Genomic DNA, 72,089 nt, shown 5'->3' with positions numbered 1-72,089 from the left:
CACATAACACCGTGATTTGTACATGGAAAACCTGGTAAAGGGAAAATTCACGATGGGAAGCCTACCCACAGTCAGATGATACTTTTGCAGAAAGTATGTGATACAATAAGGGGCATGTACATGCAGGAAGGCACACTACCTAGAGCGTACTGCTCATTACAAAGGAGTCTCACTGACTACAAAGAGGTTATAACCACCTCAAGATAATTGGACAACAATCTAGAAGAATGAACTACCATAGATAGCATCTACCATGCCTAATTATAGTCCCAGTTAAGATCAATACTGGAGGTCTTTGACCTCTGAAACCCAATTTGATCACCTATGATCGACTAAATCTCCTTTGCATATGATATTTCATTCCATGACCATGACACACGATCTACAAAGAGATCTTACATCAATTTATACAAACCCTAAGGTCTAAACCAATTAGGTCAGCCACCTACAAGATATTACAATAAGATCATTACATACATCCATATTACAATGATATGCCATGTCGGCTTAAGACCAAAACAACATTAATCAATCCATTAAATATCCCGGTAACATGTAGAGAACATGTTAACATGATACCGGTTCATAACCTAGATAGGTACTAGACCTAATTTGGGCCCACCACACCAAAGTGATGTCTCCAATCAGTTGAGGCATAATCAAGGATCACCTTCTGCATCCTGAATTCCATCTAGAAGCTGTACCAACACCACTTGTGCATCTTGTCAAAGATTCTTAGTGAAAGCTCTACCGGTAAAACCAACCATAATAGCTAGTGTTGACATCAATGACAAAACATCATGCAACACATAATCAATTCCTCCATATTGCCAACAATCTCCCCCTTTGGAATTGATGGCAAAACTAGATGTGAAAAAGAAAACATCTAAGTGCCAAGAAGTGCCAAACATTTCTCATAGAAGATATAATAATGAAAAATTGAAAAATCCTAGCAACTCCCCCTGAGGAGTGCAGTCCAATTTGAGACTGATCTCAAACTCTCTCCCATAAACATTATTTTTCACATATAACTCTCCCCTTTTGACATCAATGCCAAAGATATGACATAGATATCAAAATTATGTGAATCTCAAAGTTGACTACTCCCCCTGAGTAGTAGCACCACTACATCAACCCAGAGCAAAGGATAAAGCTGATGATGCATACCAAACTAATGGTTTGCTCCATCAATTAAGTTTCTACCGGAGGGGTAGATACCCCTAACTTGTCTCTCAAATACTCAAATTATTCCTTAGACAACGGTTTAGTGAATATACTTGCAATCCGCACTTTAGTGTTCACATAAACCAATTTGACTTCCTTTTCTTCCACCTTGTCCTTCAAAAAGTTATATTTTATCGATACGTGTTTAGTCTTAGAGTGAAATACCAGATTCTTAGACATGTCAATAGCTATAGAGTTATTACAATAGATAACTACTGGTTCACTATAATTTACCTTGATATCCTTCAACATTTGCTTCATCCATAAGACTTGAGTGCAATTAGTTGTTGCTGCAACATATTCAGCTTCTGCAGTAGATAAATAAATGGATGTCTATTTTTTGCTAATCCATGAAACCAATTTATTTCCAAGAAAGAAATCTCCCCTAGAAGTGCTATCGGTATCTCTTGCCCAATCTGAATCTGTATATGCACATAAAGTGAAGTTATCATCTCTAGAATACCATAAGCCATATTTTGTTGTTCCTAGCAAATACTAGAATATCCTCTTTACTGCACATTCATGATTTTATTTGGGATTACTTTGATATATTGAAACAATACTTACCGCATTCATAATATCTAGTCTATTCTAAGTTAGATATAACAAGCCACCAATCATAGACTTATACCTTGTCGAATTTACCGATGCAGATGTATCTTTGATAGATAATTTCTCACTTGTCACCATAGGAGTACTTACCAGTTTGGAATCATCCATACCAAACTTGTTCAACAATTCCCTTAGATACTTAGTTTGATAGATAAAGATGCCTTTGTCAGTTTGAGTAATATGCAAACCTAAGAAAAATCTCATCTCACCAATCATGGACATTTCAAATTCATTATTCATATTATTAGAGAATTCCATGCACAATTTATCTTCACCTCCAAAAATAATATCATCAACAAATACTTCAATAATCAGAATATCATCATCAGTGATCTTGTAATATAAATTACTGTCAGCAGCACCTTTAGTAAAACCAAGCTTCAAAATATATTTATCCAACCTTGCATACCAAGCTCTAGGAGCTTGTTTCAATCCATATAAAGATTTCCTTAACCTGCAAACCATATCTTTATCACCTGTCAGTGAAAATCCATCAAGCTACTCAATGTATACCTCTTCCTCAAGTTCACCATTACAAAATGCACATTTAACATCCATTTGATAGACCTTATAGTTCTTGTAAGCTGCATAGGCAAGAAATAGTTTAATAGCTTCAATTCTAGCTACAGGTGCAAATGTCTCACCATAATCAATTCCTTCCATTTGAGAATATCCTTTACAAACCAATCTAGCCTTGTTTCTTACAACTTGACCATCCTCATTTAATTTATTCCTAAAAAAACATTTAGTTCCAATAACATTCTTATATTTTAGGTCGGGGGACTAAAGTCCAAGTCTCATTCTTCTCTATCTAATCTAATTCATCTTCCATAGCCTTTAACCAATGTTTATCTTTACAAGCTTCAATAACAGATGCCAGTTCAATTTGAGAAATAAGACACACCTCTTCATTTCCTAGTCTTCTTCTTGTCATAACTCCCTTGTTCCTATCTCCAATGATTTGATCTTTAGAATGATTTAACCTTACATACCTTGGTGTCTTCTGAACTTTAGGTTCACTGCTCTGATCATTAGTCACAGTTGAATTTTCTGATTGTATTGGTGTAACTGTCTCAGTGTCTTGTGCTAGTTGAGGCGTTGCCAGTTCAATTATGATCATTTCCACTACCGGTTCCCTGTTATATGATATAGATTGATTTCTGTATTGCTCATCCACTTTCACATTTGTGCTCTCCAATATTTTCTGCAATCTTTTTTTATAACATCTATATGCTTTGATTTGAATTGAATATCCAAGAAATATCCCTTCATCACATCTAGGATCAAACTTCCCAATTGAATCATCCCCTTTGATATAACATTTACTTCCAAAAATCTTGAAATATTTAATAGTAGGTGTATGTCCAAACCATAATTCATAAGATGTCTTACCGATTTCACTTTTGATGTGAACTATGTTGAATGTGTAGACTACTGTACTCACTACTTCTCTCCAGTAGATGTGAGGCAATTTGGCTTCCATCATCATGGTTTTTGCTTCATCCAAAATGATTCTATTCTTCCTTTCCACTACTCCATTCTGCTGAGGAGTCCGGGGTGCAGATAACTATCTCCTAATTCCATTTGTCTCACAATAACTGTTAAATTCATGAGAAGTGAACTCACCGCCTTGATCTGATCTCAGACATTTGATTTTCAATCCAGTTTTTGTTTCCACCTTTTCTTTAAAGATCTTGAATTTCTCAAAAGCTTCAGACTTCTTCGTAAGAAAAGTCACTCACATCATTCTAGAATAATCATCAATTATCAACATGAAGTATCTATCACCTTGAAAGCTTCTGGTCCTTACTGGACCACATAAGTCAGTATGAATCAAATCAAGCACATCATTAGATTTATCATGTATTCTCTTAAAAGAAGTTCTAACTTGATTTCCCATTTGACATTCCTTACATACCAGATTATTAGGCTTTATAATCTTAGGTATACCTCTAACTGCCTTTGTTGAACTGATCTTAACAATACAATCAAAATTATCATGACACAACCTCTTATGCCATAGCCAAATCTCATCAATATGAGAAATCAAACATGTCTTATTACCAGTGTTCAAGTGAAAGATATTACCTCCAGCCTGAGTACCGGTTGCAATCTCTAAACCAATTTTATTAATGATTTTGAATTTTCTATCTTTAAACTGAAGTTGGAATCCCTTGTCCATCAATTGACCAACACTTAAAATATTATTCTTTAAACCTTCTACATAATAGACATTATCAGTATTATTCTTGCCATCCAGAGAAATAATACCTCTACCTTTGATCATACATTCTTTGTCATCTCCAAATTTGACTTGATCGCCATTGTATTCTTGCAGGGACAAATTTTTTCTTATATCTCCAGTCATATGATGCGAGCATCCACTATCAATTGCCCATTAACCCTTGTCTTCAACTTTTGCTGCTAGGGCCTTTTCTTCATTCTTGATAACCGGTTCCGGTTTAGCTTCTTTTAAAGCATAGAATACCCATTCCTTTCCATTATCAGATCCACTAACAGAGTTTGTTGTCAGTTCATCCTCAGAGTCATCACTTACTCCTTCCTCATCCTCTATGTAGCATTGTTTGCTTTTCTTGAATCTATATCTGTTCTGATTAGGCTTAAATGATTTCTTAACTCTTTCTTCAAATCTTGCATTCCTTTCAAGACATCTAGATGCAAAATGACCAATCTTATTACATGCAAAACATTTAAAAGGTGCTTTTCCTTCATACTTACTTCCTGTCGGTCCTTTAGGTACTCTTCTAGCAAATAAGGCTTCAAGTTGCTCACATTATTCATCCTCTTTCCTCATATCTTCCAATTCTTTTGCATATAAGACTTTCCAATCACTTTTTCTGGTAGATGATGATGCATGAACAACAAGTTCAGACTTTGCAGCTCCAGAAGGTCCAAATTCTTCAATCTCAAAAGAAGATAATTTCCCAATCAGAATGTCTTTGTTAATTGAAGAGTTTTCCATTGTTCTCAATTCATTAATTGCAGTTGCCTTCATCTTCACTCAAAGATCCTCCACAACATTGAATTCCCATAACAATCTTATTTACTCTTTCCATAAATGTAGCAATTCTTTCATTATCTACCACCTTCAAGTTCTCATACCTTACTTGGTAACCATCAATTTTAGCAATTTTGACAGTAGGATCACCTTCATTCAGAGTTTGCAATTTATCCCACATAACATTTGCCAATGATTTATCAATCAATCCCATGATTTGCTAATTAGTAAGTGCACACAAGAGGGCTTCTCTAGCTCTGCAATCATTTTCAATATTCTTGTCCAAGTCTATAGGAGAAGGATTGCTAGATGCTAGATCATAAGGTGTATATCCTTTCTTAGTGATCTCCCAAATATCCTTGCCAAGAAATCTAAGATGACTCTCCATTCGGATTTTCCATACCCCATAATTTGTTCCATCAAGCTTAGGGATTTCTCTTCTGAAAATAGTTGCCGGTGGATTTGAAGTATTAATTGCCATAGGATCTACCTCAAGCGGTTAAGCTTTTGCAAAAGAGGACCAAAGCTCTGATACCAATTGTTAGGATAACCGGTGGACAATTGAGAGGGGGGGTGAATTAGTTGTCAACAGATTATATTTATCAAACCACTTTATAACCTTTAACTAGAGCACATAAGTATTGAATACTAGAATAACAAAAATAGAAGTGTGGGATATCCTTCAGCAGGAGGGTCTGAATGTGTTCATGGAAAGGCTAAGTGGGAAAGATCCCACAATTACCAACTATTTCATCAAGAACTAGAAAAATGGCAAAATCCTGGTCAGATCCCAAATGATGAATGTTGATGAGGAGGTCATTGTTGAGGCTATGGGGATGATTAATGAGGGCATGAAATTTTATAGGGACCACAACATATCAGATAAAGCAGTGGACAAGTTCCCAGTCATGGATGATGAGATGAGAAAGATGGTGAAAATCAACAATTCCTACCATACCCCAAAGAGGATTAGCAGGCCATGGAGGTTTGTTTTATTTGCTTCTATCACGTAGATTACTTTGGATGGTAGGTTTACTAGAGCCTATGGTCATCACTTTGTCCTGCTCAACCATTTATGTCATGGGGAAAAGGTGAGCTTGCCTTATTACCTATCATGTTTTATGGACCACACTATCAAGGAGGTTTGGAAAGATCCCAAAGGTGACCATGCCCTCCACCAGGGGCTTATGGTTCTGGTTTATAAAATGCTTAAGGGGAAATGCATTGAAAAGCCTATTAAAGGCAAAAATGCAAGAGATAAGACTACAGAGAGTGAAGCTTGTGGATTCAACTTTGATTTAGAGACAGAGGGAGATTTGGAAGAAACTAGTAAAAAGGGAGGAATAAGGCTAAGAGGAAAAGGATTGTGGTGGATTCATACATTTGGGAGTTTGAAATTGAATCCTTTGAGAAGAAATATAATGAAAAAAAGAAAGGGAAAGCAATTGGAAAGTAGATTCAGAGGAAGAACACTAAAAAGGGAAACAATAAAAACATTAGCCATGTTCTGATTGATTCTAAGGAGGAAGTTGAGGAGAACAAGAAGGATATGGGTCAGGATAAAGAGGGGGAGGAAAACCTAGTGATGGGCAACATTGAGGGTTTGAACACTATAAGTCTGCAAAAGGAGGATAAAGGGGATAAAAGTGGCATTGGTGATAATGATATTATAAAATCTTTCTATGATACCATCAAAACCATGGTGAAGGATATTAACAGTTTGAAGACTGATATGAAGGCTATTACAAGAGTTACGGTTGGTGATAAACCCCTGGCGGAACATGTTAAGGTACTAGTCATTTTACTTCACAATGTGGAAGCTATTGACTGTATGGTGGGTAAAATCATAGCAACAGAAAAAAAGGTCAATGAGATGGACAATAAGAAGGAGATTAAAGGAATGGAAAATAAAATGAAAAATCTGGGTAGTTGAGTTGACAGACTGGAACTCAATGTTAAGAAGAGGCAACTCCATATTATCCGCAAAGCAATGGACAAGTAGAGGCAACAAACAAAATGACCTTGAAAATTCTGAAGAAAGTTGTCATTGAAACATGACATGATTGGCACATCTATCTCAATCCTTCTCTTTGGGCCTATAGAACTAGTGCATGAACAACAAGAGGTGCTACATCATATTCAATGGTATATGGTGCAAAGGCTATTTTACCTATTGAGGTAGAATTGACATCACTAAGAGTATCTCTAAAAAACATCATATCCTGGGAAGATTACAGAGTGTCAAGATTTGAAGAGTTGGAATTACTAGATAAAAAGAGACAAACTGCTCTTAATCACCTACAAGGTTATCAAAACCAAATGAGAAGAAGCTACAACAAAAGGGTTAGACCACATTATTTTGAAGTAGGAGATCTTGTCCTTAAAGAAAATCAAAGAAACTTAGCAAAATGAGAACGACCAGGTAAGTTTGAACCTAACTGGTTGGGATTGTTCATCATCACAAGAGTTGTTGGCAATGGCACCTTTAGTTTATTCCACCATGGAAGGCTATCCACTCCCCGATCCTATGAATAGTATGCACCTAAAAAGATATTACATCTAAGGGATGGGTTCATTTTAAATTTAACATTGCATTTGCATATTTCTTTATTGCATTGCATCACATATTAATCATTACACAACATATAGTTGCATATCATTACTACTTGTTCATGTAGTTGCATCAATAAAATGAGGCAAGTATCCAAATTTATCATTTTTTTGCATTCAAGAGAAACAAGGGTCTTATCCTTTCTTAGATATTCAGACATGAAATTTTTGAGATCCTAAAGTCATTAACAAAATCTAACACATTAACAAAATCTCTAATTCTAGACACATTAACACATTAACAAAATCTCTAATTCATTCTAGACACCTAGTTGATCATATGACTAGTGAAAAATCTAAAACTCTTCTTCAACGCCGTTGTAATCATCATACCCAAGTAGGTTTCATTACTTACAAGTGAAGGCAAGAAAATAAAAAATAAAAAGTGTTATGCCAATATCCATCTCAAGGCAAAAGAGAAATGATATATAACTAAAATATCACGCATACAAGTGTGACAAAAAAATTGACTATGGGAACATGCGAATAACTCCATTAGGGCTATGGACACATGGTGGCAATGAAGCAATATTCAAGAGATTACAATGTATAACCTCGTCAAATCCCTTAAATCTTGCTAGCAGCGAGGCTCTATCTAGGATGCTTTTGAAGTTAGAATAATCGACGTAGCTACTCATATAGGATGCCAAGGATCTTTAGTGAACACAAGAGCTAGAATTAACTCACTTGCACACACATGGGAAAAGGAAGATCAAAGTTTTGAGAATCAATAGGGATGTTTTCCGCATCTCCATTTGAAAATCCTAGTCACTAAGTGCGTTAATTTGTATGTTCCAAGGGATCTTGAGGATCAATTGACGGCTTATCTATTAAATTTTTTGCACCTCCAATTCAATTGGTGTATTACAAAAATCTAAACAAACACAATCATCCTTGTTTAAATAGAATCTTCATCTTCATCTTGCATATTGCATTAGCATAAGCTCATGCTTAAATATCATTTCCTTCATGAGCATTTTGTTAGTCATCCTATTATAATGGATCTGCATAATGGGGGCATAACTGAAAAAATCCTAAAATTAGATAGAGTCCCAAAAAAATCCTAAAAATCAAATAAAGTCCTAAAAAATCCTAAAAAATCAGAAAAATCCTAAAAATCAGATAAAGTCCTGAAAAACTTAAACATAAAAAATCAAACAAAATCAAAACAAAAACATTCAAAAAACGATTCTGAAAAAAGCACAAAAAACATTAAAAAATAAAAAATCAACCAAAAACATTCACATATGATCCATAAAATCCCAAAACATCAAAAATAAATCAATAAGGAAAAAAAATTATAAAATGTCTCATGAGAAAGAAATACCCTAGCAGATTTTCAACAAACACTTTGCACAAAGTTCAACAAGGGATATAACTATGTTATAAAAAATATGCAACCAAAGTGATCAAATTGTCTTATCAATTGTATCAATATCCATATCAACGTAATCATTGTCTTGTCTTAAACAAAAGAGGATACACTCAAAATCAAACAGATCAGTCTTAAACAAGGTTTACAACTTTCTGAGATCAAACATTATGAACCATAACATTAAACAAATCAAAACAAAGGCATAGCCATAGGCAGTATAGCCACTGAGTTTTGTCTAATTTGGTTTTATCTTTTATCAATTGGTGAAGATCATGTTTCTATGCTACTCAAGGATGTCCAAAAGTGACTAGAGGAGCTATGATGAGCATGATCCTTTTCTTTATTTGTTGTTTGTGGTGTGAACCAATGAAGTTCTGGGGCAATGGTGTTATGGGTGTCTATGATAAGAGCGTTCAATATTTGAATGCCACACATACCTCGACTCCTAGCATCATTCGCAGAATGGAAGGTTCACTCCTTGTCTGCTACATGTTTTTTCTTGCAATGAGATATCTTTACGTATTGGTTCTTTATACCTTGATGTACGTAGCTTCATTGTTACATAATAAGGCTTAGTGATGAATACGTGTTGAACTATGAATAAAGACACAAAGGATCATTAATTGTCAACCATATCATTTCATTTTTCTAATCTCATAATGCAGATTGTATCACTCAAAATCATTCTTCAGTTAAGTATATTTTTCATGGATTGATCTAATTTTTCTTTCTCATCATTCTATTATTTAACATCATCTCTCGCTCATTAATTTTTCATCCTACTAACATTTCTTCTAATTTAATTGAGTCAAAAGGGTAAAGAGATATTCTAGCACATTTGAAACAAAAAGAATAAGTGGCATTCATTTAATTACATTCATTATCATCTAGATTCAGTTAGTTGCATTACATTGACTCATTTAGTTGCAATATCATCTAGATCCATTGTAGTAGCATTATTACTCAAAATCATTTAGTTGCATTATAATTCGTTTTAAATGCATTATCATTAAACCATATACATAGAGTCATATAGTTGCATTCAGTTTTAGTCACATGCATATTTCATTTAGTATTGCATCAAAACATCATTTAGATTAATTATCATTTTAATAGCATTTTCATTATCATTTAATCACATAAACATTGCATTCATGCATAAAAATACACATAAACTTACACATCACATAGAACTGCATCAATTAGAAACATGCATCATCAATAGAACATAAAGAATATAAACCGTTGCCAAAATTGCATATCATATAACCAAAAAATAATAGTGTCAGAATATACAACAAAGGCCCAATGGCTCAAATAACATCATCAATAAGTGTCTATCGACACTACCCCTATCACCAAGAGGATCTTGCCTACTAGATCTTGCCCCAAGATGTTCTAATGGTGCCTAAGGTGGACCCATGATACCTGTGGTGCTAGTATCTTGACTAGTGGATCTGTCTAATCTCCTTCCCAAAATATATGTCTCATAGCTCGATACTCGTTTTCCCTTAAGAGTAAATTGCTTGTACTCATGACACCAATATGTGCACTCTTGAGCCAAATAAATAAGATGGTCATCTTGAGACCCCGTAGTTGGATCAAGATACTACTCCTATGCATTCTGAATCAATCTATCTATCCACACAACCTCATCATGCTCTCTCCAGAGATGATCGCTCTCCTATATACATGCCTGCCACTATTGCAAAACCGCAGCCTGATCATCCTACCTTCGCTGCCTCTCTCTCACTAAGGTATCCTCTAGGCTTCAGATCCACAATCTCAAGACCTACAAATCATCAACATCATCCCCTCCCTATGCACCTATCTCTACAGTAGGAGCATCCTCCAACTCTGGCATATCATTGTCATGTGAGCTCTCCCACTCATGTCCCTCACTGTCAGATGATGCAGAAGATGAACTGTCATCCTCACTACCAGACTCAGTATCTCCACCGATGTCCTCCTCCTCAACCTCCTCCTCCTCAACCTCCTCCTCCTCACCCGCTGCAGCAATGGCTATAACTCCTCCTTCTCCTCCATCCCATCCTCCTCTCCCCCTCCCTCCCCATGGCCTTTGGTGCCGAATCTGCTATGGTGAGATAGGAATGGTAGGATCTGTCAAAGAAATAGGTTTGTGCGACAAACACCAACCATTGTACTGAGGTATAGTCCCTGGATCTACTGGCCCAAATGCCCGACTCCATTGCATAGGACGAAGAGAATCAAACTCAATTATTGAAATATGAGGTTGAATGCAAGCTCCCCAATCCCCAACCTCCCGACATATTTGAGAAAATAGGCTATGACATCCAGTATGCCCTATATCTCTCCAAACTATCAAAGTACGCATCTTGGAAGATGAATATCAATGATCCTACTTTAAACCACATCACGACCAATCAACTACCTCTATTGTCTGCAATAAGGAAAGTTCTATGCATCATTGCCCCAACCGGGGAAACCATGGTAAGGCCTCCATGTAAAATACTGCAAGATATCAAGTTGATGATTTCAATATAGGATGTTCCCTGAATCCTTATGCCTAATCTGTTTTGTATATCTATATGAATATGGTTGATCATTTTGAATATAAACATGAACAACCAGTTGAGCAATGGCTATATGCTCCCATGCCCAAACTTGGAGTAGTGTAACCCCTCATATGATAGATCTTTGTCTGAGATACACAATGCCATGCATCTGATGATACAAAGTGGCAAGTAGATAAGGACCCCATGTGAATACCCATTTGTGCACAATCATGTCATGTATAACCCTGCCCCAACCAACTAGGAACCCATGAGTCCTCTTTTCAGGAATTAGTAGAACTCCTACTATACTACATAATACGATGGTAAGGTCATCATAATCCATCACCTCCCAAGGTATCTTGTATCAGCCTTTGATTTGGAGCTCCTCCTCTGTACACTCATGAAGCTCACACATGCTAGCTATCCCTACTCTGCGATCATTTATCACCCTGGCACCATGAATAGGAATGTGCAAGATGCACCATACATCCTCCAAAGTGATTGATGCCTCTCCAGTAGGTAAATGGAATGAATATGTCTCTTAGTACCAACACTCAACTAATGTTGTGATCATGCCTTGCTGGCCGTAACCTCATGCAAGTACAATACATGATACAAACCAACATGTCAAACCAAGGCAAAATCCTCGAAAGTCAACTCGGATTGAAGATCGAGACCATTAGGCCTCGTCTATCTACATACCAACACATGAAGATTCTCCTTCAAGTTGATTACACAAAGAAGTCAGACAAGTATTCACATGAGAAATTTCAATCATACATGTTGAAAAATCAACATAATAAACAAATGTGAATTAGATATGACAAATGCGCATCAATAATAATAGTTGCAAACCATTTATGACAAATACACATTATTAATAACAAATGTGAATTATTTGGAGCAAATACAAATTAATAAATATAAATGTCAACACAAAAATTGCGCATCATTTGAAACAATTACGAACTAAAAAGGACAAATGCAAATTATTCGATATACAAATGCACATCAAATAAAATTGGAAGCTTTGAGAAAAGTTTAGAAAATCTAGCAATAATAGGTAAAAATGAGAAAATATTTTGAAATATGTACCATGCCTCTGTTGGAATGATCTGATAGTGATAGTAAACCGAGAGGAGGGGGGGTGAATTAGTTTACTCAGAAGTACATGGACAGTAAACCGAGAGGGGGGGGGGGTGAATTAGTTTACTCGGAAGTACAACAATTAATTAAGTTATAAACCTTATACTGGAGTACAACAAAATGAAAGATATAACATGAAAGCACAACACCCATAACACTAATATTTTGACGTGGAAAACCTGGAAAGGGAAAAACCATGGTGGAAAACCCTACCCACAATCAGATGAATACTTTACATTAGTATTATGAATAATTACAATGGGGTCTGCACTTGCAGAAAGGCTAATAGCCTAGAGCCCACTGCTCATCACAAAGGGAAGTTTCACTGACTTACATAAACATCAGACTACAATCCGAAAAGAAATGAACTATGAAAGTAGCATCTACTAATGCTTGATACTGTTTCGGTTAAGCACTGATGTCTGCTCTGCAATACAAAACCTTTCCATCCTTCACTTGAATGATATCACTATATTCACACACAATCCTTTCTCTGATAATGCATACATAACCATCCATCCCATCGATATCCAAATTTCATGAATAAGTCACCTATAAATACAAATCATCAACCTTATTGACAAGGTTGGCTAAACCCTAAACCTATAAACCTATAATTACAAAAATTACATCACACGATACCATTGGACCAATATTATGATTTACATTACATAACATGGACCTAAAACAAGTAACCAAATAATTCCATCTGCTAGAAATTCTGCTAAGACCAAAATCCAACACGCTTCACCAACTGGTAGAAACCCACAATGAAATAACAAAAAGTTTAACCGGATCCAAATAGGACCATCATAACAACACACCATCCAATGCAAAGTCACCAAATACTTGAAATATGATCAAGAAGCACCTTTAGTATGATGAAAACCAATTCCATGAGCCGGACCCAAAATCCACTGACCAAGTCACCAAATAATGCATATCGGTAAAGCTAACTGGGATAGCAGAGGTAGAACGGTAAAGCCAGAAACTAGCTGGTACCAATAAATACCAAAAGTGATAATAACCAAAGCACCAAATCATGAACCGATAGAATATAGCGAGTATGTAACCAACCAAAATAAGCACCCAAAACTGAATCCAAAGATCTGATCATACCGGATTAGAATCACAACCAAAACCAAGAAGATCACCAGGACTAATCGGGATAGATCTAATCAGGATAGTCTCCAACTGGGATATAGTGTTGACATCAATGACAAAACTTAACCAAATCCAACATATTGGTAACAATCTCCCCTTTTGACATTGATGGAAACATTGAATGTGAAAAACATCCAAGTGCCAAGGAATGCCAACAATCTCCCTCAAAGATATGATTGAGTTTCACATGAATACCACCTCTCCCCCTTTGACATCAATGAAAAATGATGAATACCAAACCAAGAATGTTGAACCAAATAACTGACTACTCCCACTGAGTAGTAGCACCATCTCATCAATCCGGATCAAATAAAATATCTGATAAGCTTACCGGATTGATGCATTCCTGCATCTCTAAGTCTCTTCCAGAGGGTTGGTAACCCCCAACTAATCTCTGAGATATTCAAAAGTATCTTTAGGCAATGGTTTTGTTATAATATCTACAATCTGCTCCTTAGTAGGCACATAAACCAATCTGACTTTCTTTGCTTCAATGTTTTCCTTCAATAAATTATACCTTATATAAATGTGTTTTGATTTGGAATGAAATAACTGATTCTTTGACATATCAATAGCAGCAGTATTATCACAGTGACTAAAAATAGGCTCATCATAACTTACCCTTATATCTTTTAACATTTGTTTCATCCATAAAATCTTATTATAGTTGGTAGCAACTGCAACATATTTTGCTTTAGTTGTAGACTATAAAGTACATGATTGTTTCTTACTAAGCCATGAAACCAACTTCTTCCTGAGAAAGAATGCACCTCCCATAGTGCTCTTCAGGTCATCCACATCTCCTACCCAATCAGAATCTATATATGCACATAATGTGAAGATCATTCTTTGGATACCATAACCCAAAGTCTGTTGTACTTGCCAAATATTTGAATATCCTCTTGACAACAATATCATGAGTTTCTCTAGGATTTGCCTGAAATATAGAAGCAATACAAACATCATTCATTATATCAGGTCTAGTCTGAGTTAGGTACATCAAACCACCTATCATTGATTTGTATCTGCTTGGATTCACTTTAGGGGATTCATCATCCTTTGACAATTTGCAACCGATTATCATAGGAGTACCGATGGGTTTAGAATTCTCAAGTCCAAATTTCTTAAGTAACTCCTTCACATACTTAGTTTGACAAATGAAAATACCTTTATCAGTCTGAGTAATCTTTAAAACTAAGAAAAATTCCATCTCACCAATCATAGACATTTTAAATTCATTCTTCATATCATTAACAAATTTCATGCATAGACCTTCTTCTCCTCCAAAAATGATATCATCCATAAAGACTTGAATAATCAATATGTCATCATATTCAATTTTTTAATATAAGTTACTATCAATATTACCTTTACTGAAACCAAATTTTGAAAGATACTTATGTAATCTAGCATAACATGCTCTAGGGGCCTGTTTTAGTCCATATAAAGCTTTCTTCAATCTGTAAACCATGTCCTTGTCTTCTGGTAAGGAAAATCCATCAGGTTTCTCAATGTAAACTTCCTCTTCAATATCTCCGTTCAAAAATGCACATTTAACATCTATCTGATATACTTTGTAGTTCTTGTGTGCAGTATAAGCAAGATAAAGTCTTATCACTTCAATTCTAGCAACTATAAAATGCAATTCCTTCTTCCTGTGAATAACCTTTGCAAACCAATCTAACCTTGTTCCTTACAACTTGACCTTGCTCATTCAATTTATTCTTGAAAACCCATTTAGTTCCAATAATGTTCTTGTCTTTAGGTCTAGGTACTAGTTCCAATGTCTTATTCTTTTCAATATGATCTAGTTCCTCTTCCATTGCTTTTATCCAATTTTCATTGTTACTTGCTTCAATAAGTGATTCAGGTTCAATTTGAGAAATTAAACATACCTCTTCAACAACTAACCTTCACCTAGTCATCACACCTTTCCTTTTATCTCCAATGATTTGAATTTCAGAATGATTTAGTTTTACATACTTGGGAGTCTTTGAATTTTCTTGATTTATTGACTCATTTTGTTGTTCATCATGTCACTGTTGAATTTTTTGATGCTACTGGTGTCACTAGTTCATTGTTCTAAATTGATTCTTGCATTACTGGTTCTGGTTTGATAAATTCATCTTTCGGTCCATAATCAAATGATCTGATATGATCATTATCATGTCCATCCACCTTGACATTTATGCTCTCCATTATCCTATTAAATTTTTTGTTATAACATCTGTATGATTTTCTCTTAGTAGAATAACCCAAAAATATTCCTTCATCACTTCTAGGATCAAACTTTCCTAATGCATCATCTCTTCTAATGTAATATTTTCTTCCAGAAATTCTAAAATATCTGACAGTAGGAGTATGACCAAACCATAATTCATAAGGAGTCTTACCGGTATCACCTCTTATGTGTACTCTGTTGAAAGTGTATATTGATGTATTGACAACTTCCCTCCAATAGATATCAGGTAATCTAGCTTTTGTCATCATTGTCCTTATTGGATCCAAAATTGTTTTGTTCTTTCTTTCCACTAATATGTTCTGTTGTGGAGTCCTTGGGGCAGAAAGTTGTCTCCTAATACCATTCTTTTCACAAAAGTTGTTGAACTCACCGAATGTAAACTCACCGCCATGATCTGATCTTAAGCATTTTATCTTCAGTCTTGTCTCAGTCTCAACCATATCTTTAAAGATTTTGAATTTCTCAAAAGCTTCAGATTTCTCTTTCAAAAATGCTACCCACATCATTCTATAATAGTCATCAATAAGTAACATAAAATATCTATCACCTTGAAAGCTTTTAGTCCTTGCCGGTCCATACAAATTAGTATGAATAAGATCAAGAAATTCATTAGATTTATCATGTATGCTTTTGAAATAATTTCTAACTTGCTTACCCATTTGACATTCTCTACACACTGGATTATGAGGTTTAACAATCTTGGGCAAATCTCTTCCATCTGGTATTGAACTAATATTCACTATGCAATCAAAATTTACATGACACATCCTCTTATGCCATAACCAAGTTTTGTCAATCTGAGCAATCAAGCAAGCCTTCTCACCAAAGTTCAAATGAAAGATATTTCCATTGGTCTGAGTTCCGAAAGTAATCTCCAATCCATATCTATTGATGATCTTACATTTTCCATCCTTGAATTGAAAATGAAATCCTCTATCCACCATCTGACCTACACTTAAAATATTATGCTTTAATCCTTCAACATAATAAATATTATTAGTATTAGTCTTACCATCCAATGATATTGTTCCTTTTCCTTTGATCCTACATGCCTTGTTGTCTCCAAATATGACCAATCCACCATCAAATTCTTGCAATGATAAAAAAAATTATCTTCTCACCACTCATGTGATGTGAGCATCCACTATGTATGACCCATTCATCCTTCTCTTCAATTTTTGCAGCTAAAGCCTTTACTTCAGTATGAGTTGTTTTAATGGCAGATTCTGAAGAATGATCATTAATAGTAAGAAAGACCCAAGCTTTTCCAGATGAGGAACCATTACCGGATCCACTCACATGTTCATCATCATCATCATCAGAAATACAAAATTCATTATCACCAGCATAATAACATGATTTATCCTGATTCCTTTTGAATCTAGGTCTCCTCTGATATTCAGGATTAGGCTTATAATTCCTCACAAATCTTTCATGATTCCTAGCAACTCTTTCAGGGCATCTAGAAGCAAAATGACCAATCTTATTGCATGAAAAATATTTAAAAGGAACTTTTCCTTCATACTTACTTCCAGCTAGTCCTTTAGGAATTCTTCTAGCAATCTGGGCTTCCATCTCTTCAAGTTCTCTTTCTTCTCTCTCAATTTCCTCCATATCCTTAGCATACATCTTCCAATCTATCTTCTATTTACCGGAGGTAGATGCTTTAAATGCAGTCTCAGTTTTAGCAGCACTCTAATCTCCAAGTTCTTCAAGTTCAAAAGCAATAAATTTCCCAAGTAATGTATCTCTAGTCATAGGGGTACTTGACATTGTTCGGAGTTCATTGATAGAAATAGCCTTCATCTTATAAGCTGAAGGTAGAACTCTCAGAACTTTTGACACTATCTCATCCTCACTAACTAACCCGTCGCAGCATTTGATACCCATGATAATCTCATTGACTCTATCCATGAAAGAACTTATCTTCTCATCTTCTTCCATCTTCAAAGTTTCATATCTTACCCGGAAACCTTCAAGTTTTGCAATTTCCACATTCTGGTCACCTTCATAAAGAGTTTCAAGCTTTATCCAGATTAGCTTAGCATTCTCCACGTCTATGACATTCAATAGCTTTTATTAGATAGGGCACTTAAAAATGCTTCTTTTTCTCTCACATCATTTTCAGCTCTCTTCTATTCATCAATAGGTGTCAGTGTTCTAGAATCAGGATCATGAGGTATATACCCTTTCTCCACTATCTCCCAAACTTCAGCTCTAAGAAATCTTAGATGAATCTTCATTCCCTCCTTCCGTATTTTGTAATTAGTACCATAGAATCTGGGACTCTCCTTCTGGTAAGGATTGAATGTGGAACTTGATGTAGTTGCCATCAAATCTACTCAAGCGGTTAAGCTTCTGCAAAGAGGACCTCACTCTAATACCGACAGTAAACTGAGAGGGGGGTGAATCAATTTACTCACAAGTACAATAATTAATTTAGTTATAAACCTTATACCCGAGCACAACATAATGAAAGATATAACATGAAAGAACAACACACATAACACCAATATTTTGATGTGGAAAACCTGGAAAGTGAAAAACCATGGTGGGAAACCCTACCCACAATTAGATGAATACTGTGTAGTAGTATTATGAATAGTTATAATGGGGTCTGCACTTACAAAAAGGCCAATAGCCTAGAGTTCACTTCTCATTAGAAAGGGAAGTCTCACTAACTTACATAAACATCAGACTATAATCCAGAAAGAAATGAACTGTGAAAGTAGCATCTACTAATGCTTGATACAATTTCGGTTAAGCACTGATGTTTGCTCTGCAATACAAAACATTTCAAACCTTCAGTTGAATGATATGAATTTATTCACACATAATCCTTCCTCTGATAATGCAAACATAACCATCCATCCCATCGATATCCAAATTGGATGAATAAGTCACCTATAAATACAACTCATCAACCTTATTGACAAGGTCAGCTAAACCCTAAACCCATAAACCCATAATTACAAAAATTACATCACACGATACTACCAGACCAATATTATGATTTACATTACATATCATAGACCTAAATCAATTAATCAAACAATTCCATCCACTGGAAATCCTGCTAAGACCAAAATCCAACACGCTTCACCAACCGGTAGAAACCCTTAGTGAGATAACATAAAGTTTAACTAGATCCAAATAGGACCATCATAATAACACACCATCCAATGCAAAGTTACCAAATAATAAAAATATGATCAAGAAGAACCTTCAGCATGATAGAAACTGATTCCATAAGCCAGACCCAAAATCCACTGACCAATTCACCAAATAATGCATACCGGTAAAGCTAACCGGGATAGCAGAGGCAAGCCAATAAAGCTAGAAACTAGCTCGTACCAGTAAATACCAAAAGAGATAATAGACAAAGTACCAAATCATGAACCAACAAAATATAGCAAGTATGTAACCAACTAGAATAAGCACCCAAAACCAAATCCAGAGATCTGATCATACCAAATAAGAATCATAGCCAAAACGAAGACTAACCAGGATAGATCCAACCGGGATAGTCTCCAACTGAGATACAATGTTGATATCAATGACAACACTTAACCAAATCTAGCATATTTCCAACAGCCTCTAGTCCTGGGTGGTCTTTGGTATGATTAGACTTGATCAGATAAGTGAAATCGCACTCGCAAGTTGGCCATGATGCTCGCAAAGTCACAGGAAAGCTAAAAAATTAGAAGGAACTCCAAGAATTCACAAGAATGCAAATGAGCAAATGAGATGGCTAAATTACTATTTATAGCTCAAAATTAGGGTTTTTACCACTCCGACGGTCATGGTCCCCCTGAACTATTACAAGTGTAGTTTTCATTGCACCAAAAGATCAACCTATTAATGCTCGATACAACCACTAGACTTATAGAATCCACAGGAGGCCGTTAAGCCATGTCACAAACCCAAGTGTTGTGTTGCACATCATAAGGAGACCAAGGGCACACACCTTGTAACAATCCCCCCTAGTGCATATTAGGACCCAAAGGAAAATGAGAGGGGGGGTGAATCAATTGTCTATTAATTTCAACCCAAATATAACTTAATAAAACTTGATGCATAATACCGGTAAACCAAACTTAATGTTGGTAAATAGTTTAACAATTAATAATAGTACCGATAAAGTTTAATGCATGAAATAGAAAGACAAATAACATCCACAACACATAACACAAATATTTGTATGTGGAAACCCTGTAAGGGGAAAAACCATGGTCAGAAACCTTACCCACAATCAGATGATACTATTGCAGATAGTATGTGTGTACAAATGGGGTCTGCACATGCAGAAAGCCCAACTGCCTAGAGCTCACCACTCAATCACAAAATGAGATTCACACTGACTACAATTGGATGGTTAAATCCAATGATAATGTACTATTTAGAATAGCATCTTCATATGCTAGATTCAGTACCGGTTAAGCTCCGATTGTCTTCTCCAAACCTTCCTTGAATCTTCAAATGATGTCTGCATGTATAGCTCTTCTTATATTCACATATACCGAATATCACAACCTTGTAATACCTTATTACATTCCCTTTATCAATCTCACAAATGAGATCTTACATATATACCGAAACCTAGGACCAAATGTGTAGGTCGGCTCATTAAGAATATTACAATTAAATCAATTACAAATGACTCAATATATGATGCATCATGTTGGCTCAATGCATTTACAATAATAACCAATCAATAAATCATCTCCATAACGTGTTGTGCTGATCTAGAATAGATAACGCTTGCCGGTCCATAACCTAGACCAATTTGTCAGTAACAACAAATATGCAAACTCGATTAGACCAATAACCAAATCACCAAAATGAGTGTCCAAACCATGTCTTCGACATAACCAAGTAATCTCCAAATGATAACAGATCATCCTCAATGTCGATGAACAATATAACCTATCGGTGAACCAAATACTGATGACTGTGTATAAGTCACTGAATATGTCGGTGAACATAACCAAAGATCTCCAGTGCTGATAAGTGTTGACAAGTGTTGATAAGTGTTGACATCAATGAAAAAACCAATACAACACATCCATAATACCAACAATCTCTCCCTTTGGTATTGATGGCAACACAAGATGGAAAAACCATCTAAGTGCCAAAGCAAAAATGCCAAAAGCCAAAAACCAACAATCTCCCAAAGAGATCAATTACCAGAAATCAAAATACATAATATCTGTCCCCCTAGGAATAATCTCTCCCCAAAAGATAATGTGTTTTTCCATAGATATCTCTCCCCCTTTGACATCAAAAGACAAGGTAATACAAAAACCAGATACAACCAGTTCATAGAAATAATTACAAATACCAACTTATCCAACTACTCCCCCTGAGAAGTTGCTCTCCTTTATCAAAGCCGGAAAAAGGTTTCTCTATTAATTCCTATTAGTCAGATGCCAATCTCCAACTATCTAAGTCTCTACCGGTGAGGGTATAACCCCAAGATTCTCTCTGAGATATTCAAAATTTTCCTTAGGCAAAGGCTTAGTAAAGATATTTGCAATCTGTTCTTTAGTATTCACATAAACTAATTTCACTTCTTTTGCTTCAACATTCTCTTTTGGAAAATTGAATTTGATAGAAACATGTCTAGTTTTAGAGTGAAATACCAGATTCTTGGATATATCAATTGCTGCCATATTATCATAGTAAATGATTATAGGTTACTTTCATTTTACCTTTATGTCCTTCAACATTTGCTTAATCCATAATACCTGAGTACAATTAGTTGTTGCCACAACATATTCTGATTCTACTGTTGATAATGATGTACAACTCTATTTCTTGCTCAACCATGAAATCAATCTGCTACCAATAAATAATGCTCCGCCAGTGGTGCTTTTTCTATCATCTATATCTCCTACCCAATTTGCATCTGTGTATGCACATAAATAAAAAAATTCATCTTTAGGATACCATAAACCAAGATTTGGTGTGCCTTGTAGATACCAGAAAATCCTTTTCACTGTTGATTCATGATTTTCCTTAGGATTACTCTAAAATCTTGACACAATACATATTGCATTCATAATATTAGGTCTTGTTTGTGTCAAATATAGTAAACCTCCAATCATAGATTTATATCTTGTCGGATTAACAGGTGTTGATTCATCCTTCAATGATAGTTTATCAGTTGTAGTCATAGGAGTACTTACCAGTTTAGAGTTTTCCATACCAAATTTCTTTAGTATTTCTTTCAAGTACTTTGATTGACTTATGAATATACCTTTATCAGTCTATGAAATCTGCAATCCTAAAAAGAATTTTATCTCCCCAATCATAGACATTTCAAATTCCTCCTGCATCTTATTAGAAAAGTCTTTACACAATCCATCTTCTCCTCCAAAAATAATATCATCAACAAAAACTTCAATAACCAAGATGTCATCATTAGTTACTTTGAAATATAAGTTTCTATCAGCATTACCTTTAGTGTAACCAAGCTTCAAAAGATATTTGTCCAATCTAGCATACCAAGCTCTAGGAGCTTGCTTTAATCCATATAAAGCTTTCCTTAACCTGAAAACCATATCTTTGTCATTTGTCAAATAAAATCCATCATGTTGTTCAATGTAAACTTCCTCTTCAAGATCACCATTCAGAAATGCACATTTAACATCCATTTGATATACTTTATAGTTCTTGTGTGCTGCAAATGCTAGAAATAGTCTAACTGCCTCAATTCTAGCTACCGGTGCAAAGGTTTCATTGTAATCAATTCCCTCTTTCTCTAAATATCCCTTACACACTAATCTTTCTTTGTTTCTGATTACCTTACCATCTTCATTAAGTTTATTTCTGAATACCCATTTAGTTCCAATTACATTTTTGTTTTTAGGATGGGGAAACAATGTCCATGTGTTATTTTTTTCAATTTGTTCCAATTCATCTTCCATAGCCTTAATCCAATGTCTTCACATGCCTCAAAAATAGTTGTTGGTTCAATTTGAGAAATTAAGCATACCTCTTCATTTGTTAGTCTTTCTCTTGTCATAACTCCTTGATACTTATTCCCAATTATCTGACTTTCAGAGTGATTCAATCTTACATACCTGGGTGTATTCACTTGTTGTTGTTCTTCAGTCACTATGGAATTCTCAGATGATGCTAGTGTGACTGGATCTACATTCTGTACCGATGTATTCAGTGTAGGTTCATTTGTAATTATCTCAACTCTCGGTTTAGAGTCCATAGACCTTGAATTAAATTTTTCATCAATCTTCACATTTGCACTCTAAATGATTTTTTGCAATCTCTTATTAAAACATATATATGCCTTGCTCTTAGATGAATAACCAATAAATATTCCTTCATCACTTCTAGGATCAAATTTGCCAATATAATCATCTCTCCTAATATAACATTTGCTTCCAAATATTCTGAAATATTTAAGAGTAGGAGTATTACCAAACCATAGTTCATGAGGGGTCTTACCAGTTTCACCTTTGATGTAAACTCTGTTGAATGTGTAAACCACTATATTCACTACTTTTCTCCATTATACATGAGGTAGGTTTTCTTCTGATATCATGCTTCTAGCTGCATCTAGAATAGTTTTGTTCTTCCTTTCCACAACTCCATTTTGGTGGGGTGTCTGAGGTGCTGATAGTTGTCTTTTGATTCCATTCACTTCGCATAATGTATTAAATTCCTTAGATGTGAATTCACCTCCTTTTTTTGATCTTAAACATTTTATTTTCTTACCAGTTTCATTCTCTACCATTACCTTGAATAATTTGAATTTCCCAAAAGCTTCTGATTTCTCTTTGAGAAAAGTAACCCAACACATTCTATAATAATCATCAATGATTAGCATAAAATATCTATCTCCTTGTAAACTTCTAGTTCTTACTGGACCACATAAATTAGTATGAATTAAATCAAGAACAATATTGGATTTTTCTGAAATACTATTAAAAGTTGCTCTAAGTTGCTTTCCAAATTGACATTCCTTACATACCGGATTGTGAGGTTTTACAATCTTAGGTAAATCCCTTATTGCCTTAGTTGTACTAATATTCACAATGCAATCAAAATTTACATGAAAAAGTCTCTTATGCCATAACCAACTTTCATCAATATGTGCAATCAAGCATGTTTTCTCATTGTTATTCAAGTGAAAGATATTACCTCTAGTCTGATTACCAGTTGCAATTTCCAAACCAGTTCTATTCATGATTTTGCATTTACCATTCTTAAATTGTAACTGAAATCCCTTTTCAACTAATTGACCAACACTCAAAAGATTATGCTTCAAACCTTCAACATAATAAACATTGTCAGTATTGTGCTTACCATCAAAAGATATAGTGCCTTTTCCTCTAATCAAACAAGCTTTATCATCCCCAAATCTTACTAGACCTCCTTTGTATTCTTGAAAGGTTAAGAATTTACTTATATCACTAGTCATATGATGTGAACATCTGAAATCAATGATCCATTCATCCTTTTCTTCAATTTTAGCTGCCAGGGCCTGCTCTATCAGTTGTACAGTAGGTGTCGGTTGATCTTCTATTATTGCAACAAAATCCCATCCATTGTCTATCGGTTCCTCATCAGAATCATCAGTAACTCCTTCATCAGCATAGTAACATGATTTGTCTCTATTCTTCTTAAATCTGTAACTTTGATATTCAGGGTTAGGCTTATATGTTCTTTTATCTTCTTCTTTCAATCTTGCATGTCTATCAGGACACCTAGATGCCATATGACCAATTTTATTGTAGTTAAAACATTTAAATGGTTCTTTACCTTCATACTTACTTCCAACTAGACCTTTAGGCATTTTTCTTTCAAATAGTGCTTCAAGCTCTTCAAGTTCTTTATTTTCCCTTCTGATGTCTTCAAGTTCTCTTGCATAAAGTGCTTTCCAATTAGATTTCTCAGATGATGATGATGCTTTGAAAGCTAAATCTGTCTTAATTGTAGCAACAGGACCAAATTCCTCAAGTTCAAAAGCTGAAAGTTTTCCAACCAAGGTATCTCTAGATACTGATGTATTAGGCATTGATCTCAATTCATTAATAGCAGTTACTTTCATTTTGTATGCCGGTGGAAATGCTCTTAAAAATTTAGAAACAATTTCATCTTCACTTAAGGATCCTCCACAACATTGTATACCCAAAACAATTTCATTAACTCTTTCCATAAAAGCAGAAATTCTTTCATCTTCTTCCATTTTCAGATTTTCACACCTGACCCGAAAGCATTCCAGTTTTGCAATTTTGACAGTGGTATCACCTTCATTCAATGTCTCCAATTTATCCCAAATAGCTTTAGTAGTAGATTGGTCTGATAATCCTATGATTTTCTGATCTGACAATGCGCTCAAAAGTGCTTCTCTTACTTTGCAATCATTCTCCTGATCTTTAGCCAAGGTAGGAGGATTAGGTTGACTCTATGTAGGACCAACATAGCCATTATTTGTAACATCCCATATGTCTCTTCCAATGCAATTTAGATGTGTCTCCATTATGGTCTTTCATATACCATAGTTAGTTCCATCAAGTTTCAGACTGTCCTTCTTGAAATAGTTAGTTGCCATAGAATCTCCTCAAGTTGTTAAACTTCTGAAAAAGAGGACTTAGCTCTGATACCAATTGTTAGGACCTGGAGGCAACTAAGAGGGGGGGGGGGGGGGTGAATCAATTGTCTATTAATTTCAACCCAAATATAACTTAATCAAACTTGATGCATAATACTGGTAAACCAAACTTAATGTTGGTAAACAGTTTAATAGTTAATAATAGTATTGGTAAAGTTTAATGCATGAATCAAAAAGACAAATAACATCCACAACACACAACACAGATACTTGTATGTGGAAACCCTGTAAGAGGAAAAACCACAATGGGAAACCTTACCCACAATCAGATGATACTACTGCAGATAGTATGTGTGTACAAATGAGGTATGCACATGCAAAAAGGCCAACTGCCTAGAGCTCACTGCTCAATCACAAAATGGGAGTCACACTGACTACAATTGGATGGTTAAATCCAATGATAATGTACTGTTCAGAATAGCATCTTCATATGTTGAATTCAGTGCCGATTAAGCTTTGATTGTCTTCTCCAAACCCTCCTTGAATCTTCAAATGATGTCTGCATGTATAACTCTTCATATATTCGCATATACTGAATATCACAACCTTGTAATACCTTATTACATTCCCTATACCAATCTCACAAATGAGATCTTACATATATACCGAAACCTAAGACCAAATGTGTGGGTCGGCTCACTAAGAATATTATAATTAAATCAATTACAAATGAATCAATATGTGATGCATCATGTCAGCTCAATGCGTTCACAATAATAACCAATCAATAAATCATCTCCATAATGTATTGTACTGATCTAGAATAGATAACGCTTGCCGATCCATAACCTAGACCAATTTGGCGATAACAACAAATATGCAAACTCGATTAGACCAATAACCAAATCACCAAAATGAGTTTCCAAACCATGTATTCGACATAACCAAATAATCTCCAGATGATAACAGATCATCCTCAGTGCCGGTGAACAATATAACCTTTCGGTGAACCAAATACCAATGACTGTGCATAAGTCACTAAACATGCCGGTGAACATAACCAAAGATCTCTAGTGTTGATAAGTGTTGACATCAATGACAAAACCAATACAACACATCCATAATACCAACAGTGCAAATGAGGGGGGGTTTAAATTTGTGACCAAGCTTTGATACTACTTGTTACAAGTGTGGTTGTCTTTGCACCAAAAGATTTACCTATTAATGCCTGATACAACCATTAGACATAAAATCCATAGGAGGTGGTGAAGCCATGTCACAAACTCAAGAGTTGCACTACATAACACAAGGAGACCAAGGGCGCACACCTTGCAACATGAACTTCAATGCACTTGTAGGTAGATCAAACGAATTCAAAATCACACGAAACTTGAAACGATTGCTCACTAGTACTGTATCGGAAAAACGGTCTCAACTCCATTATTTTTTGACCACTTTTTTTGAGGGGGCATACTTATACCCTAAAGCGTCACCGGGGCATACTGGAGCAAATTGTTTTTTGTTTTCTTTGAAACAACATCATTTTGACATTGTCTCAAAGAGGGGCAAATGTAGACACCTAAAAATGTCTCATTAATCGCTAACTAACTCAATCATCACTTTCTACATTACTAATCATTCAATTTCTATATATTAATCAATTCATCATTAATCTCCTTTTTCAAATATTAATTTAATATTAATTATTTAACTAATTACGATTAATTTCTTTAATTGAATAATCTTTATTATTTACTTAATCCTATTTCTAATGATTAAATATTTTCATTTAAATTATTTAATTAATTAATTCATTCCTGCAAATCCCCAAATTCAAATTTCAACTAATTCCATCTAATTTCATTTTCTCAAATTCACATTTCACCAAATCTGAATTTCAATAAATTTCAGTTAATCTCATGTGCATTTCATCATTCAAAAATCCAAATTCAAATCTACATAATATGAAATTGAATTTCAAATTCAAATTCCCGCAACACATTTTGAAAATCCTAACTGGTTCATCAAGTTAGTTAACTAAGCAGTTAACTCTCCAATCTCCCCTTTTCACTCCAAATCACCTTTTCTGACTAATCAATCAAGTCAGTCATCTCCCTAATCAACCAATCTACTAATCAATGAATTGAGTCAACTATCCAATCAATCTTGTTAATAGATCAATCAAATGAGTTAACAAATCAATCAAATGAGTTAACAGATCAATCAATCCACTTAACTGATCAATCAAAATTAGTTGAACTATCAATCAACACTTCAGTTCCAAATCTCCCTCCATCTCACTTGAAAAATTTATAAAAGCAAGGCTTATTTCTCAATTTCAATCTAGAATCACTATCTTCAAAATAATTGTTTCAATCATATGCAGGAATCCTAGTGCAACACTTGAGATCCACCTACCACACAATTTGGAGTAGAGAAATGGAAGCCATAATGCAGAATCAGGAGTTTGATTAGCTTAAATATTCAATTATTGCATCTATATTTTATTGTCATTTAGGAGTTAGTTTAATTGGATTTAGAGTTTGTGATTCACTCTTTTATATCTGATTTTCATTATAACTGATTTTACCCCTAAAAACAATATGGATCAGAGAATTAATGAGATGGTGACATGATGAAAATGCATTAGTTATTTTTAGATGCCTACATTTAACCCCTCTTTGAGACAATGTTTTGTATGTCGTTGTTTCAAAGAAAAAATGATACTAGTGATATTGCCCACTAATAAGATAGAAGAAGGATTAAAGATTGGATGGATGTCCCCCCAAGAGATTTTCTAGAGAGTGACTTTGGGTTAAAATCTTGAAAAGAGATGTGACATGTTTGCAAGAGATATGTGAATGCAACTAGATGGAGCTATATGAAAGTTATCCCATTGATCAAATGCAAGATAAAGCATATAAATTGATAATTGGATGGAAATACAAAAGTGCAATATGGATAGGACATGATATTATGATTTTCTTATGCTAAACAAGTATGAAGAGGAATCCTATTTTGATATAGCAAGGATGTTATGCATTAAGGTATGAAGAACCAAGATGATGTCAAATCACTTGCACGGACTAGGGATTTTCAAACAAAAGAGTTTCCTTTCTCATACTAGGTAACACAAAACATTGTCAGAATATATGAGAAAACTAGACTTAAGACATTATAGTCCAAATATATAAAGAGTAATAAATGACCTAGTATGCAAAGGACAAAACTCATGCTAGAAGTTGTTCAAACACACATAACCTAGAATGTGATGACCTAAGTAGTGTGGAAAAAATGGAACACATATATGGTAAGCACAAATGTAAAGACCATTCCCCATTATATGCCACTCTAAACACACCATGATATGGAAGATATAAGTGATTTAAATATAGAATCAAAGACAAAAAGATAAAGATCAAAGATTAAGGAGAAAGATAAAATGATAATTTCCAAATATTGAGAGATAAACCAACAACAAAAGATAACAAATGAAAAAGAAGTCAAACAACAACATATCTCTTGCTAATAGATTAAGCTTAGCGTATATTAATAGCACCTATATAGAAAAGTTACATTTGTCAAGGTGTAGATATCTAGATAAGGCATGCTATAGAAATGATACATCTTACCAAGATAGAGATAGCTAGATAAATAATGATAGATACATGATAGATTAGACAAGCAAGATATTCTAGAAGAAGTCTTAAGTAAGAATCAATCTTTTGCTCATGATTTTTTGTGAAAACTCAAATGTTCTAGTTTAACTACCATGGTTTGCTTGTGATATTTTTGAATTTATGCTTAGGTTTATTTTTATTTTCTCAATATAATGATATAATCTATGAATAGTATCCACTATGTAAATATGGTTGGTGCAATATGTCGTGCACTTAGCTCAGTTAGAATTCCCAACGAGGTAACCTCATTTAATTATCAACCAAGGACATGAATTTAAGATTATATCGACACTATATGTACAATAGAGTATTCTTAAGCCTTCTATCATTGCATGTAAGAAATACTAGCTAAAGAAAGTGTAAAAATGTAGAAATAAAAATCATATTATAAAACAGTTGCAACAGGTTCCTTAAAGAGTGACTCAATAGTGGCTGTAGGTAACACTATACTAATTCAGTTGCAACTAGGATTCTATCTAAATGGGTGTATCAAGAGAGATCATAGAATAACCAATAGTAATTAAGAGAGTAATATTAATCTATCTAATGCATATATAAATAAAACTAATCTAGCAAAAAGAAAGAAGAGGGGAGTTACACTACCTCAAGTGTCATACTTGAGGAATGCAATCTTGAGAAAGTAATAATACACTAACCCAAGATATGATAATCATTGCTCATTCATATTCATATACTCAAAAACAAAAATAATACTCATAGATATTTTTAAAATATAGTCTACAACATCACAATGAACTATTAACCAATTGAAAGAAAATTGCATATTAATTTAGAAGAAGTAAATTGAACAAAACTCTCTCTTTTAAAACAATTTGAGAGAGTGGAATATTTACTCCTTCAAACTAATCCTAAAACATGTATCATTCCTACCTACTATTGAGGATGACTTATTCAACAAAGAGACTACAACAATGACTACATCTAAAAAGAGACATATTTTAAAATGGACTCTTTTATTCTATAGTAACACAAAACTAGGAACGTGTGCAGATACATTAAAACTAAATTTATGAAGCACAACCTCATCATTTTCCATAATGCTACAAATTCTCTAGATTTTTGTTAGGTAGACAAAGTCAACAAAAACTTGGCACCACCACGCTTCTCCCTATAATCTTTGACTACTCCAATGCAAATCAACAAAGTGAATCTCCTTTGGCTATGGGTTAATAGTGATCTCTTAAGTTGCGGGTTGGTTGTAGTTTCTTCAAGCTACATGTTAGTCCCTTACAACAAGAATTTATCCACATAAATCATCATCTACAACATATTGACATTATATCAATTATAAAAACACATAGCATATTTTCATATTAACATGTCATGTATATTTTCAAAGGAAAGTTAAAATATATGATAATTCTAATAAGTTTGATAGAAGTGGCAAGAAATAAGTAAAACTAGGATAATCCAAAGGCTCATCATGCCCAGTAACTTTTCTCTTTTCTTGTCCTCAAGCAAACTAGTTTTTAAGATTAAATTCTAAGACATCTATGCGATAATCAATGGACCAGTCAACTCCTAAGAGCTATTGTAAATAAAATCCTATCTTTTGTAATCCACTCCTAGTAGTCCCTTTCCTTTGTAACATCAAGCACTTGTCTTCCTATCTAATGTGGTACTAGGTAGAGAAGGAGAGGAGGATGGAATCTGAGTGGAATCCAAGATGTAGATGTATCCTCTAAGGATTTCATATACCTAGGTGTTATCAATTCCAAGGCAATAAAATTATAAAGGAAATGTATTTTCCTTTGTTTGAGCTCTTGGGGTAACTCTAACAACCTGTGTTGGCAATGTACCAAGGTATTTTCCCTAATTGTCTCATGCATAAAAGTTTAGAGCCTATAGTAATCCTTTTCCCTACATTCATGGATTTTCATTGCAACCTTTGGCCTATTGGTCATTTTGAACCATTCAACAACAATCTTATTTGGCTAATCACAATCAACTCTAATCATTAATGGATGTGACTTCTCTTTTTCTTGAACAAGATGATATAATTTCCTGTGATCTTTCTCATTCCTTGAATATATTGTCAACCTTTTTAACTACACATCACCCACATAATGTAAGGTATTCCAAGTAGTATTGTAGGGAACTGCCAAATTATGGAGGTAGAATTCACACATCTAGTTTGTTTGTTTGACGTTGCATTGGAGTAGGCAATAAAGAATTACCGTGGTGAAATAATAAAGATGGGTGCCTTTTTGAGTAGTTGGCTAATCTAAAAAAATAAGAATTTTTTATATAAATACAATGCATACACTCTAGTAGGGGGTTGACAACTTCTAAGTTGATTGGCTAAGCTATCCATTCTCAAGGTTGATAGTTGGTTTCTTGACCTCTATGCCTGTCTCTCCTAATTATTCCTTATATCCAACCCTGATTGCTTCTTTTCCCTTCTCCCATTAATTCTTGTGACATTCAAATTTAAAATGTGCCTTCCAAAGGGCAGTTCCAAGGGTAAGTGTAGTGAGTGGTGCTAGTGTATCTCTCTCCTTAATAGTAAGGTATCCTTTCTTTTGCAGTTCCACAATAGTCATATTGGCTAAATTTTTTAATCTTGCCCTTCTTGCCATTGAATTGTTATTTGTGTCTCTAGCTCTTTCATTTTGCCCTCTCTCTCTCTCTCTCTCTCTCTCTCTCTCTATACTCTGCAAAATGTTGTTCCAAATTACTTATCTTTATAAGATTTTCTTGCAACTCAATATTTTTTTCTTCCCTTCTAGGGTATGTTTTGGACCAAAATAAATATCAAACATTCTATCGATCTAGATATTACCACCATATCCTTCCATTGAGGGTGGTATCCCCTATTGTTCTAGGCTTAGTGTCTTAGTAGACTTTTTCTTTGCATCAAAGGGGCCATCATTGTATTATGGAAAAAATAAGCTTAATTAACTAGATTAAACAGGTCTAACCACTAGAAACCCAAATCTAATTAGCAAATCCACAAAGATAATGAAATATGTAATAGAATCAATAACATGTGAAAATTGATCTAATAAAAGCCCCTCATTGATTTCATTCATGGATTTCATTTCTCTTCTCAATTCTTGTGGTTGATTGCCTCTTAGTATTGTGTTGGGAATCCTACATAAGAATGACACAATAATTTTGAAGATAGTGGTTGTTGAGAATGGGAGAGTGATGCTCAATTTATAGATTTTGGGAGGATTTGAATGGTTGAGATTGATATACAAACTGATTTGATCGATGTTTGAGATCAATTGAGACAAAAAATCATTTGAGTTATGAGTTGACTGAATTGATTGATCAGTGAACTAGATAGATTGAGGAGATAACTAATTAGATGAGTCTATTCGAAAAAGCTGATTTGGAGTTACAAAAGGTGATTGAGGAGTTAACTGGTGAGTTGACTGAATTGATTGCCTAGTCAGAAAAGATGATTGATAGTTGAACTCAGAGTCATTGCCAATTAGATATTTAGGCATGCATTGTAGGAATTTAGCATGGATTTGCATTTGATTTGCTTTTTGATTTTCAAAATTATGAAAAGACATGCAAATTCATTTAAAATTAATTGAAATTAAAATTTTAGGATTCTTTGAATTTTGAATTAGAAAATAATAAGGTAGATAATTAAATAATTTAAAGAAATTATTTAATTAATTTTAAGAAGAGGAAGGTTGGATGATTAAATGATTAAGATAGAAATAGAATAAGTAGAAATGAGATATTAATTCAGAGGAAATGAAATTAGATTAATTAAATAATTAATTATTTCATTAATTAAGATGAATAATTAGTGTTGTTAGTAATGAGTGTTGGCATAATGTGAACCGGTATGAGGACATAATGACATTATGTGTTGTCATTGATGTCAATATGATGAAGAGAAGAGAACCGGTATAACATTGTGAACTGGCATGGCATTTGTGTCAAAGTGAAGTGGTGTGCTTGTTCAAGGTGAACCGGCATATGGTTATGGGAACTGGCACATGGAAGCATTGTATGACTACCGGTTGGTAGTCTCAACTTCAGGGTTTCCGGTTGAAGTGCTTCAAGCCAGTGTGGCTCAACCGGTGACTTTGTGTGATGAGTCAACATGATAACAAAGAATAGATCGTGTTGCCACGTATGCCTTGTGTGCATGAAGGATCTTACATGAAGGAGATTGCTCCTATCTACCTCGGGAATGTGCGAAGTCTGTAAACAGTGATAACGTGTGATGGGTTATCAGCCACCATGAAATCAGTGGAAAACGAATGATGGAGATTAATGCAGTGTGCTCAATGGTCAGGATTGAACCGTTTGAATTCCTTAACCTAACAGGTTTAGGGTTTAGGGTTTATGCTACAAACCTATCTATTTTCCTATAAGGTTGATGTTGTGATTCTTTCTAGGGTTTTTGGCAAAAGTTGTGTGTGTGTATCCAAGAGAAGAGATACATGATTCTTGCCAGACCAAAGGAGAGAAGTGATACCTGCAGAGTGTAAGTGTAGAAGGTGAAGAGGAGCTTAAGCGGATCTGCATTGACATTGAGTTTTGTTACTAGATCATTGTAATACCTATTGATCTCTAACCACTTCAACAGTTGAGAAATCCCTTAACATGGTAGCTTTAACCGGCTTGCTGTAAATCCTTTAACAGGGTGACTCAAAACCATTGAGTTTTTCAAATCCTCTAACAAGGTAACCTTTAATAGGGTTTAACCCTTAATTGGGTATTCTAGCCATCCCTTAACTGGGTGATCCCTAACAGGATCAATTCTTAACAGAACCATTGTATTAGTCTTTAACCGGACAAGGCTCCTAACAGAGCAGACTTCTAAAGAGTTCAAAAACAAGCTTGTGGGTATTCATCCCCACCGTGGTTTTTCCCAGTTGGGTTTCCACGTGAAAAATATGTGTGTCATGTGTGATGTTTTCTTCATGTGATGCTATGTTGTTTTCTGTCAAGCGGTGAATCATGTTGATCTAGTTGCTTATATGTATATCTTTGATGGTAGATTACCTGTTCATGCATTAGGGTTAAATGGAAATGAAGTGTTAGATTATATGAGAAGATAAGTGTCAACCGGTTTATGCTTGTCTTAGTTATTTTGGGTTTTTCTGGTTGTACTCTATTTAAGGACCAATGTTACTGCTTGTCTGTCAATGCATAGTGTCTGCTGACAAACCGGTTTAAGAGTGTGTTTTTGTCTGTACTGATTCACCCCCCCCCTCTTAGTACCGATTTGGTACTATTCGCTCATTATTCAGTTATCAATTGGTATCAAAGCATCCTCCAGGTCCTCTATGTTATAAGCTTAACCGCTTGAGGTAAAGATCCCAGTCTAATGATGAAGAGGGAAGGTCCAAAGTTTAACAGAGAAAAATTCAGTATATGGAAAGATAGACTGAAGATATACATCAAAAGCATGGGTGCTCAACACTAGAGCTATGTTGAGAATTCCTATGTTACCCCTACCGGTACTCTCACCGATGACCACAAGAGAGAGATGCAGGAGAATGGGCAAGTCAGGGAAGCCCTAATTAGTAGTTTATTTGACATTGAGTTTATTGGTGTCCAAGATAAGGTAAATCCCAAAGAGGTATGGGATACTCTTGAAAATATCTATGGTGGTTATGAGCATGTAAAACAAGCTAAGGAAGAAAGCCTTAGAGGGAAGTTTGAAGACATGCGGATGGTTGAAGGTGAGACCATTCAACAATATGGAATAAGAATCAAAACCATTGTTGGAGATATCAAGAGTGCAGGTGGCAAAATGGAAGATTCTAATGTGGTAAGCAAAGTCCTGAGATCCCTATTGCCGGTCTATGCAATAAGAGTTGCTGCTATTCAGGAGCTGAGATCAATAGACAAGACTAAGGTATCCCTAGACTCCATCATTGCAAAGTTGACAACCTATGAGCTAAATAGTTTTGATGGCAGTGTTCAAAACACTGAATCAGCTTTTAAAGCTTCTGTTGTACTATCCAAAAAAGGAAAATAAGCTAGCACCAGTGGTGAACCAAGACAGAGTAGAGAAATGGATGATGAGGAGATTCTGATGGCATTTGAAGCTCTCCTTGCAAGGAAAATTCCTAAAGGAATTGGCCAATACAGAGGTAAGCTTCCTTTGAAATGCTTTTCTTGTAACCAGATAGGACATATTGCTGTAAACTATCCCAATGGCGACAACAAGGACAAACTGGAAAGGTTCAAGAAATTCAAAGGAGGAAATTGAAGAAATGATTTTGTGGTAATTGATGAAGGTGTCACAGATGAGGAATTAGAGGATAAAGAAAATGAAGATATTGTGTTTGTTGCTGTCAAGGAAGATGTGTCAAACAAGAAGGCTCTTGTCTCCCGGTTTGATAATTCCAATGAGTGGATTATCAACAGTGGCTGTTCTCACCATATGACTGGTGACTAGAGCAAGTTTCTATCCTTGGAGGAGTATGATGGTGGTGTGAATCACTTTGGCAATGATGCACCATGTATGGTCAAAGGCAGAGGGTCCATCTCTCTGAATGGAAAGAGTAGTGCTGACAATGTGTACTGGGTTGATGGTCTCAGACACAACCTTCTAAGTGTTGCCCAGCTGAACGACAATGGTCTCACTCTGGAATTCAAGAATGGAGTGTGCAGAATCAAAGGAAAGAATGGTGAATTGGTGGCCACAGGCATGCAGATCAAAGGTAATCTATTTCAGCTAAATGCAAATATAGGTATATGTCTTATGGCTAAATTTGATGATAGTTGGATATGGCATAGGAGATTCTGCCATGTAAACTTTGATAACATTGTGAAGGCTAGTAAGATCAAGGCAGTTAGAGGGTTGTCAGTGCTAAGAAAACCGGATAATACCTTGTGCAGAGAGTGTCAATTGGGGAAAATGTCTTCCTCAACCTTCAAAGGAAAATCTTTCACTACTGACAATTTGCTTGATCTTGTGCATACTAATTTGTGTGGTCCTATGAAAACTAGGAGTGTGCAAAGTGATAGGTACTTCATGATTCTCACTGATGACTACTCAAGAATGATGTGGGTCACATTCTTGAAAGATAAATATGAAGCTTTTGTAAAGTTCAAAGCTTTCAGAGCATTAGTGGAGAAGGAAAGAAATAAAAGGATCAAGTGCCTGAGAACTGATCAAGGAGGGGAATTCACTTCTGATGAATTCAACAAGTACTACGAAGAACATGGCATCAAGAGACAACTATCTGCCCCTCAGACTCCATAGAAGAATGGCCTAGCAGAGAGGAATAACCAGATTATGGTTGAAGTAGCTAGAACCATGTTGATTCAAGGAAAGGTAGCTCACACCTTTTGGAGAGAAGCGGTGAGCACTGCAATCTATACAATGAACCGGGTACTCATCAAGAAAGGTAAGGATAAAACTCCTTATGAGTATTGGACCGGTAAGACTCCAGTGGTTAGCTACTTTAGAGTATTTGGTAGAAAAAGTTACATCAAGAGGAGTGAACACCAAAGCAAATTTGATGCGAAATATGATGAGGAAATATTCCTAGGGTATTCCACCAAGAGCAAAGCTCTCAAATGTTTCAATAATGGGACTCAGAGAATTATGGAAAGCATCAATGTAAGAGTTGATGAAACCTCTAAGAAAAGTGAGGAAACTGGTAGTAAGCAAGTGGTAAATGAACCAGTTGTAACCTTTTGGGAACCGGTTGTCAGTCAACCAAGTACCAGTAACAATGTTCCTACACTGGTAGATGTAGATGCTAATATTGATGGAGATGAGGATGAAGAAGAAAAGAAAGAGGAATCTATCAAGACCATTCCTCGGTATGTTAAGCTGAATCATGATCCTAAGCAGATCATAGGAGATAAGGATGTAGGAATCCTTACAAGAAGAAAGGTCAGAGAAAACTCATGTATGATCTCTGAATTTGAGCCTAAATCATTCAAAGAGGCACATAAAGATGAAGACTGGATCAAGGCAATGGAAGAGGAACTTGACCAGATAGAGAAAAATGGTACATGGTCTTTGGTACCCAGACCAGAGCATAAAAATGTCATTGGTACTAAATGGGTTTTTCAGGAATAAGCTGAATGGGGATGGCACGATGATTAGGAACAAAGCCAGATTGGTGTACAAAGGATATGCCCAAGAAGAAGGAGAAGACTATGGAGAAACCTTTGCTCCTGTAGCCAGATTGGAAGGAGTTTGTATGCTTCTTGCATATGCAACTTTTAAAGGTTTCAAAGTATATCAAATGGATGTAAAATTTGCATTCCTAAATGGTGTACTTGAAGAGGAGGTGTATATAGAGCAACCAGATAGGTTTTCCCTATCTGAAGACAGTGACATGGTATGTAGGCTACATAAAGCCTTATATGGTCTAAAGCAGGCACCTAGAGCATGGTATGAACGTCTGCATTCCCATCTTGTGAAGATTGGATTTGAGAGAACAAGTGAAGATAGCAATATCTACTTGAAGTCTGAAGGAGATCAGATCCTGATCTGTGAGGTGTTTGTTGATGACATTATCTTTGGTGGAGATGACAAGATGAGTCATGAGTTTGCAGATGAGATGAAGAAAGAGTTTGAGATGTCACTCATAGGGGAGATTAAGTTCTTCATTGGACTGTAGATCTAGCAGATGAAAGATGGAATCTTTATCACTTAGTCCAAGTATGTCAAAGAGGTGTTGAAGACCTTTGGCATGGAAGATAGAAAACCACTTGGTACACCGATGGTGGTCGGTTGTAAACTATCCAAAGAGGATGACTCAGCATTGGTTGATGAGAAGGAATATCGATCAATGATTGGTAAGTTGCATTATGTAGTGCATAGAAGACTAGATATTGCACATGCAGTAGGCATTACTACAAGGTTCTAAAAAAGCCCAAGAGAATCCCACTTGGTTGCAGTCAAGTGGATTCTTAGGTATCTGAAGGGAACTATTGATTATGGATTATGGTATCCATATAGCAAGGATTTCAACTTGAAAGTATACATAGATGCTAATTGGGTAGGTAATGTAGATGACCGGAAAAGCACAACCGGTGTTGCATTCTTTCTTGGTGGTAGACTGGTCTCATGGATGAGTAAGAAGCAGAGTTGTATCTCTCAGTCTACAATGGAAGCAGAGTATGTTGCAGCTTTCATGAACTGCACACAGACAATTTGGATGAAGCATGTATTAAATAGCTTCAAAGTTCCTGTATCTGAACCAATAAGTATATTTTGTGACAATACTAGTGAGATTAATATCTCCAAGAATTTGGTTTTACATTCTAGAACCAAGCAATTTGAGCTTAGGTATCATTTCTTGAGGGAAAAGGTTCAAAACAAAGAGATTGCACTGGAACATGTTTCCAGTAAGGAGCAGTTAGCAGACATATTCACCAAGCCTCTCCCATAGGCTACTTTTATGTACTTAAGAGGTGAATTAGGGGTGTTGCCCCTTCAAGAGGTAAACTAAAGGCATATACTCCACATCAGTCAGGTATTGCATAGTCAAATTTTTTTTGGATTGATGTGTTGAAGGATGCTACTCCATAGGGGGATCAACATAATGGAACAGGGAAGCTTGTGCCTCCACTTTGGCATTGTTGTCAAAGGGGAAGAAGATGTGAAGCAGAGAAGATATCTGCAGACAATGGGGAGAAGATGTGAAGTAGAGAGATATCTTTGTATATTGCCATCAATGCTAAAGGGGGAGATTGTTGGCATTATGTGAACCGATATGAGGACATAATGACATTATGTGTTGTCATTGATGTTAATATGATGAAGAGAAGAGAACTAGTATAACACTATGAACCGGCATGAAATTTGTGTCAAAGTGAAGCAGTGTGCTTGTTCAAGGTGAACCGATATATGGTTATGGGAACTGGCACATTGAAGTGTTGTATGACTACTGATTGGTAGTCTCAACTTCAGGGTTTCAGGTTGAAGTGCTTCAAGCCAGTGTGGCTCAATCAGTGACATTGTGTGATGAGTCAGCATGATAATGAAGAATAGATCGCGTTGCCACATATGCCTTGTGTGTGTGAAGGATCTTGCATGAAGGATATTGTTCCTATCTACCTCAGGAATGTGTGAAGTCTGTAAATGGTGATAACGTGTGATGGGTTATCAGCCACCATGAAATTGGTGGAAAACGAACGATGGAGATTAATGCAGTGTGCTCAATGGTCAGGATTGAACTGTTTGAATTCCTTAACCTAACAAATTTAGGGTTTAGGGTTTATGCTACCAACCTATCTATTTTCCTATAAGGTCAATGTTGTGATTCTTTCTAGGGTTGTTGGCAAAATTTGTGTGTGTGTATCCAAGAGAAGAGATAAGTGATTCTTGCCAGACCAAAGGAGAGAAGTGATACCTGCAGAGTGTAAGTGCAAAAGGTGAAGAGGAGCTTAAGTGGATCTACATTGGCATTGAGTGTTGTTACCAGATCATTGTAATACCTGTTGATCTCTAACCACTTCAATAGTTGAGAGATCCCTTAATAGGGTAGCTTTAACCAGCTTGCTATAAATCCTTTAACAGGGTGACTCAAAACCATTGAGTTCTTGAAATCCTCTAACAAGGTAACCTTTAACAGGTTTTAACCCTTAACCGGGTATTCTAGCCATCCCTTAACCGGGTGATCCCTAACAGGATCGGTTCCTAACAGAACCTATTGTATCAGTCTTTAACCGGACAAGGCTCCTAATAGAGTGGACTTCTAAAGAGTTCAAAAACAAGCTTGTGGGTATTCATCCCCACCGTGGGTTTTCCCAATTGGGTTTCCACGTGAAAAATATGTGTGTCATGTGTGATGTCTTCTTCATGTGATGCTATGTTGTTTTCTGTCAAGCGGTGAATCATGTTGATCTAGTTGCTTATATGTATATCTTTGATGGTAGATTACCTGTTCATGCATTAGGGTGAAATGGAAATGAAGTGTTAGATTATATGAGAAGATAAGTGTCAACCGGTTTATGCTTGTCTTAGTTATTCTGGGTTTTGTCGGTTGTACTCTGTTTAAGGACCAGTATTACTGCTTGTCTGTCAATGCACAGTGTCTACTGACAAACCGGTTTAAGAGTGTATTTTTGTCTATACTGATTCACCCCCCCTCTCAGTACCAGTTTGGTACTATTCACTCATCATTGAGTTATCAATGAGAAATTTTTAGCTGTCTACATTTTGGCCCTCTTTGAGACAATGTTCTAATTAATAAGAAAAATAGGTTTTAAGGACCCAAAACCTTTAACAAAGGAGCATAAATAAAAGTTCCACAATAAGCATCCAAACCTACTAGGAATGACTGGCAAAAAGGCCAGTCAACCAAAAGGATAGCAAAGGAAAGGAACAACAAAGCTGAAAAACCAGAGAAAGCACAACACAACTAAAAAGACTTAAGGAGACCTGCCACCTTATTGACCAGCTGGTCATAGTTTGCCGCAATAGCTTTGAGTTCTTCCATGTCCTTGTTTGGCTTCTTCTCCTTCTTTTTACCTTTGGTCCTTGTTCTAGGTCCTTGCATTTCTCCTATGCCTTCAATGTTAGGTTCAATCTCTAGGGAGTCCTTCTCCTCCACCAGTTTGTTGATGAGGATTTTTGTATTGCCAGCTGAGGCCTTCCAAATGTTTAAGCTTTGTTCTGCAATGCTTCTAAGGCATTCTTAAATTTTGTTGACTTTTTTATCAGTTTCCTCCATTCTTTGATCCATATCATTATCATTATTTTTTCTCTCAGTCAGGTCTTTCTCGATTTTCTTGAACCTAGGGTTGAAGGAATCTCTGATCTCTTCGGCTTTAGCAACAGTTTTAGTCAAATCCTCAACATATTCTGCCATAGATTTGCTTACGCCAATACTGATAGTTTCCAGGATTTGGACTCTGTGGTTAAGCTTCTTATTGTCCTCCACAACTTTCTTGTAAACCACATGTTTAATCTTTGAGACAATGTTGAAACAGCGTTGTTTCAAAGAAAATGAACTAATTTTTTTTCCTCGGCGAAAGTAGGGTGTAATTGTGCCCCCTCAAGAGATTGTTTGTGAATTAAAGGAATGAATGATCTCTCAAATGAAAAAGAATGTTATATTAGAGATGAAAGAATGATTAACTTGATGACATGAATGGGTTTGATTGGGTAGAAGAAATGGTTGGAGTGATTTGTAAATTGATTGATTGATCAGATTGATTGGATTGATTGGATTGATGGGTAAAGATCAAGTCTAGTTTCACGAAGGACACGTCCTGTATAAGACAAAGAATAGATGATTGTGTCTCATTTCAAGAAGGACACATCCTGTATAAGACAAATGATTGATGAAATATGATGAAGGTGAAGAATGGTAGGAAATAGAATAGAATATTTGATATCAAAAAATGAAACTATCATGAATTCTTGTGTCTTTATTATAGCATAATAATTTTATCATTGAGCCTTATTATATATCAATGGAGCTTTATATGCCAGGGTATGAAAAACCAAGGTATAAATGATATTCCATTGTAGTAACAAACACATAGAAAACAAGGAGTGAACCCCCCCCATTCTGGATGTAGCACTAAGGGTTGAGGTATGCATGATAGTCACAAGCATAGTTATCCTTGACTTTCATTTTTGCAGAGGATACTTGCTGAATGAACGTACCATCATAGACACCCAAAATACCTATGCCCCAAAACTTCATGAAAACACACCACATATAGAAAACAAAGAAAAAGGATTACACACCAACTTGGCTCCTCTAGTCACTTGTGGACATCGTCAAGTAGCATAGTAACATGATTTGCCATAAATTAATAAAGATAAATCAATAAAATATAAGACTAACTTGACCCAACAAGTCAACAACCATATAGATCTTCTTGCCAAGGATACGTATTTCTGGATAGGATGATTGTTTGATAGGATGTCCGTTGTAGGAAAGATGTATCCGTTAGGACATGATATCTGATAGGATATTGTTTTAGGAATGATTTATTCGTAAAGGCACGCTGTTTGATAGGGATGCTAAAAACTGATAGGCAAATGTTCAATTAGATTGTAGGCTAGCTTGGTAGTTTGTTTGTTGATGCATGATTTGTTAAGCTCAATGTTTTGATTTCTTTTGCATTTTATGTCTATTGAAATGCTTGTCGTTTACAAAGGATAATTTATTCTGAATTGTGATTGATGGGATATTTTTGTGTATTCTAGTCGTTTACTATTTTTTAGGCTTTTTAGAGTTTATTTGATGTTTTATGGATTTTTTTCAGGACCTTTTATGATTAATATTGATTTTTTAAATTTATTTTTTTGGATTTTTTCAAGGCTTTTTATGATTTTTATAGATTTTTTAGGTCTTTTTATGATTTTTTGGATTTTTTTAGGATATTTATGATTTTTTAGATTAGAAGAAAGATGTATTTATTTTCCCCCTGTGTTAAGCAAGGCAAGTAATATTATGAATGGATGAATGAATTGTTGAGGTGGAGATGGATAGGAGAAATATGGAGGTAGCTTATTATAGAATTAGAGGTGAGTTGGTTTCTAAGGACTATCTCATGATAGATATCATGTTTCCAAGCTTATGGATTTTATGGTGTAAGACAATGGCATGGTACATTGAATGGCCTATAGTTCACATGAAGGGACATGCTAGGAGCTTTTTCAAAATATGTTTTTATATTTTTTATTTTGTCCTTAGTTTTGATCATGATCAAGGATGGAAAAAGGGATATGGATGGAGATAGGTTATGGATATGATAAGAAAGATCATAGGTAGTAATGGATGATGCAAGGACGGAATAGATATGATAATGGCTATGGACTAAAGGGTGAAGATAACATGAAGAAAATAGGATTCCTAATGCTTACAAAGATCCTTAGCTTTGTCAAGATCAAAGATGGAAAAACAAGATAGATGTAGATAGGGTGATGGATAGTGGATGAAGGATAATGGGAGATGTGGTAGGAAGGATAGAGTGGATGAAACTTTCCCACAAGTATAGAGGTATCCATTTGCAAAAGGACTATGTCTGAAATCTTTAAAACATATAGCGCCACCTGAATAAGTGTTCTTGAGCATTTCAAAGATAGAGACCCAACCCACACTTAGAACCTTCAGAGAATTCAATCGAACATATCTAGTGACTAGGAAGCATACTCAAAAGGGAAGGAGAATCTCAAACTAGATCAAGGTACTTAGTCTTTTATTATCAATGTATGTGTAAATGCATTCATTCTAGTCCATATGATCATTGTCATCTTTAGAATCCAACGTGACTAACTACGTGAGTTATCTTGACTTCAAAAGCATCTTGGATAGAGCCTTGCTGTCAAGAACCATCTATAGCCCCAATGAGGTTATTGTTGTAATCTCATGAATATTGCTCCATTGCCAACCAGGTGTCCATAGCCCTGATGGAGTTACTCACATATTCCCAAAGCCAAGCATTTTGATATTGTATTTTATTGCATTTTTGCTTTTCTTTTCTCGATATTTCTTTTCTTTTGATCTTTTTGATATAAATTTTTTCATCATTTAATTTTCTTGGATTGGCTTGTAAGCAATGAAGCTCATGTTGGTTTGAGAATTATAGTGGTGTTGAAGCGAGATTTTAGATTTTTCACTAGTCACCTCTTCACCTAAGAAACCACAATGACTTGGATTGACATAAAGTGTATGAAATATAGTAATAAGAAGATGTCGGTATCAAGATACAAGTGATTCTCTTTCTGGATCAAGTACGCATCCCAACCAAAAGATAGTGTTAAAGAGGAACAACCTCAATTTTTTAAGTGTTTCATGAATATATATCTAAAAAATGGATTGAACATAAAATTGAACGTGGGCAGGAGTGTGACAAAATGACACAAACACCTATTTCACAAATGATAGATTTATGCAAATGATTGAATGGGAGGAATGGAAGGATGGAAAATAAGTTTTGGATAATAGATAGGATGTTGGAATATTTGTGGTTGGGTAGACATAAATGTCTTCAAGATCAACATTGGCACACATCTTGAGGAGTGGTGGAGTGATGGAGGACAAGTGGATCTTGTGTTTTAAGATTTTGGGGAAGGAGTGGATGTGGATTTAGGAACATAAGGACCCAAAATGGATAAAGGAGGTTATGGAAGAATAGATTTGAAAAGTGGGAGATGTGTAGATGGACAATTGAAGGAAGCTTTTAGAACAACAAGTTTGGATGGCAATTTTTATTTTTATTTGGGATGTAATTCTTTTATGGGAATCCACATTGATTTTGATTTTTCTTTTCTTTCTGGTTCTTTCGAATGCATTTCTTCCATGAGAAGCTTAAGAGTCCACATAGTTTTAGATTTCTTTTCATACTTAATGGGGATTTGTGGCCTTTTGGGTATTGTTGTTTTCTTTTGGATTAATGTTTTCTTCATTTTTACATGTCTTTAGATGGAACATGTTGATATTTTGATGGATATGGATTTTTGGACTTATGGATTTTATGTGTGGCATCCAAACTTCTTCTAAAAGGAATTGGATTCTTGGATGAATAGGAATGATATGGAGGTCTTTTGGATGAGTTGATGTAGGTAGATGGTTGGAAGGTGCTCAAAGATGTGTATCTTTGTTGATCTTTATTTATTACATGGTAATTGCATTGTGAGCTTGGGTTCATATGAATAGTGGATGGAGGGATGTAAGTAATAATGTGCATGGAAGAGAGGAAGGCTTTGATTTTGGGATACAAGGACCTAGAATAGATTTTAATGATGGGGAATGTGCATGCTCATATTTAGATAGATCGCGAGGGGGATTAGGACAAGGAGATGAAGGGATGCCTTTATCTTGACTTGGAAGAGGATCATTAGAGTTTGTTCTTTCTCTTGATTTTTAATTGGATCATTGAAGAGGATGGAGGGGATATCATGATATTGCTTAGGAGGTGTGTGTTGAATGGGACTTGGAAGGACACTTTTCTCTTGATATGAAAGGGGGTCATCATGAATGGAATACAAAACAATGAGGGGATCTTCATAAGATTCTTGGTAGGTGGGATCTTGATAAAAAAATTGGATTAGATTGAAGAGTCATGGTATATTTATCTTGATTTATGCTAAGACTCATTTCTGAACTGACTTTGGATTATCCTCTGGACATGGGGTAGGAGTTTGGATATGCATGGGGGATTCTTGGAAGGATTCAATACTTTGGTATGATAAGAATGGATTTTGAATGTGACTCTTTGGAATTGATTTTGACATATTGTTTTGATATTTTGGGATTTTGGATGATAATGCAACCAAAATGCACCTTTTTTGTAAAATGTTAAAATGTTTCAGACAAGTTTGATTTTGAGAACCTTGTTTGAATTGTTTGTAACCAAGTTGTTGTTTGTGACCTTGTTTTGATGTGACTCTTTATTTTAAAAGTTGTTGTGTTGAGAAGTAAAAAAGACAAAATGACTAAAAAAAAACATGCACATTCAAGTACAAATCCTAGGTTGGTAGAGACAATATTTGTTGGGTTCCCACTATGGATAAATCCAAACCACACTTATTTAGAGCGGATAGCTTAAAAGTTTGGTAACACTAGCTCCCCTGCCATGACACTTCTTGGGCATACCAAACTTCAAATTCCCAAAGGGCCAAAGATCTAGAGGAATTTTCTATCTCAACTTTGAACTGCAAGAATGTGGGATGACTTAAGAGGTCCAACCTCCTACACCAGCAAATAGAGGGATTTTTTGCTTCTAAAAATAGTTGGTTCATAGTGGAGGAACTTTAGTGGAACCTAATGTCTACCCATGTAGTGGTAACTCAGTTAAAAGCCTATCCCAAAGAAACCATTGTTGTAGATGCACATCACCAAGCAGTCGTGGTTTTCACTTGACTTTTTAATTTATATAGCAGGCTGAAGAAGTACTGCTTGGGTTGTTCCCTCCCACTGGCCTTAATGGTATCTCAGGAGGCAGGCCCTCTAACACAAAATAAAATCTAAGCATCACTAACACTTTTCTCTTTCACCCAGGACCATGAAAGCTAGGGGAGAGGATAGTGAGTGTTAGTAGTAGGTCCACTTACATGCACAGACATGCCAAACACTGAAGACACTAATTAATTTTAAGCACCAGAAAAGTTATTTATTATAGAAAAAATGCAAGCACTCTCCTAATATACCTCTGCAAGCAAATAATTAGTAGTTTGAGGTTTATTGTTTATCTTTGACAGATCAAAACACCTCTACTACATTCCACCTTGCCAAATGTTGTAGAAAGACAATTAGTAACACAAAAAAAACCCGAAAACAAAGATAAGACAGAAATAGAACAAAATTAAAACAATCATTCGAATGTGAAATGCTCACTAAACACATACAAAACAACAACTAAATCAATGTAAAATAATACCTGTATGGATGTGAAACACTACCTGCACGAATGTGAAACATCAACTAAAAGAATCTAAAATTGTTTCCTGTGTGAGAACTACCATTCAGAACCTGCAAAACAAAATGATTAACTTCTACAAATCACTGTTAAAACCTTAGTTGCATCCCTGGGACCATTTGATATTTATGTATGTAGGCTAAGACACATCTTTGATATTGAAAGTATTTGATTTGTAATTATAGTTTGATAAAAAATTGGTCTACTCGTAAGGTCCTCTGATATTGTCTTTATAGCCATGTGTGCTCTGTTTGTTGTCATGATCTTGCGATTCTAATCTTTATCCTATGAGCCACGTGGTTAAAGATAGTGCAAACCCAATTCCTGTCCTTTTTAGCAAAGTTTATTTATCTTGGAATCAAAATAGAATTTTTGATTGAGAGGCGACATAAAAAATAACATAATGATTTAATTACCTTACCCATTCATTTACCTTTCACAGATGTGAAACACCCGACAGATGCATGTGAAATGTCATTTGAGCGAATGCAAAACAATATTTGAACACATGCGAGGTTCTGATGCCACGTATACAAAATCCTATGTTTGAATATGATAAGCCATACAAAATCCTACAAAATAAAATAAAAACAATCCAAATTAGTAAGTCTGAAGGTTCATGTCGGGTTCACCAAATGTATTACAGAAAAAATAAGCATAATTAACTAGATTAAATGGATCTAGCCACTAGAAACCCAAATCTAATTAGCAAATCCACAAAGAAAATAAAATATATAATTGAAATCAATAAAATATGAAAATTAATCTAATAAAACCCCCTTATTGATTCCATTTATGGCTTCCATTACTCTTCTCAATTCTTGTGGTTGATTGGCTCCTAGTATTGTGCAAGGAATCTTGCATAAGAATGAAACAATAATTTCAAAGATAGTGGTTGTTGATAATGGGAGAATGATGCTCAATTTATATATTTTGAGAGGATTCGAATGGTTGAGATTGATATGCAAATTGATTTGATCAATGGTTGAGATCAGTTGAGACAAAATTGATTGAGAGAAAAACTCATTCGATTGATGAGTTGACTAGATTGATTGATCAATGAACTGGATAGAATGGAGAGATAACCAATTAAATGATTCTATTTGAAAAATTTGATTGAGGATTTAATTGGCGAGTTGACTAAATTGATTGCTTAGTCAAAAAAGATGATTGACAGTTGAACTTAGAGTTAGTGTCAGTTAGGAATTTAGGCATGTGTTGTAGGAATTTAGCATGGAATTGCATATTATTTGCATTTTGAATTGAATTTGATTTTCAAAATCATTAAATGACATGCAAATTCATTTGAAACTAACTAAAATTAGAATTTGGGGATTTTTGAATTTGAAAAGAATAAGTTAGATAATTAAATAATTTAAAGAAATTATTTAATTAATTTTAAGAAGAGGAAGGTTGGATGATTAACTGGTTAAGATAGAAATCGAATAATTAGAAATGATGAAATATTAATTTAGAGGAAATGAAATTAGATTAATTAAATAATTAAATAACTATTTAATGAATTAAGATGAATAATTAGTGTTGTTAGTAATGCGACATTTTTAGGTGTCTACAATCATCATTAGTTTTGTGATCAGAATCATATTGGTCTTGCCCCCCTTATACATTTTCCCCAATGGTTTCCTTTTCTGGTATCCCTTTTGTTGGTTCCCAAATCAACAAATCATTAAAGTTAAAGATTAGCTAGGTCTTATGCTTGGATTTAATGCTAGATATGGCCAAAAAATGGGAAATGGGTTTGAAACACATTTCTCTTGCACTTCTGGTTCTATGGGACCTAGGGGGTGACACTTTTAATAATACCAAATATTTTCTCACACACTCAATATGGTGTTGCGAAGAAACGTGAAATATCACTCAACATTGTCTAAGAACTTGGGCAATTTTTAGTAACTAGCATGGAGAACATGGTAATTATAATAATTTATACAGAAAGACAAAATTGAAATGAAAGATTTATGATATTTAAAATTTCTTTTGAACCAAGGAAATAATCATCTCATAGACAAATGCCTACAATAGGGCCACAGAGTCAAACTACAATTAACAAGTATGACTTGCTATAATATTAACTCAAACCAATGGCTATTTTAATTGATGCCTTACATTAATGAACCCTAACCATAATATTACAAAACTATCCTTATAGATCCATAACATAAAACCAAAGTTATAATGAGTTATTCAAGGTAATTACTTCTCTCCTTGAAATAAAGCTATAAACAACTCACACATTATAGGAAAGCTACAAAGATGAGCACAAAATATCATTGGTATTTGTATTCAAATAAAATTGGTTGTATATCATGGAGATAATTATAAAATAATCTCTTCCTTTTGTTCTAAACTTAATTTGAAATGTGACATAGATCTAAACACTTACAAACTGTAACTATTATTCATTAATTCTATCATAGGCACAATCTATGAGATGCATTCTCAAAAAAATTATAATCTATACAAATGAGAAAGAAAGAATATTAAGAAGAGAAGAAGCTTCTAATAGAATTTGTAGTAGACACTTTTCCACTTCCTCAAAATTCTATTTGCAAGAAAATATTTGTTTTCCCTATTTTGTTTCTTTGTCTTCAATCTACATTCTTTAAACTTACAACAACTATTTTTTTTTTCTTTTCTACCTATTGCCTTCTTATTTCCCATGAAAACACCTTCCCTTGGTATAATTAAATTATAATTCTATATTTTTTCCTTTTGGCTTGACGAAAAATGCACCCTCATTAAATACCATTAAATTTTGTATAATTGTCTCTGCACTCTTGACTACTCCATTTTTAGAACTAGACCATGCCTCTAAAAATCAGTAGACAAAAGATAAAACTTCCCTTGGGCCAATAGATGGAACAATATTTGTTGTTTACTTTTCTCTAAAAACATGCTTTCATAAACAAGATTGAGAGTTATCCAAGTAATTAAAATAGTTTTCTCAAAAAGATGAGTAGTTGGTAATGCTCCTTCAATTGTATATGTTTTCAATCTCCCAATGGAATAATACTTAAACCACTTCATAATGAATCCTAAGGAGAGTTCCCAACAATGCTAATGATTAAAAGATCTTGAAGGATTAGTATACTTGTGTTAAAGTGGTTCTCTCCAAACATTTTGATCATCTGAATAGCTACTATTTTACAATTGCATTGGTGGATTATTCATAATATCCAATACGTCTTGACTCATTTGCAAAAAAACACAATAAGAATTCCTGTAAAACGTAAAAGCATTTTGAACTACATTCTCAAAACTATCCTGATATCCATGTCCCCCTAAACCTTGCACACATAGATCTAACTATTTTCTTACAACCAATTATGCCTTAGGTCAGGCACAAGTACCTTGCACAAAAGGGATCAAGCATTTTGTCTTAAAACTTCAATAAATTTTTTAATTTAGTTCAATATTTCCTACTACATCGAAAGACAAACTACACCATTTTCATTTGCACAAACCCTAAAGCCACCACTTACATAAAACTCAACATTTTGCAAACCTTATGCACTTTTTTCTTTTTATTTCTTGAATAACTTATAAGCCATATCAACCCTTAACTTTATAAATAACAATATCAAACTTGAAGTAAATCCTTAATGCTACGCACTAGTCTTCTATGAGATCACTTTTCACTACAAATATATTATTCTTGCCCTTTTAACAACTTTAAGAATTATTTCACTTATCTTTGAATAACAAAATCCAACTTGACCATCATTTTTCAAAATTTCCCTACAGTTTGTCCCTTGTCACGAGGGATCTCCTTATTACTTTCCTCTTTGGCAATGATGTATTCTACAATAATCGAGCCATTGCAAGCATTCCTTTTTGCTATGATCATTTTGCTAAGATTTGTGTTGCTTTTCATGCTCAAACTTATTCCCTTCGGGTAATCAAGCTTATTGCTTCATATGCAATGCCCACCATGAAACCAATGCCCACCATGAAACCCTAGAGAATCTAACAAATAATCTAGGAAAATAGAGATTTTAAAAAAAAAAAGATAACAACATCACATTAAACTACACTAACTCCATAATCACATAATGAATCACATATATATATTAAATATATCAACTAAAGTACACAAGCATAAATAACCATAAGAAAAAACAACATTCTTAATTTCACTACATTCATCCAATCTTTCAATTTCCCTAGGATAACATGTTGTCATTACTTAAACCCTAACATCCAACAAGATAGTATTCAACATCCATGAGTAATAAATATCCATATACAATGTACAACCATATTTCTCTATCAACGTTACATAAGTCATCACTAAGATTACATATTACATCATGTACAAGTATCCAGATACAAATATACATCATTTGTTGTAAATAGATAATCATGAAATACAACTGCTCTATAGTACAAGATCTATAGGAATATAAATATCCAGCATGCTCACAAACATCCAACACTGAGGAAATATCCCAATGGAAGAAAAGGCACAACTACCCAACCATGTGGAACCAAAAGGAACCACCCCCATGCCTAGAGAATTATAAAAGATCCTACACACACTAAGCTTAGACTGACACCTAACTCCCAAAGTCTCACAACAAAATATGATAAACAAGAACTATCAACCTAAAACATAGGCTTAACAATAAAATAAAGATTAACATGAGATCAACCAGGAAACATATACAAAAGATTATCAATCATCAGAAAAAGAATCAATTACAAACAAAGATTAATCACACAAGACATAGGTTCAAATAACAATAAAGACAAATGCCAGAGACTTCCATGAAACAAAGGCTAAGACTAAGGACACAAGTAGGGGAGAGTGTCATTACATGTTGTCATCTAGATCTCCAAGAATCCTTACAAGGAACCCCTTGGTAGGTGACACCCATTCAAAACCATCTCAACCTTTGAGAGAATCAAGGGAGTTCGGTTTGCCTCTCCAAGGCCTTCCCAAGTCTCATCCTGAGCCTGTACTAGCACTCTACGCCATGAGTGGGGTTCCAAAAACATTTCATTATCTTATTAATGTATAAACCTTCTACCCAACCCATTTAGATAAATTAATTAAGGTTATCACTTGTTTACAAACAACTTCCAATAAGATCCCTAGCAGTCTAGACCTCCAAGCATGCTTACAAGGAACCTCTTGGCAATTCTATCTCTCGTTACCCTGGTACTCACTTGAAAGCCACTTACCCTAACATGCTCCTAAGTTCTAGGGATAAAACAAAAATCATGAATCACCAATATATCTCATAATCATTTGTAATGCATAATCCAATGGTTCCCATATTACAAATTGAAACATTACAATAAGCTGATTTTCCCAGCACAACATAATTTCAAGAGAGCATGTCACATGGAATATCAAATATATCACAAATTCCATCCAAAAGACCAATAAATCAATTTCGGAGAATCATCACAAAATCTCAAGTCAAAAATCAAGTCTCTGGTTAGACATAGACTGGCAAAAATAATCCAAAAATTTTAAAAATATCAAAAATATCAAAATAAGAAGATTAGCACATATGTCCAATCTTTTATCACTTTCACAACATAGTCTAGCGCATTGACTTTGCAGTTTAGCGCATCTATGGATTGTTTTAGCGTATAGGAAAAAATAGAAAATTTATGATTTTGATTAAGAAAAATAAATATTATTTAGACCAAGGAAGATTCTTAGACAAAACCTGAAACACAAAACCGACCCAAAGGAAAGTGTTTAAGCTCTAGAAATCAAAACAAGAGAATTCAAAGAAAGAGAGATGAATTCATGACAATAATTTCACAAAACAAAGACCACAACTATGGAAAACAATTCCTGACAACTCTAACCATAAAGAAACCCAAACTTCATACTAAAAAGCATGATTCCGATAGCAAATACACAAAGATAGACTCTCCTCAAAATTAACCAATATTCTCATAGACTGAAAATAGAATATCTGGAAATAAATTTTCAAGGGGACAATCTTTGATACACCAAAAATCCTTACACAACAAATCACAACCATAATTCTAAAAATTCTCATACATAATAAATATATAGTTTCTGATTATAGAGTTTTTTCAAATTCTACCCAAGTTCCAGAAAATAATATCCAAACATGGAGAATACAATCTTTTGCTTTCTCAAAAAAATAAGTTATAAAATAAAATTTAGGAAATAGAAATCTCCAACCTAGAAAAAGAAGACGGGTTTAAATCTGAGAGAAGAAATTGAAGATGCAACCACAATCCAGAAATGCCAAAGAAAATCCACACAAACAATTAAATCTTTCAATACGCAATTCACAATGAACAACCGTACAGAAAATCTCTTCAAAAACCAAAAGCAATTCTCCTCCCAAATTCAACAAAAATTTGTTGGGAAGATGATGTCTCAACCTTGCATTTACATGAGATTACTATTTATAGTAAGTTTTTATTTAAGCATGAAATGGTGCAAAATTCTCCCTGAAGCTTCTCATTGGCTAGATAAGCATTCCGATAAAGTTACGTTGCAAGATCACAACTAGTTTTGAAGATATTAAATTTTTCATTTTGGAGGCGTCCAATGAAAGGTTTGAATTTGATTTTGAGGAATTTAGAGGCCCTGAAATTCCTTGAAAAGTGGGCATAAATGGTGTAGAGTTTTACAAGGCAATAGAGCACTTTACGAGTTTTCTTACACTTCAAACGGTTTGTCAATTAGACACACGGTTCTCAAGCTATGGCCTCCAGAAGTTTGTACTCCTGAAATAGGAAGTATAAAATACATCGGACACATAAAATAGTTGTAAAAGGGAGGGACACATGTTTATGTGTGTTGTAACATATCATAGGGCATCTAGAAGGGAGATAAGGTCGGCTACACCTTATTGGGTGGTTTTAGCCCATGGTTTTGTAATACTGTTTGATAGTTTCTTGTATTGTATCTCCTATATATGAGGTGCTTGAGATAGAGGTTGTGTGTAAGAGTCTTATGGCTATTGAGTTACCTTTGAATCTCTAATTAGTGGTACTCCTGTGAAGAGCTTTCTCTGCAAGTATATTGTAATCTGTTTTAATTGCGGAATAATATATTGGGCGGCTTTTGGAGTGTGGGGTTTTTCTCCTGAAAGAGTTTTCCCCATGTAAATCATTGTGTTATGGTTTTAATGATATTATATCTATTTCTGTTTCTTGTAACTATTGTGATGATCTATAAAAGTTTTTGCATTACTCTCCTCTCAAGGTTAGCATAGGAAGTTATATCGCTACTTGACTTCCTTACAAAATTCTCCAAAGAATTAACAACGCAAAGCTTCTCCCAAAACTTTTCACACCCCATAATAATCTCAAAAAGCCCTTAAATAAAAATATAAAGCAAAAATCCTAAAAAAAAAATAATAATAATCACAAAAATCTTGCATGCATAAAGCTCCTAATTGACTAATAAAATAAAGCAAAAATAAATAAATAAAGAATATTAAATTAATTCTCAAACTAAAATCTCCATAAAACAATAATTCATAAAATAATAAATTAATAAATAATAAACCATTTAAAAGAATAAATAAATAATAAGTAGTTAAATCCTATTGAAAAGGATAATCAAATAAATCACAAAATTACAAATAATAATAATTCTCACAAAAACAATTAATAAATCACCAATTACAAATACTTTAAAAATAAATAACTCTTTCTTGGCAATCAAGAAATAATAAATAAATAATTAGCAATTTTAAATACAAAATCTCCAATTAAAAATAATCAATTAAAATCTCAACTAAATATAAAAGCTTTAATAAAATAATTCATTCAATAATATTAAACTCATAATAAATATTATTTATTAATTACACATTAAAACTCATGACACTATTAATTAATTAATTACCACAAGAAAATCAACCCCCATAATAAATAAACATCACATGACAATACATAACCCAAAGTACTAGAACTAACAAGGTATTGACTAGGTCTAGAATGTGATAGGATATTATATCACTCTCGATTATCAACTTGCCATTGGGATTAGAGACACACTCAAACCTATGAAGCCAGGTGGATATGTGTGTGTGTGTGTGTGTATAGTCACGGAGTAGACACACTGGTGGTAAGAGAATCGCAACGCCACACCTCGATCACAATGAGTGGTATGACATCATCCTTTCCACACCTACAAATACATCATAATAAATACACATCATCAATAACATCGAGATCATCATCATATCCAATAGAATCATGAAGCATGGTTAGCACATAACATGATAACATCTTAAGTAAACATAAACTACTAAATGAGAATAAATAACCAATCATAAATCCCAACATAGTCCAAAGTATTTCATCATCCAAATATAACATGATAACGTATCATATGCGAACATGAATGTCTATCACCAAAATATAAATAATACCATAAGCATCTACCAAGAGTATCATAAATATATCTAAATAAATCCATAAATGTCTAACACTACATCAAAATATAAGTGTGTCAAGGAGGGACACTACATCCTCCCCCCTAGGCTTAATCTTGGAAGCCTGAAAACAAATAAGGGAAGAGCTCTCTCATCCACACTACATCCTCACATGTTGATGACCCATTTCATTTGGATCCCATTAGATCCTTAACTACTCTATGTCTTGACCCCTGCGGGTCAACCCCCGACATTGCAAAATGTGCATGCGTTCCAAAGAAAGTTTCCCATCCTTTACTTGCAATCCATTCCAATCCAATACATATGCCACAATTAGAAATTAAGGTCTCTGTAATGGTGGAAAAATGGTGAATGATAGATCAAGAAGAAAACTACCCTTTCCCTCAAAGAGAGATGAGAGTTTCACTATTGATTACCCTTCAAACACTTTTCACCATGTTATATTAGGAAGAGGAGAGGATAATTCACTAGATTCAATCTCTCCACATGAAGATGGTAGATTGAATTATGAATGAATTGGGAATGATAAGTTGATCCCCCCTTTCTTTGAAATGGAAAGGAATTGATTGAATTATGTAGTGCAAAAGTGACAAATAATTTATTATAACTTGAGATCGGAATATGAGATGAAGTTGTGCACCTGGATCTGGTAGTAATATGTAAAGACGAAGTCGCCCTGCGAATTTGAGGAAAATTTGCCTGGACCGTGGCGGGAATGTACACGGTCCTTTGAAAAATCTGTGAAATGAAAAGGGTTTTTCTGCCTCTACAAATGAAGCCCGAATCTGAAAGTATAGCTATGCACCTGTAACATACACACAAAAAAGAAAGAAAAATGGGTTGGGATTGGGGGTTTTCCTTTAGGTCAAACCCCAGTTTTGGAATTAACCAAGTAATGAAAGATTGAATTGTAAATCACCTCAAGGGAGGTTGTGATAGAAATGTTGATAGAAGTTCTTGTGTGTAATTGAATGTTGGAATCAATCTCCTCTTTAATGGTTGAATCCTTGACTTGAATGCAACACCTAGCCTTGAAGGGAGACTTGAGAATGCTCAATGTTGGAAAAGAATGCTTGAATGTTTGATCACTTGTGAATTTAAAACTCATCCAACTTTGACCTATCCAATTTATGCAAACAAGAGGACAAATGCCCCTTAAATACATGCTAGTGGTTTTGATTTTCATCATGGGAATACATTGGGGGAGTTTCCCACCTGATGCACAACCAACAATGCAACCCTAGGAAGGGTCCTACCTCAAAATAGGGCAGGGATAGGAGCATGCCACCCCTGTCCTGAGAGAAAAAGGGTGCCATACCCCTGTCCAAGGGGGGATAGTGGTACCACGCCCTTGTCCTACCCGTTTCTCCAGGGAAGAGTGCGGACAGGGTGATGTAGAGGCCAAGGAAGAAGTTGTTTCTGAGGGCTGAGCAATCTTTGGTCTTTGATCAAGATAGAGGATTTGAAATCGCATGCATGAGGACCCTAATTCAGTCAAAAATTGATAGGGTCACAATTTTATGACACTACATTTAGCCCCCACTTTAGCGAGAGTATAAGCGTATGGAAATAGTGTTGGTAATGTACAAGGAAACAAGATTGAAATACTTTTACCATGTCAAGGAGGCAACATGCACCAAGCCCCCAGTGGACTTAGGATCTTACGACTTTGATTGACAAAGTAAAAGGGAAGATCGAGAAGGGGAGAACCATGACTACAAGTAGCAAATTTCCCTTCAATATGAGTCATGAAAGCAAGGATACAAAAGATTACAAAGAAAAACAAAGTTCACTAAGTAATTCTAAGTATCACAAGAAGGAAAGTATGAGCGGAGTGTAGTCCCCCATGTTAAAGTGATCACATGTGCCTTATCGAGAGTGATTGCTTGAAGGTAGGATAAACCCAAGAGAGAGAAGGAAGGAGCACATTATCACAAGGATTTAGCCCCCAATCAAGGAATAAACCCAAGGATAATGAACACAAAACATGAGGTAGTGTCACTTTCCTTGGGGTTAGTATGTTGTATGATAACTCATGTATATCATGTATGTATATGCATATAATAATCATCATTCCCCAATGAAGGACACTACCTTAGAAGAAAGGGAAGAGAGGATGTCTTTTGAGTCAACATGCCAGAGGAGCGACATCGAGCATAGCAGATGGATCTATCACAAGATCTAAACAAGGACTATGCTCATGTTGTAAGTCACTTTGTTTGATTCTAGGAGCTAAAATTAGGGTTTGTGAAAACTCATCCGATAAATGCTTGTCTATCTCAACATATTCATACTCACTATCAGAAGCATTAGGAGTTATATTGCCATTATGAATAACATTTTCACCCATTTCTTCATCAAAGTTTAGAGAAAGAGGAGCAAGAAAATGAATAGGAGTAAAACCATCACATGTTTTGTGCAACTTATGATTTGGAGATGTAGGTTGATCATCTTTCTTAGGAGAAAAGGGAATCATGTCAATTATCAGAGTTTGAGGAGATTGAATATTTTGAGGGATAGCTTCACAAGATCGAACACGACATCTTCATTAGCATTCTCTCGTACAATGATTCCATTGAGTCTTAGTGGAAGGCTGAGAAGGAGGAGGAACACTTGAAAAAGTAGGAATATTTCTCTCCTTGATAGTGGAAGGTTTAGGTTGAGGTATTTTAGCTTGAACAAGAGGAGAAGCTGGCCTCTTCTCTCAATAAGAGGAAGGAGGTGGAACTGTGCCATAGAAAGGAGAAATATTATGTGTTGGAAGGAGACCAGGTCCATCATGAGGAGAAGGTATAGGTCTAACCTTAGCAAGAATATTGGTGTTCTCCTTAAGAGAAGGTAAAGTCACATCCATAGGTATAGATGGATGATCTTCCTTAGGATGGAGATTAGTTCTATCTGAGAGGGGAAGAACCTTATCTTGAAGAATAATAAGAATTTCAAGTGTTGGAGATCTAGGTTGACTTAATGATAAAATCATATTGTTCTTCCATTTTTTATAAGATTAAAAAAGAGCCTCGCTCCTTGATGGAAGAGATTGAAATTGTTTAGGCCAAATGAAATGAATCGGAACACTAGGGCTTCTGTCAGATGGACGAAATAAACTATGGTTCACTATTATGATTCATCCATTGTGAGAAAATTTTAGACACTTGTGGATTGGAGAAGAAATAGCCTTCATGGAAGATAGCCAAGGATATCCCAACTTCACCAAAATTGCTCAAAAGAAGGTATGATAGCAAAGTCCACATCCATAGATTTAGTATGGACTTCAATAGGAAGAGTAATAGAACCAATTATAGGACAAGAGAAGCCATCAAATAACTTCACAACCACATTAGAAGCATCATATATTGGTTTATGCAATCATAAAGTGAAAAGATACTCTTCAATTATGACATTAACCATGCAAGAGGGATCAATCAGGGCACCACGGCAAGGGATATCCTTAACCTTTGCAACTATGTATGGAGGGCCATCGGGTGCTCTAATGGTCTCACTAGGGTCAAATGTAATACAAGGATCCTTAGGCATATCATTTGTTTCTACCATATTAACCAAGTTTGGAGCCATAGAGGTGAATTCTTTAGAAGGGAGAGAATTGGGCACAATCTCAATAACGTTAGAGGTATGAGATGGCAAGGGATCAGTGAAAATATTTAGATTTTGATTAGGAGGAGCTACTGATTTATTCCCTTTATCATTCACACCTACCACAGATATATTAATATCAATCAAGTCTTGAATCTTATTTTTCAATGCAAAACATTTTTTCAGTATCATGACCAGGTTGACAATGAAATTGACAAAAGGAATTGTTATCAAAATAAGGGGATGCAAGTTTAGAAGGATCAATTTGTTTTACAGGAGGAAGTTTGATAACATTTATGTGCAACAACTGAGACATAATACTATGTAAATATTCATTCAAAGGAGTAAATTGTCTTTCTCTTTGGAAAAATTTAGAAATAGAAGGCACACGTGTTCTAGCATTCACATGGTTGTTGTTGATTAGATCATTAAACTTGATGAAGCTTTTTATTGGTTTGAACTTTGCAAATAGTTGTTGAACACTCTCCCCCCTTATCACTCGAAGACATATGAGTGGATTGCTCCATTTGACTCACAGCCAGTTGATAATTGTGGAGTGTTGCACACAACTGTGGAAAGGAAGTAAACTCAGACAAAAGAAGCTTTTCCCTGATATCTTTTTGTAAATTAGAAATGATTTTTTTTTTAATATCATTATTAGGTACATGAAAATAAATTTGAGCACACAAATGCTTATATCTAGCAATGAAATCAGACACTTTTTCTTTAACACCTTGTTTACAATGCATTAAATCAGTCAAACTGATTTTAGGACCAATGTTGTTTTGAAATTGTTGGATGAAAGCATTTGCCAATTGTTGAAAAGAAGTGATAGAATAAGAAGGCAGAGAGCAATGTCATTGTAAAGCCTTATCTCTTAGTGTTCTTTTAAACATTTTTGTAAGCAATTGTTGATCATAAATAAAATCAGTAAACAAGGTTTGAAATGTTTTGACATGCGTAGCAGGATCACCTTTTCCATTATAGAGTTCCAATTGAGGGCTCTCAACATGTTTAGATGGCACGACTTTAACAATATCAAGAGAAAGTGGGCTCACAAAATCAAAGGTGGGCACACTAAACTTGGATTAACTCATAGAAGAAATTTGTTGTTGTAAGGAAGACACAATTTGAGCAAGATTGTTAATTGTCATTTCGGTAGAAGAATTGATTTTAGTCATAGGTTTTTGGGAAGTTGGTGTGATGTTATTGAAAGAAGGAATGGACTGAGAATAAGGTGGTGGGACATTATGATAAGTAGGCATGGGTGATGATTGGGTAGGAAAAGGGACACTTAAAGGAGGAATAAAATTATTAAAGGAATTTCCCTCTTGTGTCACACTGATTGGTTGAGGAATAGGAATATTCATGGAAGACATAGGTAATGATGGAGGATTAAATGAAGAAGAAGTATTTCCCCCATGACCAATTGTTGTAGGGATGACATTTTAAGTTGAAGTAGCCATGATGTTGGATGCGAAAGTAGGAATAATAGTCATGGGAGTAGTCAAAGAAATTGAAGGATTAACTTGTGTTGAGGGTTGTGAATAACCTAGGGTTTTGGCACAACTCTTGATGGGCATGACATTAAAATCAACAATATGTGCATGTTTGCATATGTGCAGAGTTTGATGACTTGATAGGATTGTATGTTGTCATTGATGTCAATATGTTGAAGTATGAACTAGTATATTGAAGTAAGCAAATTGGCAAGTGAACTGGTATGATGGTATGAACCAGTATATGCAAAAAGTGAACCGGTATGTTGGAGTGTGAACCGATATATGGAAAGTTTGTATCGAGGTTTCATTTGATATGACTACTGGTTGGTAGTCTCAGCTTTAGGGTTTCTGGTTGATGCACTCTAAGTCTATGTGATTCGACTGATGACATCCTGTGATGAGTTAGCATTGAAATGAATATTTGATCGCATTGCCACGTCAACCTTGTGTGCATGAAGGATCTTCTTGAGAATCTTGCATGAAGAAGATTGATTCTATCCACCTCGAGAATGAGCAAAATATTAGTAAATGGTGGAGAGCGTGTGATGGGTTATCAGCTTCCAGAAGTGGTGAAGAACGGACGATGGAGAACGTCTTGAGATTTGTTCAAGATTGTTTTACCCTATGTAATGTGTTTAAATGGCCAGGATTGGACCGATAGTATTGTAAACCTAGATGCTTAGGGTTTTAGGTTTTGACCACCGACCTAATTGTTGTCTATAAGGTCGATGATGATTTTTATTTGAAGTTGTTGGCAAATGATTGTATGTGAGGTGATTCTTGCCAGACCAGAGAAGTGAGTAGATACCTGCAGAGTGTAATTACAAATGTAAAGGAACTGAAGTGGATCTGCCTTGGCATTAAGTGTTGTTATTAGATCAGTGTATTACCTGTTGACTTCTAACCATTTCAACAGATGGAAAATCCCTTTACCGGGTAGCTTTAATAGGTTTTTTTGTAAATCCTTTAACAAGGTGACTCAAAATAATTGAGTTCTTAAAATCCTCTTACAAGGTAACCTTTAACAGGGTTTTAACCTCTAACTGGGTATTTAGCCATCCCTTAACCAGGTGATCCCTAGTAGGATCGGTTCCTAGAAAAACCTGTTGTAAAGTCTTTAACCGGACAAGGATCCTAACAGAGAAAACTTTAGAAGAGTTCAAGAACAACTTATGGGTATTCATCCCCACCGTGGTTTTTCCCAGTTGGTTTTCCACATGAAAAATCAATGTGTTATGTGTGATGCTTTTTCATGTGATGTTTTTAGTGTTTTCTGTTAAGCGGTAATGCAAGCTAATCCAATGGTCATTGTATTTATGATGTATTACTTGCTTAAGAATATGGGTGAAGTTGAGATGAGATATTAGGTTTTGAGAAGATCTAGATGTTACCAGTTTATGTCTATTACAGTCATATTGTGTTTTACCAGTAGTACCTTGATTTAGATTGGTGATATTGTTTACCAGTTAGTGCAGTGTTTGTAGTTTAAGTTGAAGAAGTTTTTGTCCATACTAATTCACCCCCCCCCTCTCAGTATCTGTTGAGTATTTACTATTCATCATTATTCATCAATTGGTATCAGAGAATCCTCCAGGTCCTTTGTGTTATAAGCTTAACCACTTGAGGAAAATATCCTATGCTAATGATGAAGAGGGAAGGTGCTAAGTTCAACAGAGATAACTTTAAGATATGGAAGGACATAATGAATATCTACATTAAAAGCATGGGTACTCAACACTGGAACTATGTTGAGAATACTTATGTTGTCTCTACTGGTACTTTCACCAATGATTAAAGAAGAGAAATTTAGGAGAATGGGCAAGTCATGGAAGCTCTTATCAGCAGTCTATTTGATATTGAGTTTATAGATTTTTCAGGATAAAGAAAATCCCAAAGATGTATGGGATACTCTGGAGTCTATCTATGTTGGTGATGAGCTTGTGAAGCAAGCTAAGGAAGAGAGCCTCAGGGGAAAATTTGAAGACATGCGGATGGTTGAAGGAGAGACCATTCAACAATATGGGATAAGAATTAAAACTATTGTTGGAGACATCAAGAGTGCAGGAGGTACAATGGATGATTCCACTGTTGTTAGCAAAGTTTTGAGATCCTTGTTACCAGTCTATGCAATAAGGGTTGTCGCTATTCAGGAGTTGAGATCTATTGACAAGACAAAGGTATCCCTTGACTTCATTATTGCTAAGTTGACCGTATATGAGCTAAACAGTTATGATGGCAGTGTTCAAAAGACTGAATCAACCTTTAGAGCATCTGCTACACTATCTAGAAAGGGAAAAGAGGTTGGTACCACCTGTGAACCCAGACAAAGCAGGGATATGGATGATGAGGAGATCCTGATGGATTTTGGAGCTCTTCTTGCCAAGAGACTTCCTAAGGGAACTGGAAAATATAGAGGTAAGCTCCCTTTGAAATGTTTTTCTTACAATAGGATAGGACACATTGATGTCAACTGTCCAACAGTGATAATAAGGACAAACCAGAGAAGTTTTAAAAGTTCAAAGGAGAAAATAGGAGAAACTATCTTGTTGCAGTCGATGAAGGTGTCACTGATGATGAATCAGAAGATGAAGAAAGTGAAGACATAGTGTTTGTAGCCCTTTAGGAAGATGTGTCAAATAAGAAGGCTCTTATCTCCTGCTTTGATATTTCTAATGAGTGGATTATTGACAGTGGATGTTCTCACCACATGACTGGTGACCAGAAAAAGTTTCTGTCATTGGAAGAGTACAATGGAGGTGTAGTCTGATTTGGTAATGATGCACCATGTATGGTAAAAGGAAAAGGGTCCATCTCTCTAAATGGAAAAAGAAGTGCTGATAATGTGTATTGGGTAGAAGGTCTTAGGCATAACCTTTTGAGTGTTGCCTAGTTGAATGATAAAGGATTCACTCTAGAATTCAAAGATGGAGTGTGCAAAATAAAAGGAAAGAGTGGTGAACTGATGGCCACCGGTATGCAGACCAAAGGTAACTTATTTCAGTTAAATACAAATATCAATGTCTAATGGCTAAGTTTGATGATAGTTGGATATGGCATAGGAGACTCTGCCATGTAAATTTTGATAATATTGTGAAGGCCAGTAAGATCAAGGCAGTTAGAGGATTTCCTATGTTGAACAAACCAGAGAATCCTTTGTGCAAAGAATGTCAACTAGGTAAAATGTCTTCCTCAACCTTCAAAGGTAAATCTTTCACAACAAATAATTTACTTGATCTTGTGCATACTAATTTGTGTGGTCCTATGAAAACTAGGAGTGTTCAGGGAGATAGGTACTTTATGATTCTTACTGATGATTACTCAAAAATGATGTGGGTCACATCTTGAAAGACAAGTCTGAAGCCTTTGGAAAGTTTAAAGACTTCAGAGAACTAGTTGAAAAGGAAAGCGGTAAGAGGATTAAATGCCTTAGAACCGACCAAGGAGGTGAGTTCACTTTTGGTGAATTCAATAAGTACTATGAAGAGAATGACATCAAGAGGCAATTGTCTGCCCCCCGAACTCCACAACGGAATGGCCTAGCAGAAAGGAACAATCAGACTGTAGTTGAAGCTGCCAGAATGATGTTGATTCAAGGAAAGGTTTCTCACACTTTTTGGAGAGAAGCGGTGAGCACTTCAGTCTACACTATGAACTGGGTACTTATCAAGAAAGGTAAGAATAAAACTCCTTATGAGTATTGGACCGGTAAGATTCCAGTAGTAAGCTACTTTAGAGTGTTTGGTAGCAAGTGTTATATCAAGAGAAGTGAATACCAGAGTAAGTTTGATGCAAAATGTGATGAGGGAATATTCCTAGGGTATTCCACCAAGAGCAAAGCTCTCATGTGTTTTAACAATAGGACTCAGAGAATTGTTGAAAGTATCAATGTTAGAGTTGATGAAACCTCTGAGAAACCTGAGGAAACCAACTGCGAGCGAGCGGTAGATGAAGTGGATGTAACCTTCTGGGAACTGGTTGCAAAACAACCAAGTACAAGTAACAGTGCTCCTACACCAGTAGATGCTGATGTAGATGAAGATGAAGATGAGGATGAAGAGGAAAAGCAAGAGGAATTAGTTAAGATCATTCCTAGGTATATAAAGCTGCATCATGATCCAAAGCAGATCATAGGGGATAAGGATGCAGGAATACTTACAAGAAGAAAGGTCAGAGAGAATTCTTGCATGATTTCTGAATTTGAGCCTAAAACATTTAAAGAGGCACACAAAGATGAAGACTGGATTAAGGCTATGGAAGAGGAACTTGACCAGATAGAAAAGGATGGTACATGGTCTTTGGTACCCAGACTTGAGCACAAAAATGTTATTGGCACCAAATGGGTATTTAGAAACAAGCTGAATGAAGATGGCATAGTGGTAAGAAACAAAGAAAGACTGGTATGTAAGGGATATGCTCAAGAAGAAGGAGAAGACTATGGAGAAACCTTTTCTCCAGTAGCTAGATTGGAAGGAGTTTGAATGCTACTTGCTTATGCAGCCTTCAAGGGATTCAAAGTGTATCAGATAGATATGAAATCTGCATTCCTGAATGGAATACTTGAAGAGGAAGAGTATATAGAGCAACCAGATGGGTTTGCCCTATCAAAAGATAGTGATATGGTGTGTAGGCTACATAAAGCCTTGTATGGATTGAAGCAAGCACCTAGAGCATGATATGAATGTTTACACTCCCATCTTGTGAAGATTGGATTTGAAAGAACAACTGAAGATAGCATATCTATCTGAAGATAGAAGGAGATCAGATTCTAATCTATGAAGTGTTTGTTGATGACATAATTTCTGGTGGAGATGACAAGATGAGCCATGCATTTGCAGATGAAATTAAGAAGGAATTCGAGATGTCACTAATCAGAGAGATTAAGTTCTTCATTGGAATATAGATTCAACAAATGAAAGATGGTATCTTTATCACTTAGTCCAAGTATGTCAAAGAGGTGCTGAAGACCTTTGGCATGGAAGACAACAAAGCAGTTGGTACACCGATGATGACTAGTTGTAAATTGTCAAAAGAAGATGACTCAGCGTTGGTGAATGAGAAGGAATATCGATCAATGATTGGTAAGTTGCACTATGTAGTACATAGCAGACCGGACATTGCACATGTAGTGGGCATTGCTGCATGTTTCCAAAAAAGTCCAAGAGAATCCTACTTGGTAGTAGTCAAGTGGATTCTTAGATATCTGAAGGGAACTATAGATTATGGATTGTGGTATCCATATAGTAATGATTCAATCCCAAAGTGTATACTGATGCCAATTGGGCTAGTAATGTGGACGACCGAAAGAGCACAACCGGTGGTGCATTCTTTCTTAGTGGTAGACTAGTCTCATGGATGAGCAAGAAGTAAAGTTGTATCTCTTAGTCCACAGTAGAAGCAAAATATGTAGTAGCATTTATGAACTGCACTCAGACAATTTGGATGAAGCATGTATTAAGTGGTTTCAAAGTTCTTGTATCTGAACTAGTGAGTATATTTTGTGATAACACAAGTGCAATTAATATTTTCAAGAATCCGGTATTGCATACTAGAACCAAGCACTTCGAGCTCAAGTATCATTTCTTGAAGGAGAAATTTTAGAACAAAGAGGTTGTATTGAAACATGTTTCCAATAAAGAGCAGTTAGCAGATATATTCATCAAGCCTCTACCAAAGGCTACATTTACCTATTTAAGAGGTGAATTAGGGGTGCTGCCCCTTCGAGAGGTGAACTAAAGGTATGTGCTCCACATTAGTCAAGTATTGCATTGTCAAATCTTTTCAAGATTGATGTGTTGAAGGATGCTACTCCTCAGGGGGAGCAACATAGCAGATCATGGATGCTTATGCCTCCACTTTGGCATTGTTGTCAAAGGGTGAGAAGATGTGAAGCAGAGAAGATATCTACGGTATTGAAGACATATAATATGGAAAAAGATGTAGAGATATCTTTGTGTATTGCCATCAATGCCAAAGGGGGAGATTATTGGCATATGTACAGAGTTTGATGTCTTGATAGGATTGTATGTTGTCATTGATGTCAATATATTGAAGTATGAACCGGTATATTGAAGTAAGCAAACTGGCAAGTGAACTGGTATGATGGTATGAACTGATATATGCAAAAAGTGAACCAGTATGTTGGAGTGTTAACCGGTAGATGGAAAGTTTGTATCAGGGTTTCATTTGATATGACTACTGGTTGGTAGTCTCAGCTTCAGGGTTTCTGGTTGATGCATTCTAAGTCTATGTGATTCGACCAACGACATCCTGTGATGAGTTAGCATTGAAATGAAGATTTAATCGCATTGCCACGTCAGCCTTGTGTGTGTGAAGGATCTTCTTGAGAATCTTGCATGAAGAAGATTGATTCTATCCACCTCGGGAATGAGAAAAATCTTAGTAAACGGTGGAGAGTGCGTGATGGGTTATCAGCTTCCAGAAGAGGTGAAGAACGGACGATGGAGAACGTCTTGAGATTGTTCAAGATTGTTTTACCCTATGTAATGTGTTTAAATGGCCAGTATTGGACCGACAGTATTGTAACTCTAGATGCTTAGGGTTTTAGGTTTTAGCCACTGACCTAATTGTTGTCTATAAGGTCAATGATGATTTTTATTTGAATTTGTTGGAAAATGATTGTATGTGAGGTGATTCTTGCCAGACCAGAGAAGTGAGTAGATACTTGCAGAGTGTAATTGCAAATGTAAAGTAACTGAAGTGGATCTACCTTGGCATTAAGTGTTGTTATCAGATCAGTGTATTACCTATTGACTTCTAACCATTTCAGTAGATGGAAAATCCCTTTATTGGGTAGCTTTAATAGGCTTTTTGTAAATCCTTTAACAAGGTGACTCAAAATCATTGAGTTCTTCAAATCCTCTTACAAGGTAACCTTCAATAGGGTTTTAACCTCTAACCGGGTATTTAGCCATCCCTTAACCAGGTGATCCCTAGCGGGATCGGTTCCTAGCAGAACCTGTTGTAAAGTCTTTAACTGGACTAGGCTCCTAATAGAGCGAACTTCAGAAGATTTCAAGAACAACTTGTGGGTATTCATCCCCACCGTGGTTTTTCCCAGTTGGGTTTCCATGTGAAAAATTAGTGTGTTATGTGTGATGCTTTTTCATTTGATGTTTTTAATGTTTTCTGTTAAGCGATAATGCAAACTGATCCAATGGTCATTGTATTTCTGATGTATTACTTGCTTAAGCATATGGGTGAAGTTGAGATGAGATATTAGGTTTTGAGAAGATCTAGATGTTATCGGTTTATGTCCGTTACAGTCATACTATGTTTTACCGGTAGTACCTTGATTTAGATCGGTGATATTGTTTACCAGTTAGTGCAGTCTTTGTAGTTTAAGTTGTTGAAGAAGTTTTTGTCCATACTAATTCACCCCCCCCCCTCTTAGTATCTGTTGAGTATTTACTATTTATCATTATTCATCAGTGCAATGTCACGCAATATATCAATTCCATTCTTATCACTTTGAAGCATGTGTTTAAGGCCTTCAATTAATGGAAGAGCCTCAATATTAGGGTATTCTTGGGACATCCATTTTTGAAAGATATCAAATTGATTGTCCAATGTGGAAAGTTGATCTAAAGAAACCCTAGTAAAAGCTTCTTCTTCATCATGGGATCCATCAATGGGGTGAATAGGCACATGATTAGGATGGGAAGCATGATCCTCATTAAAGAATTCACCCAAATTAGGCTCCATCTCCTTAGTGCTTAAACCTTGGGAAGCCTTAATTCTAATGCTTCGTCTAACAGGGATAGGATAGGTAGGACTAATAGTGGTAAAACTCATGCACTAGAGGGAAAAATTGAATTTTGAATTGTGGAAAAAAGCTTACAAAATCGAGTAATGCAAAATTTAAGAAAATAATGATTACACAATTTGAACTTTGTTGGAGGAAGGGAATGACACAATTTCCAAAAATGAAAGGAAATTGGAATTTCAAAATAGGGCCAAGGGAAGACCACTTAATTTTTAAATCATAATTTTTAAAATCAAGGTAGACTATAATTAACCTCTTAATTTTAAAAAATTTCTTGAAAGTTGAAATGTTGAATTTTGCAGGTATTTCTAATTCTAGAGGGATCCAAAATTGATAAAATCAACCAATCTTCCAGATTTCGGTTAGTAAATACAGTCATAATAGTCTCCCAAAATTTCATGAAAAAAGTCGAGGACCGTGGCGGGAACGCACATGGTCCGACCAACTTTTTTCAAAATTTTCAGGGATGGATATTACGATGATTTTAAAGCTAACCCCAAAAAATTGGTGAATTTTACGATCTCTAGATGGGCAAAGTGAAGGTGCAAATGTGAAGATAGGACCTTATTACGGTTTTGAAGAAAAAGAGGAATTGAATTGCGATTTGAAAAAGGGTCAAACCTAATGGATAGGGACACCTTGGAAAATGTTTAGAAATTTGAAAGTAAATGAAATTGATTTGAAATTCACACAAAATCCAATTAATTTTAAAAATTAGGGTTTGATGACCAAAATGTAATAGTGGAAAAATGGTGAATGATAGATCAAGAGGAAAACTACCCTTTCCCTCAAAGAGAGATGGGTGTTTCATTATTGATTACCCTTCAAACACTTTTCACCATGTTACATAGGAAGAGGAGAGGATAATTCACTAGATTAAATCTCTCCACATGAAGGTGGTAGATTGAATTTTGAATGAATTGGGAATGATAAGTTGATCCCCTCTTCCTTATTTGAAATGGAGAGGAATTGATTGAATTATGTAGTGCAAAAGTGACAAATAATTGATTACAACTTGAGATCAGAATATGGGATGAAGTTGTGCACCTGAATTTGGTAGTAAATGTCGAGACAAAGTCGCCCTGCGATTTTGAAAAAAATTTGCCTGGACCGTGGTAGTAATGTACACGTCCTCTGAAAAATCTGCAAAATGAAAAGGGTTTTTCCGCCTCTACAAATGAAGCCTGAATCTAAACGTACAACTGCGCACCTACAACCTACACATAGAAAAGAGAGGAAAATGGGTTGGTATTAGGGGTTTGCCTTTAGGTCAAAACTCAGTTTTAGAATTAACCAAGTAATGAAAGAAAGTACTTGCAAGTAGCTGTAAATGAAAGACTGAATTGTAAATCACCTCAAGGGAGGCTGTGATAGAAATGTTGATAGAAGTGCTTGTGTGGAATTGAATGTTGGAATCAATCTCCTCTTCAATGGTTGAATCCTTGACTTGAATTAAACACCTAGCCTTGAAGGGAGACTTAAGAATGCTCAATGCTGGAGAAGAATGCTTGAATGCTTGAATGCTTGATCGCTTGTGAATTTCCCACTCATCCAACTTTGACCTATCCAACTTATGCAAATGAGAGGATGAATACCCCTTAAATACATGCTAGTGGATTTCATTTTCGTCATGGGCCAACATCGAGGAAGTTTCCTGCCCAATGCACAACCAACAATTCAACCCTGGGAAGGGTCTTGCCCTAAAATAGGGTTGGGACAGGGGTGCCATGGCCCTGTCATGAGAGGACAAGGGCACAATGCCCCTATCTAAGGGGGGAAAGTGGTGCCACACCCCTTTCCTACCCCTTTCTATAGGGTAGAGTATGGATGGGGTGATGCAGAGGCCAAGGAAGAAGTTGTTTCTGAGGGTTGAGCAATCTTGGGTCTCCGATCAAGCTAGAGGATTCAAACTCATGTGTGTGAGGACCCTAATGTAGTCGAAAATTGGTAGGGTCACAATTTTATGACACTGCAGTCTCAAAACTGATAAATGAAATACAATGTGGATATGAGACAAGTTGGGCGACAATGCTAAATGGTAATCTAAAGGACCAATCCTCTCCAAAACCTCAAAAGAACCAACAAAACATGGTGTCGGCTTAAAGCCTTTGCCATAATGGATAGGACTCTTATGCGGGTGTACTCTCAAAAAAACATTATCTCTATAGAAAATTGTTAATCCACAAGAGCATATGCATTTTTCTTCTATCCATCTTGTATTGCCACTTAATGCATCTCATATTGGATTCTCCTACTACCCATCTCCTGTAACATCTCAGGTCCTAAAAGAACTCAATCCTCTAATTGATCCTAGCTCAAAGGGGTATGACAAGGCCTACCATACAAGCTTGAAAAGGTCTCATACCATCAAGACTATGGTATCCATTATTATAAGTAAACTCCACCAACATATAGATGATTCTCCCATCAAGACACAAAAGTTGCTATGTCACTCCTCTTACTAGTCCAACGATACATGTATCAAAGGTCCACATGCATCTTCTTGACACCCAAATGTGTCGAATAAAATGCACAATGTGCCTCTTGTTGGTCATTTTTGCCAGCCTTAACAGGGAGAAAGAAAAAATGTTCTCGCGTGATAAGGTCCCATGAGATAAGAGAACAAGAGAAAACAAAGACTTTCATATCCCACATGTTCTCGCAGGATAAAAAAATAAAGGTAAATCAAAGTGCACAATGGCATCTCGTGGGATAAGAGTTTGTGACAGGACGATGTGTTTTCCCTTATCCCATGGGATAAAATAGACAAAGGTGGTCTTGCGAGATAAGAAAATTACAAAGGTGAGGAAGATTTTCCCTTATCCTGTGGGATAAAACAAATGCAAAAAAGGTCACATGAGATAAGCTTATCAGAGACAAAGCTTAGGCTTTCCCCTTATCCCGCGTAGTTAGAAAGGCAGCAACAGTGGTGCACGGGATAAGGAATTATACAAAGAATAGAAGAGGCCTTATCTCACAGAGTTGAACAAGGACATAAATGATGCTGTGAGATAAGGAAGATAAAGGTGGTTATGCATCTTCCCTTATCCCACAGGGTGAAAAGGTCAACAAGAAGGCTTCATGGGATAAGATCCAAGTAAGAAGAGGGCAAGCCTCTCTTATCTTGTGGGGTAGAACAAAGACAAGGGAGATGTTGTGGGATAAGAAAATAGGGAAAACTCAAGGAGGCTTATCCCGTGAGGTCGAGAAGAGAGTGAAAAGGGCCCATGGGATAGGAAAGAGAGAAAGAAACAAAGAACCTTTATCCCATGGGGTAAAAAGAAGACAAAGGTAGTCTTGTGGGATAGAAAGAAACAAAAGGAAAAACAAGCGAAGGCTTATCCCGCGAGGTAAAAATAGACCCACAAAGATACTGTGGGATAAGAACTCAGAGCAGTCGGTGGTCAAACACAGTGAGTGAAACGTGGACCCAAGGTGCCACATTGGACATCTATGGTCATCAGATCTTCATAAGGACCTGATCCAATGACCATGTTTTAATCTTCTATTGGGCCTACTGGGTGCCTACATGGAGAGATCTCACGCGCCCATCTTTGCGTGAATCTCTCAGATCGATAACTAAAATTCAATTTTGTCAGTGGTTGTTGAAGTTTGAATTCTCTCTGTCAGGGGTGGTTGTTGACCCGATGGTTGAGGTCCTCATTTTGTTTAGTCAGCACCCCAAAACATATCAAATTTTCTTCTAGCTACCGGATTTTCTCGCCATTACTCCAGGGGTAAATTTTGCAAGACGATTTTGGATGCCACTCATGCCTCTTCAATGCATTATGAAGGCTTTTGGGTCTGACAGAGTTTTCTTAGATGTCATCCCATGTAGATTTCTCCTAATTTTCAGGAATGATTTTCCCTCTTACACCTCTACAGTTGATTTTAGATGAAACCCATGCTCATTCATTGTAGTTCAGAGACTTCCGGGTTGTGGAGGTACACAGAGACACATTCAGATGTAAGGTTTTCCCTGATTTGTAGAGATTTTTTATATTCCAGAGGCAGAGGACACCTTCAAAGGCCAGATTCAGCATGCCATCAGATCATCCTCGATCTGATCTTCTTCTCCTCTCTCAAATTTTTGTAACCTAACTCAGGTGGGGTTAGGGTTTCCATCAGTTGTTCAATTCTGAGTTATGCCTGAACTATAAAGGAAATTTTTGTATCATTCCAAGGGATCTTCTTTTTTTTCATATTCAGTTGAATACTTATTTTCATGATTTGTAATTTTTTC

This window comes from Cryptomeria japonica, chromosome 11 (assembly GCF_030272615.1).
Source record: "Cryptomeria japonica chromosome 11, Sugi_1.0, whole genome shotgun sequence".
NCBI classification, from domain to species: domain Eukaryota; kingdom Viridiplantae; phylum Streptophyta; class Pinopsida; order Cupressales; family Cupressaceae; genus Cryptomeria; species Cryptomeria japonica.
This window is presented reverse-complemented; position numbering follows the sequence as displayed.